We start from the raw sequence: 72,089 nt of genomic DNA, 5'->3' as shown, positions 1-72,089 counted from the left end.
CGCAGGGGCTCAAGTGCCTGAAAAATGGCAAATTCACAAGGCCTGACAAGATGGCAAGGCAGTTACAGGTTGTATTGTACAGAAAACAGTAATCTACTAGTGACTTTATTTTATTTTATTTTTTTTTTTTTTGAGCTGCTATGATGATTAATTTTAAAGTGTCAGCTTGACTGGGAAATGGACTGCCCAGATATGTGGTTAAACATTACTTCTGAATGTGTCTGTGAGGATGTTTCTGGGTGAGATTAACATTTAAATCAGTAGACTGAGGAAAGTAGATTGTCCTTCTCCATGTGGACGGGCCTCATCTAATCTGTTGAAGGCATGGATAGAATAAAAGGCTGAGTAAGAAAGAATTATTTCTCTCTGCCTTACTGTTTCAAACTGGGACATCAGTCTTCTGCCTTCAGACTTGGATTCAGACTGCAACTACACCACGAACTCTCCTGAGTCTCCAGCTTGCCAACTGTAGACAACGAACTTTCCAGTTAATTCACGAGCCGATTCCTTTTAATAACTCTCTATATATGTCTATATCTATATGTCTATCTGTCTATCTATATCTATCATCTATCTGTCTATCATCTATTTATCTACTTATCCAATCGTTTCTGTTTCTCTGAAGAAACCAGACTATAATGACAGTTTAGAGATTTGTACTTCAAACATGGCATCCCATCCAAATTGAATTGTTATTAAATTTCTCCTGGTTATATTTTTTACCCAGGAAGGAGATTACATATTACTTAGAATAGAGATGAAAACAGAAAGAGCACAAAGCAAGTGAAGGCTAACAAATGGAGGAAAAGACACTGACTTGGTCGGTTATCACCAAGTTACATTATCAGCTTCGTGTAGAACTCTTATAGATTTCACTACTTCCCAAGTCAATAAAGAATCCAAAAGTAAAAGAAGGTCATCTTATAGAATAAGACAATACGCCTATCTTAATTGTTCATAATGATTTTGTTTTGCATTTTAACCAATACTTTTTTTACTATCCTCACAAACAATAATACTAAGTCAAGTCATAGAGTCAAATACTAATCTTTAGTCCAAGACAAAACAACCAACTATACACCTCTTCAAATTATTTTAAAAACATGATAAAATTAAGAAATTTGAAACGTTATCTACATGTGGTAGAATCTGTGAGAGAAACCAAATCATTTCCTACTTCAGCCATTGTATATATACTAGCTTTGTTTGAATTGTCATGTTACTAAACGGACATGTGTAATCTTTCTCTAAAACAAATTCCTGTCATAATAACAAAAAACAATATTTTAATAGAAACGGGATTTTGCCATGTTGGCCAGGCTGGTCTCGAACTCCTGACCTCAGGCAATCCACTTGCCTCGGCCTCCCAAAGTGCTGGGATTACAGGCGTGAGCTACTGCGCCAGGCTGATTTTAATAATAATTTATTGCACATTTTTTTTTTTTTTTTTTTTGAGACGGAGTCTCGCTCTGTTGCCCAGGCTGGAGTGCAGTGGCCCGATCTCAGCTCACTGCAAGCTCCGCCTCCCGGGTTCATGCCATTCTCCTGCCTCAGCCTCCCGAGTAGCTGGGACTACAGGTGCCCGCCACCTCGCCCGACTAGTTTTTTGTATTTTTTAGTAGAGACGGGGTTTCACCGTGTTAGCCAGGATGGTCTCGATCTCCTGACCTCGTGATCCACCCGTCTCGGCCTCCCAAAGTGCTGGGATTACAGGCTTGAGCCACCATGCCCGGCTTATTGCACATTTTTAACAGGTTCATTCATTTTCACAAAAGTCCTCAGGCTGATAGCTGTTCCTTCATATCAAAATGTCTCTGACGAAGACCAGAAGAAAAAAGCAGTGAACAATTTCCTATTCTCCTCATTTTATCTATGCAACTCTATACCATTTTCATTTCAGGAGACTATAGAAGTGTGGAGTCTATTTTCAGGTATATCTACAATTACCAATTTTATTCTAATGTATCAGCAAAATTCTTTTACATGACCACATGAGTCAGGAATCTGGGGACTATGTTAATCACATTATAAAATAGAAACACTCTGAAAGGTCAGTGCCTTCCTGCCTAATCTGATATTCAGAGCCTGTTCCTGAGTCATGGTAGGAGAGGAAAAATAATAAAATAAAATAACTGATGTAAAGTTTTTTAAGTGTTTAATCAACATAGTCCAGAGTAAAGCCTGAAAAGACATGTACTGACAATGTTCATTAGCCTAAGAGTTTTCTGAGAGCATAGGCAGAAGAAAAGAGGCTGTTTTCCTTCACCAACCAAGAGGGCACCTTGCTTATTCATTCTGGGTCCTTAAGAAAAGAAAGTGGGTGAATTCTGTATGTTTAAAGCAGGTAAGAAAAACAAAAAGAAAGCAAAAATAGATTTACAATAGGCTTTCTGTATCCACCAACCGCAGCTAGAAAATATTCAGGAAAATATAAATAAACACAACAATAAAAGCCAATACAAATAAAAACTACAATATAACAACTATTTCCATGGCATTTACATTTCATTAGGTATTACAGGTAATCTGGAGATGATTTAAAGTATAAAGGTGGCTGGGCACGGTGGCTGACGCCTGTAATCCCAGCACTTTGGAGGCCAAGGCAGACGGATCATGAGGTCAGGAGATTGAGACCATCCTAGCTAACACGGTGAAACCCCTTCTCTACCGAAAATGCAAAAAATTAGCTGGGCGTGGTGGTGGCGCCTGTAGTCCCAGCTACTCGGGAGGCTGAGGCTGGAGAATCGCTTCAACCCGGGAGGCGGAGCTTGCAGCGAGCGGAGATCTCGCCACTGCACTCCAGCCTGGGCCACAGAGCCAGACTCCACAAGTATAAAGGATGATGTATGTAGCTTATATGTAAACACTGTGCTATTTATTTTATATAAGGGACTTGAGCGCCCACAGATTTTGGAGTCTGCAGGGGCCCTGGAACCAATCTTCTGCAGATATTGAGGGATAACTGTATACTTTACAGACAATTTAAAATCTTTGGTCCAAATAACAGCAGAATAAATAAATCCTATGCTGTTAGCTACTGTTGTTTTGGTTAAATGGTAGACATTTAGAGTTGAAAAAATGGTTAGCTTACTAGAGGGCAGGAAGAGACAAAGGATCCTTGACAATTCTGTAAAAATATTGTCAAACTGAGCAAGTGACTAGTATTCAGAGGTGACTGATAGTGTACTTTTCACTGTGGTTGCGTTCTCATTGATGACAACAGTAAGGAAAACTAAGCATCAAAAATAAGGCTTGGATGGGCTTTGATATCACATAAATTAAAAATTAGGATGACATGATCCAAATCTTTTTTTTTTAAATCTATGTTAGAATAACTTAGTGATACAGAGTGCTTTTTATAAAACTAAACCAAATGTAATATAGTTCATTCATACATAATAAGCTTTTTGTACTAAAACGAATAGGTAGATATATATGTGTCTGTTTGTGTGTGAATACACACATATGGACATTAAAGACAAATGTTCATCATTAAGTTGTTAAAAGAGGACATAAAAGAATATTATGTATGTTGCATGTATGTAACATATACGTAACATAATACAGGCTGAGCCTGTCAGGACGTTTTAGTAAATAAGGCAACACGTATCTGATGGTGGTACCATCAAATTATAATGGAGGTGAAAAATTCCTGTCTCCTAGTGACATTGTAACTATCATGCTGTCCTCATATAATGCATTACTCACATGTTTGTGGTGACGCTGATGTAAAAAAAACCTAGGATACTTCCAGTCGTATCAATGTGTAGCAATGCAATTATGTACAATACATAATAATAATAAATGACTATGTTGCTGATTTATGTATTTAAATATTTACTATATTTTCTATCTTTGTATTATAGTATACTACTTCTCCTTATTAAAAAAAGTTGACCATAAAATAACTACAGGCATGTCCTTGAGGAGGTGCCTCAGAAGAAAGTATTATTGTCAGAGGATGACATTTCCATGCCTGTTATTGCCCCTGAAGATCTCGCAGTGGGACAAGATGTGAAAGTGGAGGCTGGGTGCAGTGACTCACGCCTATAATCCCACCACTATGGGAGGCTGAGGTGGGCAGATTGCCTGAGGTCAGAAGTTCGAGATCAACCTGGCCAACAAGGTGAAACCCCATATCTACTAAAAATACAAAAAAAAAAAAAATTAGCCAGGCATGGTGGCAAGCACCTGTAATCCCAGCTACTCAGGATTCTGAAGCAGGAAAATCGCCTGAACCCGGGAGGCAGAGGTTGCAGTGAGCCAATATCACGCCATTGCCCTCCAGCCTGGGCGACAAGAGTGAGACTTCAGCTCAGAAAAAAGAAGAAAATGGAATACAGTGATATTGATGATCCTCACCCTGTATAGGCCTAGGCTGATGTATGTGTTGGTGTCTTAGTTTTTAACTGAAAATTTTAAAAAGTAAAGAAAAACATAGAAAAAACCATAGAATAAATATATAAAGAAAATATTTTTGTGCAGCTATACAATGTATTTAATTTTTAAGCTAAGTATTATTACAAGAATCAAAAAACTAAATAAATTAAAATTTTTATAAAGTAAAAAGTTCCAGTAAGCTAAGGTTAATGTCTTATTGAAAAATCTTTTATTGAAGAAAGAACATTTTTTATAATTTAGTGTAGCCTAAGTGTACAGTATTTATGAAGTTTAGAGTAGTATATAGTAATGTCTTAGGTCTTCCCATTCACTCACCACTCACTCACTGATTCATCCAAAGCAACTTCCACTCCTGCATGCTTCATTCATGGTAAGTGCCCTATACAGGGTACCATTTTTTCATCTTTTATGTTGTATTGTTACTGCACCTTTTCTTTTCTCTTTTCTTTTTCCTTTTCTTTTCTTTTCCTTTCCTTTCCTTTTCTTTTCTTTTCTTTTCTTTTCTTTTCTTTTCTTTTCTTTTCTTTTCTTTTCTTTTTTCTTTTCTTTTCTTAACACAGTCTTGCTCTGTCACCCAGGCTGGAGTGCAGTGGCACAATCTTGGCTCACTGCAACCTCTGCCTCCTGGGTTCAAGCGATTATCCTGCCTCAGTCTCCTGAGTAGCTGGGATTACAGTCGTGTGCTACCACACCTGGCTAATTTTTGTATTTTTAGTAGAGACAGGGTTTCACTGTGTTGCTCAGGCTAGTCTCTATCTCCTGACCTCATGATCCGCCTGCCTCAGCCTCCCAAAGTGCTGGGATTACAGGTGTGAGCCACCACATCCAGCCTTACCGCATCATATATATATGATATTTACGTAGAGAGAGAGAGAGAGAGAGAAAGAGAGGATTATAGTTACCTACAATATTCAGTAAAGTAACATACTGTATAGGTCTGTAGCTTGGGGGAAATAGGCTATAATATCATATTGCCTAGGTGTGTAGTAGGCTATACCTTCTAATCTTGTGTAAGTATACTCTGTGATATTCACAAAATTGCAAAATCCCCTAAGGATGGATTTCTCAAGACATATCATCATCATTAAGCAATGCCTAACGGTGCTTTACTTTTTTTCCCACTTGTAACATTATTTTTCTTTTTGTAAGATATAAACTATTATGATTCCTTGTAGATGAATGCACATGAATCCATCACCAATATAAAACATAACATCAAGATCAAAGTTAGAAGTGGCACTATATGTAAAACTTGTGTGTCTCTAATTTTATAAAAAGTTTAAAATGATCACCAGGTGATTCCAGGCACATAAGGCCTCATTGGCAGAAACCGTATGAAAATTACAAAGTTAATATTTAAAAACCAGGCGTGGTGGCTCATGCCTGTAATTCCAGCACTTTGGGAGGTCGAAGTGGGAGAATTGCTTGAGCCCAAGAATTCGGGACAGGCAAAAACCCATCTTTAAAAAAAATACAAAATTACAAAATACAAATTACAAAAATTACCCTGGCTTGGTGACATGCACCTATAGTCCCAGATACTTGGGAGGCTAGGATGGGAGGACCCCTTGAACCCAGGAGATTGAGATGGCAGTGAGACATGATTGAATCACTGCCCTCCAGCCTGAGTGAAGGAGTGAGACCCTTTCTCAAAACAACAATAACAACACATACTAGTAATAATTTTACCAATATATTTTATTTTTAAGGCAAATAAATGTAAATTTTAAGAGTCCCACCATTAAGCGGACAGTATTGCAATGAAATCTCAGCATTTGGCTCAGATGGAACTCCTTTATATCTACCAGGAACATCACGGCAGCATTTGCACAATGGGCTATAGAAGGATGGAGAGGCATAATTGCTGCCTCACTGAAGCATGAATGCAGCCTAATTAACAGAATTGAAACCGCTACACTCAAACTCTCATTGCATTTATCTTCTTTTGCTTACTTTCTATAGGTAGGGTAGTCACCGAAGTGTTGCTCCTCATTGACATGCTGCAGTGTTTTTAGTCCACCTGCTTCATCTTGACCTCTGTCTTAGGATACCATGCAAGCAACTCTCTTTTTGCTCAAGTGTATTCTAATTAAATCTTATTGTCTAATTGAGATAGTGGTATACAGAGCAATTGAAAATGTTCCATCCCAAGAGAAAACCAAGCACCACATGTTCTCACTCATAAGTGGGAGTTGAACAATGAGAACACATGGACACAGGGAGGGGAACATCACACACCAGGGCCTGTCAGGGGGTTGGGGGCAAGGGGAGGGACAGCATTAGGAGAAATGCCTAATGTAGATGACGAGTTGATGGGTGCAGCAAACCACCATGGCACGTGTATACCTATGTAACAAACCTGCACATTATGCACGTGTATCCCAGAACTTAAAGTATAATTAAAAAAAGAACAACAAAAAAGAAAAAATGTTACATCCCTTCTGCTCTAAAGAGTAGATATAAGCAATTATGGAAATGCATCTGCCAATTGCCTTTAAGATAGTGTTTCCTGCCAATACACTTTCATTCACTTCAGTAAAGCCCTGGCTGAATTCTTTGACACCATTTTTTTAATAGAAAAAATAAACTTATAACAAGAAAAAGTAAATGGAGATGAAGATAAATTAAAATAAACTTTCCTTCCTTGATGGTGATCATTCTTTTTTTAAAAAAAAATCAATTAATTTGTTTTCTTCGGGTTACCAGTCCAATTTTGCTTATTTCTTTCATTCTCTTCATAAAGGACCAAGCCACTGCTTTGTTGTGTGAAAATATTATTTTAAGACATTATCACAAGATTATTTGTTCGGCTTTGTGAAGGAGCATCTAACAGAACACCAGAAATCCTAAACTGTAATTTAGGATGTCATTAAAACTTGACTAGGGCAGGCTATTTATATTTCTAGGTCTTCCTATTTTTTAAGAATTATGAGAAGGCATGAATACATGACTTTTAGAAAGTCATTAACTTTCATTTTTCTGTGGTTTCATTTGTATTTGTTCCTTGGCCAGCTGCAATTATACAAGTAGGTCCATGTTGAAATCAAAACTTATGTCTTTAGATCTGTAATTAAAATTATGATAAAGATCCTCTGACACATATACATATTTTTTTTTTCTGGGTCACTGATTTGTATTCATATCTGTCCTTGAGACTGAATGAGCTTCCCAGTGCTGGCATTCCAGATGTTGCCTGTGGTAAAATGCGACAATTACAAAAAAGGTCTTCTTGCTCCACAGTATTACCTTTAAATCCCATGACAAGTGAAATTAAACCCTTATTTTTTCCTGCTTGCAAAGGTTTGGGGATAATATGTTTTATATATGAGAAAAATATGAGTACTTATATGTAGGCTAATCTTTGGGTAAGGGTAGATACAATTTATTTCTATCATCCTGTTTTTGTTTTGACTTTTAAAGCCAAACAAGTTAATTTTAACACATCTTCAGCACTTACACCAATGACCCCCTTGTCTCTCAGCTGCCTCACTGCTTCAATACCGTCACTCTGTTGCCGCTTACTTAATGTATAGGAAAAACATACAGATATCTAAGCAATTTAGAACTGTTTGATTAAATTTAAAAAAATGACACTGTGGCAAACCTAAGCTCATTTGAAACTTCATTCTCAGGTGTGAAGACGAACAACTTAAAATTGCTGAACTTTTTATTTGGTCATTTACCAAACTGGTAATAATGCCTACTTCAAAATGTTTGCTGTAATTAAACAACATATTATTTGAGGTACATGCAGTAAAAATAAATAAAATTCACTTAACTTTTGTAAAATATTTTGTTTTATAAATTATAAATACCAGTAATAGTTCAGTGTGTTACACTTTCTGATTTTATCTCTTTATTATTAGTCATCAACACACTGATCTAATAGAATGACGCAGCAACAACCACCGTCTTCAGTCCAAAGTCTCGATTAAGTATTTCTTGATTCTCTAAATTCCCACTGCCATTGACTAGTATCAGGTTGTCCTTATCTCATGCTATGACTATTTTAATAGATAATCATCTCCGTCCATTCTTCTCTATTTGTTCTTCACTCTTCTACTTTTAACTGAAAAATTAAATTACTGGAGATCATGGACTTGCTAATCACTGAGGGGCAAAGGGAATTCCTGAAATGTCTCTGAGAACTCATTCTAATTCCATTTTCTGTGACTGCCATGGTTCATGTTTTATATGATCTATTTGTACTGAATTTCTGATTTTCTCAAACACAAGATTCTGTTACAAGTATCTGGGTTTAACTTTCATGTTCTGTCTTATCATTCTGATAAAATATGACTGACTCTTACAGTCCCTACAGACCCAGATTAAACATGGTTTACCAACTTTCTCAGGATGGATTAGTCACACCAATCTTTTTGCATTCATGGCATTTGTGATAATACAATATAATTACTTGTCATTGTGTGTGTTTTCGCCACCAGGGGCTAATAATACCATACTTTTAGTACAATGAGAGTGGTCAAGAAGAGAGGAAGGAGGGGAAGAAGGCACAGAGGGAGAAAGAAAGTGAGTGAGACACAGAGAGAGAAAGAGAAAACACGAAGGTGCTTATTGACAGAAAATTGCATTATTACATTGTAAACAATAATTTATAAGTTTGAACAATACTGATTAGAATAATATTTCACATTACAGCTAACATTTGTTAACTGAACCCAGTCATACACATAAACTAAACTTTCTACTTTGCATATTATGACAACATATTTCTCATTAATTTGATACTCAGTAATGTTATATTCCTAATTAATTATATAGAATGTATACTTTACCTCGTTACATCCCAACTCATGTTTAAAAAATTGCCTAATGTCTCATTTCATTGGGAAGAGAGATATCTGAAATCATAAGCAGTTGGAATTATTCTATTATTCTATACTATTCCATCTACTCCATTTCCATTCCACTGAATCCATTTTATTCTGTGTGCCTTTAGTTTAGATTTCAAGGGCTTATGAGAAGGTCAGAAAAGTATGTGCCGGAGGGTGGCATATTTGAGTCGAAAGAAATCCTAAAGGAGTGGGAGGTAGATATTGAAGACAAGCTTCTTATATTTGTCCAGGTCTGCTCAAAGAATATCAAATAGAGTTATTCAAGTAATTTCAGGGTGCTAAGACTTTTCTATAGTCTTTGTGTAGAAAAATGCAAATACATGTCTGTTCATCAGAAAAAGAAGATGTGTATAAATCAAAGTCATGTCACTTTTATAGGAAAAATTTTAATATCTTCAGCTCTACATGCAGAAAAAACATTATTAGTAAGGCTCAGAGAGCAAATGGAAGAAAGTAAGGTTGAGAATATATGTGTGGATAATTTCATTTTAATTGCATGTCATATACAGGTCTCTTTTATGTACAGGTTATGTTACTGTTTTCTTCTCTGTGACATTTGTGTTGAATGACATGGGTGAGTGGTAACAACTATGGAGGATGTTTAAGTCTTTGAATAAAGTTGACATTAAATTCCACTGGCTACTAGATATGACTGCAAAGTAAGAAGACAGCATTTCATGTCTGGTTTGCGAAATTCGTATCATTGTATTTCAGTATTAAAGTTTATATAATGACACATCTATGTTTTTATCTTTCACACTTCCACTGTTGTTATATTTTATTTCCTCTTAAAATAGCAACACTGTTACTAAGTACCATTTTTTTTTTAAATTTTTAGATGGAATCTCGCTCTGTCTCCCAGGCTGGGGTGCAGTGGCCTGATAGCTCACTGCAACCTCCACCTCCCAGGTTAAAGAGATTCTCCTCCCTCAGCCTCCCGTGTAGCTGGGATTACAGGCTTGCACCACCATACCCAGCTAATTTTTGTATTTTTAGTAGAGACGGAGTTTCACCATACTGGCCAGGCTGGTCTTGACCTCCTGACCTCGTGATCCACCCACCTCAGCCTCCCAAAAGGCTAGGATTACAGCCATGAGCCACCACACCCGGCCGTCCATAGAACATTTACAAAACCAACATGGATATGCATTTGGTCAAAAAGTCAATGATTTCCATTTTTAAAAAAGCGTGCTTAAAGGATGTAGTGTCTCATTAGAGTAATCAAATTAGGAATAAGCAATATTTATGTGTTCAAAAACTCAAAGATGATTGCAAAAATGCAACACTAAAAAAAACCCTTGAATCAAATATTTGATTACTAAATTGGCTATTACCGTCTAAAAAATGAAAGAAGGAGAACACTTTACACTAACCTTTTTAGGGGACTACAAAAGTTGTATTTCCATGAAAATTTAATATTCATGATATCCATACATTACAGCATTTCTAAGTCATAAAAGGCTATTGAAGGGGTGTCTTTAAAAAGAGTTTTTTAGAAGGGTAGTAATAAAGAAAAAGAGGACATTTATCAACATTAGAAATGAAAAGACAAAAAATGAAAAAAATTATAAAGTAAAAATATATCCAAAACTCACGCCTTAAAAAGACTATGCTAAAATAGTAAAACATAATACATTAAATTATGGCTGAAATATATAAATACCTTGAGGAAAATACTTACAAATAGCTAATTTAAAATGATCAACATTTAACCTTAAAAAAGTAAAACGAACTAATTACCATAGATGGGATTAGAAATATGATTAGAGAGGTATCACTGAAAATGAATGCTACAATGAGTGTTCTAATATTAATAGAACATATAAGCAATGATCTTTAGCTGTATTAAAAATATGTTCATGTTTTTAATACTTCTAGGCATTAAAAGCATGAAAACATTTTAATAGTTTTATCATTATATAACAAGTTTAATATAAAAACTAAAATTGTTCAAAAAGAAGGTATAGATCAACTGTATGTATATAAAAATAAAAAATTTAATAAAGTCTACAGAAACATCAAAATAATAACACTTTATGAGCAAGTTTGGCTGCTCGGTTGTAAAAAAATTCTCAATAAATTTAATTTCATTAATTAATATGCAAATATATCTCATTAAATATCAGTGTTCCCTGTATTAACCTATACAGTTCACATAATTTCAGTTAGAATCTGAGAAACAAAATTTCTAAAAATTGGCAAAAGTTTTATTTTTAATTTTTAGATCTAAAAAAACATGAAAATGCAAAGAAAATGAAGGGAAAATTAATCCCTGGCACCAGGAAGTGGAAAAAGAAGATGTTGATAATATTAGTGTGGTATTATTAAGAGAAATGAAAATATTAAAAAATGTAAGTAATCTAAAAGTAGATTTAAGTTTGTATCAGCTGAGAATATATATGGTTGGTAATTCCATTTATTTTTAAAAGGATGGATTATTTAATTAACTGAATCTTTACCCTGATATAAACAAATAGACCATATAGATAATTTCAAAGTTTGCAGCTAAATACAAACTACAGAGTAAACATATTACAAAATACCTGGGAGATTTTATCTCTATACAAATCGTGGTGGTTGGAGACAAGTTTCTAAACAGAATGCTATCAGGTAAAAGCACAAAAAAGAAAAAAGCCTCCTGACACAAAACAATAAAAAATCAATACAGAGCTTAACAAATGAAACAAATAAATGTTAATTTGGGGAAAAGGTACATTTTTTTCTGTAATACATAAGTATTTTTTATTGAAAAGGAAAAGGTAAGCACTTCAAAACAAAAAAAGCCAAATAAAATGAGTAGAAAATGGCTTAGGAGCCTGTGAAAAACGCTAAAATATTTGGTTCTAGAAAGATGGATAGTAATGTGACTGTGAGATGATTCTTTACACCTAGCAGAAAGGCAAAACATATGAAAACTTATAATTCATTCCTGGCAGGTATTTAGGAAACCTGTGCTTTTTTACATTGCTGGTGTAAAATAATAATTCATGAATTTAATGTGGGCAATCTAACAACATACATTTACATTAATAAATGCGTGTTTGATCCTTTGAATCTTCCTTACTAGACAAGATGTATAAAAATGTTCAAAGATCCTTATTAAAGCATTTTACAGTGGATGAGAACGAGAATTTAAATAAATGCTCATTAGTAGGAGAATGTCATAATAAAAGTGTTATATCACACACTCTCTAGAAAGAAAAATTTAAGTAATACCTGATAATGTGGAGGGATTTTTAAATAAGATAGAGTTGAGTATGAAAAGCAAGATGCAGAAAATATGTACAATAGTATCCTGCTTTTTAAGACAATAATAATCTCTGCAATAAAAAATATTTATGTTTGTATGCAAGCATATATTTACATACATATAAATATGTTAAAGGGCACATATCCCTTGTTTGAGTGATGATCATGGATAATGGTAATGATGGAGGGAGGAAATAGGTGATTACAAGAAATATCAATTTTATTATATTATCCCAATTATTTATATAACAAGATATTTGAAAATAAATGGTCATTAAAATTTTAGCACGCTTACCTCAAAGTGTTGGGATTTGAGTTGATCTTTACACAACACATTTCCTGTGTCATTTAGAATTTGAAAAATGAGAAATAATGGTAAACATTTTAAAATTGTCATTGAGGTATGTATTTATATACACATATGCATGACATATTAGTATTTTTATTTCAATATGAGAAGCCTATTAAACTTTTGTGATATATACCGAACTAACAATCACTACTGATTCCTTTTTAAGTAATTTCAGAAAAAGCGTTTATTTAAAAATTACATTTAAAAATCATCTGTAAACACTTGGGAGAAATGGTGTAGGCAATCATTTGATTTGCTTATGGTGTTTGTCCTGTGCGAAAAAATATTGACTATCCAATGGGAGACACAGAAAGGGTTGTGGGGCCATGTTTTTCATTTCTTCCAGCAGGAAACTTTTCTTGGGGAAAGTAAACACTAAGTTGACAATGACATGATTTGTACAGTATGTAAAAAAGTCTATGATTTTCAAATATGTGTGCCATTCAATGTTTTCAGTAAATATTGGTAGAACATGCTGTAATCTAGGGCACTATGAACCAAATTATTCTTACAGTTTAGAAGTTGATTTTTCAGAAATTCTGCAAATTAGATTTTCATTACTTTAAATAATCTAGTCACCTTATGGAGTAGAAGTGAAGAATTCTTGTGGAATTGTTTCCTGTCAATGTGTATTATCATTGTCATTGGTTCATTACTATTTTGGAAATGAGGTACTCAATTTACCTTCCACTGAACTTCAGGTGCTATCTAAACCTTTTACTAGAAAAGAAGCATAATGCATGTAAACACTTTTGATGTCATCATCTTGAGAACATTCAATGTGACACAGTCATCAGCTCTCAGAGACATAATTAAGAGTCAACCATTGGATTTCTGGTAAAGAAGAAACAACTTATTCACTTCATCTTCCTAAAGTATCTCAGATTATTCTAGAAAACCAAGATTAATAAACTTATCCTTGCAACATAGAAAGTTAAATTTCCTGTGTATATGTAATTTACCTCTAGTAATTGACATTTGAATAGTTGCATATATTTCATCAAAATTGGAGAATAAATAAATATTTCTTCTGAAGACTTTAAATGTTAAATTTGAAATGTAAAAATTTGTCATGCTACTAATGAAAGCAAAGAAGCCAAAATTGTAGTCATATAAGGAAAATTACAATGTGCTCTGTGATATAATTTATATCACTCTAATATAGGTGCTTATAAACTAGTAGGTTTTAAATACATTTTAAGTTAACTCTATTTTACCTTAAATTTGCTTATGTGCAATTCATATAGCAAGTATAAATATCAAATATAGTTTAAATAACTTAATATATTTAGGTCTTCCCACTGTTGAATTTATTATACTACGAAATTTGTAAATTAATTTAGCTATTTATTTTCCAAGCATAGATTTTTCTTCATAAATACATGCATATTATATGTATTCGCTAAATTCACATGTTAATACTCAGCCATCTCAAATTACCATTCTAACAGTAACGATTTTTTAAAACTCTTTATTCAGTTACATTTATTAGTTAAATTTGTAATTAGACTTAGTTTTCTACCTAATATTTGTTCCACTCTAGTTGGGACAAAATTCGATGTAGCAAATAATTATCTGACTAGAAAAAAATAACATTCACTGGTATATCAGTTTTGCCATTTTATGGTGGATCATGGTGATTAAGGATCCAGTTTAGCATTTTTCTTGGTGTCACTATGCTAAAGTTCCTAAAAATATCTTGGTAGCTGTTTTCTTGTTCATTCATGGAATTAGAACATTGGATTTTGCCTAAGAAAGTTTCTCATAATCACAGAATTTGGAGTTATGAATTATTTAGTTTTAATTAATCCATTCAATTTATCTGAAAGTTCAGCTACAGAATTAGAATGTAATATTAACTATAGCTTAAGAAATATTCCTAAGAAGGTTTCCACAATGGAACACATTACTAGTTCTGCAGGAACAACAGGATTATTAACCACTGGCAGGCTAGATGTAAATTGTCATTTATAGAAAGAATTGTGGAGAAAAAAGACATAAATTCATTCAAATCCTCTTGACTACATTTTCTGCTTTGTGCCTGCCTGATGGCTTAGGAACCGCAACTTCAGAGAACTACAAATTATAATAGCATATATATGTTTGTTAAATTCTCTCATTCCTTTGTCTCTCCAGATTGAAAAACATATAATGGTTAAGGGAATAATGACAATACTATTACTACGAATAGAAATAACAATGATAATAATAATTGCTGCCAGTTGATGAGAACCTACTCTGAAACCGTAACTCCAATAGTTGTCATATTTTTACTCTTATAGTTTTGTTATTTTTACTTTAATAGAGGAATGCTATAAAGTGGTTTAATATTAAACATATAGATAAGCAGATGGTGACTCTCCAATGTACTATCCTAGTGGGGCCAGTTTTCGAGTCCAGTCGAAAACTGTATATTTGATACAATATATGGCTTTAAGAAAAGACTATAATCTTTCAAAAATAAATAATGCCTTTATAACACTTGGTAGAATTTCTAGCACCTAATAAAAACTGGAAACGCTCATTACAATTTAGTTTATTAATGGTAGTTTAGTGACTTTGCCACATTTCAGTTGAGTGAGATCAATATCTTTTTTGTAAAGTCATAAAGAATTTAAGTCAGGACACCACTTTGGTCTTCAATTGTAAAGACTATTTAGTGAGGCCTTCATTAATGTTCTTTCACTAATGTACCTACTCGTTTATTTCATCAGCAATTTACAGAGGTTGGCTGGGCACGTGGCTCAAGCCTGTAATCCCAACACTTTGGGAGGCCGGGACAGGCGGATCACGAGGTCAGGAGATTGAGACCATCCTGGCTAACACGGTGAAACCCCGTCTCTACTAAAAATTAAAAAAAAAAAAAAAAAAAAAAAAAAAAAAAAAAAAAAAAAAAAAAAACTAGCCGGGCGTGGTGGCGGCGCCTGTAGTCCCAGCTACTCTGGAGGCTGAGGCGGAGAATGGCGTGAACCCGGGAGGCAGAGCTTGCAGTGAGCTGAGATCCAGGTACTGCACTCTAGCCTGGGCGACAGAGCGAGACTCCGTCTCAAAAAAAAAAAAAAAGAAAGAAAGAAATTTATAGAGGAAAAATGAAGTTTTATATTGTAGCTGTATCAAATCAGGGATTTCAGTTCATATGTGGATACACGGATCATAACTTAGTATTTTAGGACTCTGTTTATATCACAGAAGAAATGAGCACACCTAAAAGTGTTTGAAACCACACATTGCCATGACTAAAAGAAATACATTATTTGAAAAAATAATAAATCAATGTTTACAATGAAGATTTCATATCTGCTAACTTAAAGAAACTCCTAAATATTGATGATGGGCTGATTGGACTTCAACATGCAAACTTCAAAATATTGGGCTTCAACATATAAATTATATTGCCTAAGAACTCAAAGGACCTTGTCATACAATTCAGGGGTTTTTCAAACATTCTATACTTTCGTACAATGATCCATTACTCAAAAGAAGACACTTCACACAAAAACAATGTAAACAAATAAAAATAGCACAATGATTTCAAGGAAGGGGTAGCGCCTCATCTGTCAGCAAATATTTATTCTTGGATCCAGAAAACAATTTGCCAATATCAGAAATAAAGAAGTATCCTCGTCTGATAGTTCAGGAAATTGAAGTGCGGAAAATTTGAATGACTTTTTGCTGCTCCAAAAACCAACCTGAAACAGATCTGTAATCAACCACAGGACACCTGGACCCCGGTTCTGTCTTCTTTTAACATGCATATTTTATCACTCAGACAGGTGTCTTCCGTGTTCTCTTGATAAAATAATATTTCAGGAAGCAAAAGGCTGTTTTATAAAAATAATTTTAGTAAAACCTAAAGGGAAATAAAATGTGAGGGGTGGGACGTAGCAGTGTGGATGTAGCTAGCAAATACAATTGGAAAAGATTATTATTTTGCTAAAGTCAGCTCATCTTAATAAATAAGAAAAGAAAAAGTCCGTAAGATCTTATTCATTATAGTTCCAGTAGGACACTGAGGCATGAAGTTTGAAAACACATTTTAATTAACAAGAATGTACTGAGTTAAGGGAAGCCCCAGGGATGCTGAACAAACACTCAAGCCTTGGCAAATAGAAAAGTATTAACATCTTTGGGCCTGATGAACAAGAAACAGGAATATAATTGTTGGAGCCTAATTGAAAGCTGCAACATTGGAGAGATGGCTCAATGGGACTGGGGCTTCTAGAAGGCATAGCCATTAACAGAACCATGCAGAGCCCACCTATAGTCACTGGCCTCCTTTCCTGCCAAGAAATTCAGGATGACTTTCATAAATATATTGTAACTGATGAAGTGTTGGTAAAAGAACTAGTAGCTATATTCTTTGGCAAAATAAGTCCAGCTACTCCACACTGCACACTAATATGAGTCTATGTTTTAACAATCAAGATAATGAAAGTTTGGAATCTTTATCAGAATAACACAACCAATTCACAATGCTTGTTTGACTATAACCCCTATAAATAAAAGGACTAAAAACATGAGCAGACAATCCATACACTATAAATTACAATTAGTAAGCCAAAAATGTTGAAGAAGTGCTATACCTGATCAATGTTTGTTAAAACAAAAACAGCTGCTTATTATTTTAAAAAGTCAAAGTTAAAGAACCTGTTTGATCACTGTCTTAGCTCATTAAGGCTGCTATAACAAAAATATCACAAACTGGGTGGCTTAAACAACAAATACCTAGTTCTCTACAAAGTGCAGGCAGATTTATGTATGATGAGGGCCAATTTCCTTTCATAGACTGTTCTCACATAGCAGAAGAGGGAGCTAGGCAGCTCTTTGGGAGGTCTTAACCCATTAAGTAAACCCATTAAGTAACTCATTAATTACTTCCCAAGACTCCTACCTTCTAAATCATCACATTGAATGTTAGGAATTCAACATATGAATTGGAGGGGGACCACAACTTTCAGTTCATAACAATCACACAATGAGATAACTATTAACATAGTCTATACTACAGTACTGGAAATTAACATATACAATGTTAACAATAACCATAATCCAGTGATAGAAGTGCATTTATCTATTTCTTCTATTTTTCTGTCTTGTCTAAAGTTTTAGTAATCAACAAAAATGTTATTTATAATGGAAAAAAATATGCATAGATGAAGTTTCAAGGAGTTATGAAAATATATACTAGACAATAGATTAAATCATCAGCACAAAATAATATTAGGTTGATGCAAAAGTAATTGTGGGTTTTGCCAATGAAAGTAACAGCAAACACCACAATTATCTTTGCATCAACCTTTAAATTCAGTGAAAAGATGTGTAATAATCAGAGGGTTTTACATACCGAGTTCTCTCAAATGTATACACTGCAATTGATTAAATTTTGTATATCAATACAAATCTAATATGATCCTGTAATCCACCTAAATCCTTGAAATTCATATTACTATGTTATCCTAAAATATAAATATTGCCCAATTTAAAGATATTCCCCCTTAAAATGTTACGATAATTTATATGGCTAGAATACTACTTTGTTTTCAATATTATTACATGTTGACTTACATACTATCAAAAATCAAAGTGAATAATTATAATTTAATGTACTTTAATAACTTTCATATATTCATACACCAGAACATATACCATACCAATTAGTCAATAGCTGAGGTGGTGAGCATCTTAATTACTATTCACTAACCTAACAAAATTGACCTACCTAAATCACCCCACTACTAAGCAACTACAGTTCATGCATGGCACAGCAATTATTAATTAATAATATCTAGAGAAACATTATTATGTTACTTAGTACTAGCAAAGTTGAATCATAAAGGAGGTAATTGGCAAATATGTTACTCACACCTAATTTTTTTAGACCCAAATACCATACACAGATCATTCAACTACTTCTGAAAATTAGCTAAAAGTCAACATGCATTTTACAGTAAACATAATTACAAGATGCTAAAACTATTGTTTATAAAAATAAACAAAAATATTGTATATGAGATAAAACACTTAGACATTTTATATTACACAACAAGAAATAAAACCAGAATTATTTTCAGTTGTTTAAGGCTCCATGATAATCTAATTAATTTACCAATTACAAGAAAAACCACTGTAGGTAGACTTTTCATGTAAGATTGAAATATAAAGATTAAGATAATAGCAATGGTAAAAAAAAAAAAAAACCTTTATTCTGCATGCTTAATTTTCATTATGTTATTTGATTCTGGAACTACTTTAGCAAGATACACACTATGTTTGTTTTTTTTAATGTGAGAAAACTGAAGGTCAGAGATATTCTGTTAGAACTGTATTGCTTGTAAAAACACTAAGCCACTTCCATGCCAATTACTAAATAGCTGGAGTTGTGAACTTCTTAGTTTCTCCCCATTACCTTAACAAAATTGACCTGCCTGAATCTCCCTATGACCAAGCAACTAGAGATCATGCACTTCACAGCAAGGCCTCTTCAACCTATGCTCAGCACTACCATGAAATGTTCTGAGTAGCGGAGCCTTGTGTCTCACCAACTGGTAGATACTGTACTTTCAGCATCAATTCTGCTGGATTTGGAGGTCTAAAACCAAAATAGTTTTATCATATAGAAGGCACTCAATATATATTGAGATAAATTGAGTTTTCAGGTTTATTTCAGAAATATTTATTATTTAATATGACAAAGTGAATCAATACACAGGCAGCATACTAAGGGTAAAATAAGGAGGCATTGTTCTGTTCTCTGGCAGATTATAATGACAGTGCTAACTAAATGGTAGATATCAAACTGCATTTTTATTAAAGTTACTGTTATTTGATAACATTGGAAACTTCTCCCTGAATATATACATCAAAATAAAGTTACTAGGAATGAGTAAGTAATGTGAATCTTTCTGTTTTGTTTCAGGAATAAGATAGGATAAAAAACACACAGTGAACACTTGTGTGTGAAAAGCATGCAAAAGCATCCTTGAGTGAAAATTATTTTACAATAGATTATTTCACACCAATCTCATCATTTGTTTAAAAGTTTCTGCAACTACTGCACACTTGATAGAGATTTTAATTTTTAATGTAATTAATAAAATAAAAATATTGAATGGTATAGTTAGTAGGAAACTTGGAGATTATCAACCCAACTATTAGGTTGGTGCAAAACTAATTGTGGGTTTTCTGATTAATAGTTATCTCATTAGGAATGAAAGAAAGAAGGAAAGAAGGAGGGAAGGAAGTAAGAAAACATGAAACAGAAAGAAAGAAAGGAAGGAAGGGATGGTTAATGAGTATAAAAAAATGGTTATACAAAATGTATAAGACCTATTATTTGATAGCACAATAGGTTGACTATAGTAATAATAACTGAATTGTAAATTTTTAAATAACTTTTAGACTATAATTGGACTGTTTGTACCTCAAAGGATAAATGCTTGAGGGAATGGATGCCCTCCCCCTGCAAAAAAATAATGTTGGATATAAAATTATATGCCCAAGCAAATATATATCCTTTTAAAATATTGCCCTATAAAAAAGATATTTCAGCAATTAAAAAAGAAAGGAAGGAAGGACGAAGAAAGACAAACAGGAAAGGAAGACGGTAGAGAAATGAAAAAAAGAGAAAAAAGAAAAGAAAAGGAATTTTAAAACTAGGAAATGAGACTCACAGATTTTAAGTGATTCAGTCATACATAAGCCCTGATCAATGAGAGTGCTGAAAAGATGAGTACCTCTTGTATGTCCGGCCCGTGTTCTTTCAATTACTCAAATTTACTTTTTAATATATGATAATTCCTGGTTTCTTATTACTCAAACATGCCTTCAGTCACTTTAAAAATATTTGTTTGGGCCGGGCGCGGTGGCTCAAGCCTGTAATCCCAGCACTTTGGGAGGCCGAGACGGGCGGATCACGAGGTCAGGAGATCGAGACCCTCCTGGCTAACACGGTGAAACCCCGTCTCTACTAAAAATACAAAAAATTAGCCGGGCGAGGTGGTGGGCGCCTGTGGTCCCAGCCACTCGGGAGGCTGAGGCAGGAGAATGGCGTGAACCCAGGAGGCAGAGGTTGCGGTGAGCTGAGATCCGGCCACTGCACTCTAGCCTGGGCGACAGAGCAAGACTCCGTCTCAAAAAAAAAAAAAAAAAAAAAAAAAAAAAAATATTTGTTTGGGCCAGGTGCAGTGGCTCACACCCATAATCCCAGCATAATGGAAGGCCAAGGCAGGTGGATCAGTTGAGGTTGGGAGTTCGAGACCAGCCAGGCCAAGGTGGTGAAACCCCCTTCTCTACGAAAAATACAAAAAATACCTAGTGTGGTGATGCACACCTGTAATCCAAGCTACTTGGGAGGCTGAAGCAAGAGAATTGTTTGAACCTGGGAGGCGGAGGTTGCAGTAAGCCAAGATTGTGCCACTGCACTCCAGCCTGGCTAACAGTGAGACTCCATCTCAACAAAAACAAACAAACAAACAAACAAAAACTGTTTGACACCAAAATGAATACGATAATATGAGAGACTCTAGATATATAGCAAAATAAATAAAATGAATGTCTTCTCTTATTAAAATTTATATTTCATTATAAAGGAGACACATAATTCTTCAATTAGAATTGCATTAATGCAAGAGGAGAAAAAAGAGAGCACTGTGAAAGTTCATAATTCAGAGACTCACCCACCTTGCAAGAAAGTTATCATAATAAATTGTTATTCATACTCAGTTTTAACCAATGAGTGTGATAGGCAAAATAACTCTCCAAAGATTTCCGTGCCCTTATCTCTGGTAACTGTGAACATGTTACCTTACATGTCAAAACAGATTATCCAGATGAGATTAAAAGTACTTATCTTGAGATGGGAAGATTCTCCTGTATTAGAACTAAAATTCTCTGGTGGGCTTAGTATCCTCATACAGATCCTTAAAAGCTGAGCACCTTTCTCAATTGGGTCACAGACTTAAGGTGGAAGAAGAATGAGGAGAGTTCTAAAGCATGAGAGGGAATTAACCTGCTGCTGCTGGCTTTGAAGATGGAGTAAGGGGACCATGAGGCTAGAAATGTGAGGGACTTCTAGAAGCTGGAGAAGGTAAGGAAACAGATTCTTCCTTAGGGCCCCCAGGAATGAATGCAACCTGCCGATGGCTTGGTTTTAGCTCAGTGAGCTCTATGTAAGGTTCTTGACCTACAGAACTATAAGACAATGACTTTGTATTTTTATAGGCTACTTTGTGATAGTTTTTTTACAGCAGCAAAATGTATGCAATGATTAAACAATAACCAGGCAACAATGGGAAATACTCATTAAGGAAAGTTGAATGTGAAAGCAAAAAACATGCTATATTCAAAGAATAGAAAAGTCTAGTGAAGGCAAACAGCAGTAATCAGAAATGAGTTTGGTGCACATCGAAGCTGGCCAGTTAGACAGGGACTGGTCATACAAGGTCCTGTAATCATTAGGTCATTAGCTTTTATTCTAAGAGCAATGGTAAACCGTTGTACAATCAATTATCAGAAGGGATAAGATTTGATTAGTTCGTTCACTAAACAAGATCTGTCTTATGGCTGGGGCAGGATTGGTGTAGTAATGTCCCAAGAGGCAGGTAGAGGTAGAACACAAATTTTCTGCATGTTAATCTTGCATTAGTACTTTACATAAAATAATATTCAAATATTCAGCAATATATTCACAAACACATTTCTTTTCATGCCCTTAATTGATAACATATATTATTTATAACTAGCCTTAAATCAGGAATGGAAACAGGTATTTATTTGTAAGTCATTCCATACCATGCTCTGCAATGAATACTTCTATAAATGAGGGCATTTAATTCAAATTATGCTGATGCTGTTGTTATCCTAATTTCAATATGAGAGGACTGAGGATTTTTTCACATCCCACAGAAAAGGATTTAAAGTCAAAACCAGCTAATACCAGAGCAATTTTCTCTCTGATATGATCCAAACACTGTGCAATAAAGAGTCCCAGTAAAGACACCAAACTGATTTTCTGGATATATGTCCCTTGACATGTGGAGAAACACAGTGGAACTGTTCAAAAATGCCAAACAGTTACTCCACCCAAATGGTGTGTACGCATGTGTGTTCATGTACCTGTACGAGAGTCTGAGTAAGTGAGCAATGGGATATGTCTGTAGAGTATACCTCTTTCTAGTGCATATGAGCCGTACATTAAAACATTTAAAAATGTCGTATGTGCTGGTAGTGCTCCTAATTTTATAATTCAAACATTGTAATATGTAGAAAGAAGAGATGAACATATATATCTATGCAAAATACTCCATGTACTTACTCGCACAGTATTTTCTCCAATGTTTCTCACTTTTTCAAAGAAAATCTTGTATCACTAAAGTGCAATACAAAACATAATTAAGTGTCCTCATGCTAAACACTTCAGTGACTTAAATATTTAAGAGATTAGAATTAATGCCCCTAATGCAATATAGTCAGCACATAAATATTTAATCCCAGTTCTGTAAACTTTCAGAGTTAGCATATATTGTGGTAGTGTTCAATAGCACTGGCACCCATAGAAGTAAAGCCTACGTAGTTCATTGCAGCCAATAGTTTGAGTCCGTTCTCCTCGGAAGCTCTTAGGAGAACTCCTTTCTGGGGGAAATCTAGCTAATTAGCCATTTCCTTTTAAAATTTTACTCCGCAACTGCTAATGGATGCAACAAAGATTAAGAAAAATAAATAAAAAGACAACCAAGAGAGCAATGAAAAGCCAGAAGAGGAAGGAATAATTTATAAAGCGTTTAATCATCTTTTTTTTTTTTTTTTTTTTTTTTTGAGACGGAGTCTGGCTCTGTCCCCCAGGCTGGAGTGCAGTGGCCGGATCTCGGCTCACTGCAAGCTCCGCCTCCCGGGTTTACGCCATTCTCCTGCCTCAGTCTCCCGAGTAGCTGGGACTACAGGCGCCCGCCACCACGCCCGGCTAGTTTTTTGTATTTTTTTTAGTAGAGACAGGGTTTCACCGTATTAGCCAGGATGGTCTCGATCTCCTGAGCTTGATCATCTTTAAACGGCCTAAAAACCGCAGCACTTAGACTTCGTACGCGTGCTACAGAGGTAGATATAAAGCCATGACAAGAAAGAAGGTTGTCCTCCACTGAACACTAATTAACCACATGAGAAGTTCAATCTTGCTGTGCCTTGGCGCCCACTTTAGAGATGCCACTGCCCCTTCACCTCCCACACTTCGGCACTTCATAACTTGAGAGACTCGATTTGTATTGAGGTGGCTGAAATTGTCTACTATTATTCTATAAGAAACGATTTTAAAGTCCTCTAAACTCCCAAAGTGGAATTAAATACTAGAATTGGGATGATGCCCCTATAATATCTTATACTGGAGGGGTGTCAATGACCTAAAACAACATAAATTGCTTATTTGAACATAAGTGACAACAAAGAAGTAGAACTAGCTTTTCTCTTTTTTCTTCTTCCTCACTTTTTCCTCTGGCTCTTTTGAAAGAGAGCATTAAAAACGCATGCTGATGATGTGGGTTTTTGCTGTGACACTTATCAACCATCTATAATTTGCATTTGAAAAAAATGTGAAAGCAAACACTGCTAGTGAAAGCTATTCCTTTAAACCATCTAATGGTAATTTATGCCCCTGAGAATATAGTGTGTCAGCAAAATTGTTAGGTCTGTGATTAAAAGATATGTGCAATTTAGTAAGGTTTGTAGGTCAGGGAATAGGCTTCAACATATCAGAAAGGAAGGAAAACAGATTCTAAACAGCCAAGCTTAAAAATTGCAATAACGAAAAGTGGAAGACCAAGCTATGAGGGAAAAAATTAGAAGACTAAAACCAGATTATTTTCTCTAGACTGAGATATAACATTATATGATGATCACACAGAACACATTTTTAATATAAAATAGCAACCAAAAATTTACCTTATAATATTCACACTATGCTTATTAAGTCGCTATGTTCTTGATACCTAGTTCTTTTTTCTACAATGTCAGAAAACTATACATCTATAATTCTGATTTATTTGACTGCTGTTAATGAAATGTTCTCAAGTTGATGCAACTAAAAAGTCTGCAGGAAGATTATAAGCAATCAAATTCATGCTTTTGTTTGTTCATTTTGTGTTTTATTATGAAGAAATTTTAAAGCTGTTTACAGAAACAATATAAAATAAAAATAATAATTTAATAATGCTACTATTGTTTATTGAGTGATAGACACTTGTTTATTTGTGCTGGTGTAAATGCAGACGTAAGAGAGAGAGCTAATATCAACACACATACAGAGAACTTCCAGTTGAATAAACAGGCACTTAAGTTGTGGATAAAATGAAATAAAATAAGTGTAGTTGAAATGAGCACTAAACTTATTTTTTCTCAGGTACTTTTATCTCATCAACCTAGACTTACCTCTAAGTCTTACCTTCCAGCCTGGAATAATGAGTATGTTTCAGTGGTTTAGCACATCAATGCCCACTGGTGCTCCCTCATGTAAATACTCTGTTTAAATCTCTGCCTCTTAAATGGCCCTCAGGTTTGAAGTTTGATGATTCTGCTAATTTCAATGACACACTTGAGCAGAGGAAGTTTGATAGAGCTGGGTACTCACATATTAAATCTTAATTATCCCCAAGGCATTTTGTGTGTGTTTGTTGTGAAGACTCTTGCCTTCGAGAAAAATGCTTCGGAGTTGGCAAGATTCTTCAGAACTCTCCTCAATGGCTCATGAAAAATATTCCCTCATGTATAACCATGCTCTGCTATTCCTCTCCTTTCAGTGTGTCTTAGAAAAAACTCTCCAAAGAGCTTAAGTGATTATTGAATATATTAGAGGCATCTGACTCCAAAGAACATTTTCAAAGGTAAATGATAATAAAAATAATATAATGCACTACATTGTATCTTAAAGCATCTTGGAAAGTTGGGAGTTACCATCACTTAATTAGAGAAGATAAAACAATAGATCAGAGGTAATATATCAATAATTATTTGCCATATATGAGTGATAAAAACCAGTACATGTACAAAAACCTTTGCAAGAGGGAATTAAGGAACTGAGGGTGGCGAGGAACTGATTTGCTTTCATGGCAGCACTGCAAAACTAGAGATATTCTAGCTCTCAAACATGTCACTGTCGTGAATCAAATGACCAAGTAGTTGCTGAGTTTCAGCACTACCTGACTTGCATACTTATTAGACACGTCCTGATTAGGCAGTTTTGTAATCAGTTGCTTTATCTACCATTCTTCCAAATATATTTCACTTGCAGGCCCTTTCATTTTCTTCAAAATTAGAAGTCAGTTTACATGTTGGTATTTATTTATGTTAGGCTTATTATGTGTGTATTTCCAAAAAAAAAAAACTTCTAAAGTCACTTGCAAAATTAAACTCAATATAAATGGCAGGAATTATACATTAAAACTTTCTGCAAAAAGAATCAACACACATAAACACAATTTGTTATAAAAAAAAGCATAGCAAACCATAATATGTCAAAACCCCATTGAAAACAACTTAGAATGACAAAGATGTCATTCTAAAATCTCATTCTCAGTTGTATGAATGGGGTTTTTGACATATTATATCTTCCGAACAGAAGAGCATGTATGGTTTAAAAAATCGTGGCAGATTAGAGAAATAAAATGCCCTAGAGAATGTTTTCCCACTTAGAAGACAAGGATTTCTAGTTAGCAATGATATTAAATATTTAAACTAATTATTAACTTGCCATACAAATTATGCCTGCAAACCCAAGAGGTTCACATTCATGCTTACAGAATGATTTTTTCCATTAAGATGGCAATGTATTAACATACACGTAACTATGATTTACACATTGATTTATTCTTAGTCTATTAAACAACAAGTAAAAGAGATGTAGCTACAGAGATTAAGTGAATTTTTGTTTAAATCATCCCACCAAACAAGATCCCAGATTATGTCATTAATAAGAATTGTTTTCCCTCACTCATTCCCATGTTTTATAAATTTTAATGGGTGTTTTCATATCAGAAATATTTATATGACAAGAAATTTACTATGAGGCTGCTTTACTTGAAAATTTTATGTTTGCATTTATTTCTTTGAATTATTTTAAATTTGTTTTCATATTCTATTTGCTCTCAAATTGTAGGCTGTATCTCTGTTTCATCCATTCCACCTCAACATAAGTATGCTAAGCAAATAATAAAGTTTTAATATTAAAATTTATTTGTATTGTTCTATTTCTAATCCAAATTTTAAAAATATTTTCCATGTTATAACATATCTTTATAAATATGTTTAATAACATCATAGTATATATTACCTAATGAATTTAGTATAATTTATTTAACCAGTCACCCTCTAGTTATTTATAGTTAAAGTTTTTTCCAGATTTTCCTTTGTTAATATAAATCGTGCTGATGTACATATGATTTTGCTGATGTATCAGCCTTTGCTGTTCCAGATTTCTTACTTTTTAAATGTTTATCTTTGTTTTGGATTCAAGGGGCACATGTGCGGGTTTATTAAATGGGTATATTGTGTGGTACTGACATTTGGGCTTCTATTGATCGAGTCATTCAGACAGTAAACATAGTACCCAATAGGATATTTTTCAACGCTTTCCCTGATCCCTGCATCGCTTGTTTAGAAGAGTCCAGTGTTAATTTTCCTATCTTTATCTTTATTAGTGTGCTCAGAATTTAACTCCCACTTATAAGTAAGAATATGCAATATTTGGTTTTCTGTTCCGGCATTCGTTCACATAGGGCAATGACCTCCAACCCATCCAGCTGCATCGACATTGCTGCAAAGGAGGTGATTTTCTTCTTCTTTATGGCTGTGTAGTATTCCGTGGTGTATATGTACCATATTTTCTTTATCACATCCATCACTCATGAGCACCTAGGTTGGTTCCATGTCTTTGCTATTGTGAATAGTTCTGTGATAAACATACAAGTGCAGTTGTGTTTTTGTAGAATGATTTATTTTCATTTGGCTGTATACACAGTCAAAAGATTGCTCAGTTGAATGGTAGTTCTAGTTTTAGTTCTCTGAGAAATCTCCAAAATTCTTTCGAAAGTAGCTTAATGAATATACATTGCCACCAACTGTGCAGAAGTGTTCTCTGTTATCTTCAGGATTGACAACATCTGTTATTTTTTGATGTTTTAATGTAGCCATTCTGACTGGTATAAGACGGTACCACATTGTCATTCAATTTGCAATTCTCTGATGATTAGTGATGTTGAGCATTTTTTTTTTCTGGTAAAAGTAAATTTATTACACTTAAGAAAAACAATTCCCTAAAAGAAAAGATATTATCATTGAAAACAGATGCAATTGCATTGTGGGTAATATCCTGGGAAAATTAAGGAAGAAAAACAAGTCATAATTAATGAAGAAGATTCAATCTAAATAAACCCTTTGCTGTCAGACACTGCTATGGTTTCTGAAACCCTACCCCTTTTGTTAGTTAATGGCAGACACAAATGTTTCTTATGAATGTAAAGCGTTTTACTTATATCAAGTATTTTTCTGTGGATTGTGAAATCATAGAATCCTTCTAGACCTTTTTTTGCTACTTATGTATCTTCTTTTGAAAAGTGTTCATAACTTTTGCCCACTTTTTAATGGGGTTGTTTCTTTTTCTTATTGATTTGTTTAAATTCCTTATAGACTTTGTATATTAGTCCTTTGTCAAATGCATGATTTACAAATATTTTTCTCCCATTCTATAGATCACCTGTTTATGGTGTTGATAGTTTCTTTTGCTGTACAGAAGCTCTTTATTTTAATTAGATCCCACTTGTCATTTTTTACTTTGAATGCAATTGCTTTTGAGGATTTAGTCATAAATATTTGCCTAGGCTGATGTCCAGATTAGTATTTCCTAGGTTTTGTCCTAGAGCTATTATAGTTTGAGATCTTACATTTAAGTTTTACATCCTTATTGAGTTAGTTTTTGTATATACTGAGATGTAGGGGTCCAGTTTCATTCTTCTGCATCTAACTAGCAAGTTTTCACAGAACTCTCTATTGAATAGGGAGTTTCCCCATGGCTTATTTTGTTGATTTTGTCAAAGATCAGTTGGTTGTTGGGGTGGGGCTTTATTTCTGGGTTTTCTGTTCTTTTCCATTGGAGTATGTGTCTATACTTTTTACCAGTACCATACTGTTTTTGTTATTGTTACTCTGTAGAATAGTTTGAAGTCAGGTAATGTTATGACTCTAGCCTTGTTCTTTTTGTTTTGGCTGTAAATTTGTGTGGTTCAGGGCTTTTTGTAGTAGTATTGCTTTTACAGTTTGGACTCTTTTTTGGTTTCATGTGAATTTTGTAATACTTTTTCTAATTCTGCGAGCAATGACATTTGTCATTCATAAGAATAGCATTGAATCTATAGATTATTTTGGGCAGTATGGCCATTTTAACAATATTGATTCTTTCAATCCATGAGCATAGAATGTTTCTCCATTAGTTGGTGTCATCTCTGATTTCTTTCAGCAATATTATGTAGTTCACCTTACAGAAGTCTTTAATATCCTTGATTAGATGTATTTCTAAGTATTTGTGTGTGTGTGTGTGTGACTATTGTAAACAGGATTGCATTCCTGATTTGCCTCTCAGCTTGAGTGTTATTGGTGTATAGAAAACTACTAATTTTTGTATGTTGATTCTGTATCTTCACACTTTACTAAATTTGTTATCATGTCTCAGAGCCTTTAAGGTTTGCTAGGGAAAGAATCATATCATCACCAAAGAGAGATAATTTGACTTCCTAGTTTCCTATTTAGATACTATTTATTTCTTTCTCTTGCCTGATTGCTCTGTCTGGGACTTCCAGTACTATGTTGAATAGGAGTGGTGAGAGTGGACATCCTTGGCTTATTCCAGTTCTTAGGGGGAATATTTCTAGCTTTTGCCTATTCAGTGTGTTGGTTGTGGGTTTGTCACAGATGGTTCTTATTATTTTTAATAATAAGATGACTAGTGCGTTGACTTTTTTTTAATTGTGAATAGATGTTGGGTTTTGTCAATGCTTTTCTGCATCTAATGAGATGATCGTATGGTTTTTCTTTTTAATTCCATTTCTGTGGTGAATCACATTTATTGAATTGCTCATATTGTACCAACCTTGCATCCCAGGAACAAACCCTAGTTAATTATAGTGAATTAGCTTTTTGGTATGTTGCTGGATTCAGTTTATTAGTATTTTACTGGAGATTTTTGTGTCTAGGTTCATCAGAAATATCAGACTGTAGTTTCTTTTTGTGTCTTTGCTAGATTTTAGTATCAGGATAATACTAGTTTTGTAGAATAAGTTGGGAAGCAATCTTTTCTCCTCTATATTTTGAAATAGTTTGCTAGGATTGGTACAGCTCTTATTTGTACATCGTTGTACAGTTTGGCTGTAAGTCTATATGGTCCAAAGCTTTTTGTATGTGGTAAGGTTTTATATTACTGATTCAGTTTCAGAATTTGTTACTGGTCTGTTTTGGGTTTCAAATGCTTCTAAGTTCAAACTTGCAAGGTTGTGTGTTTTCAGGAATTGTCTATTTCCTCCAGATTTTCTAGTTTGTGCACATAAGAGGTGTTCATAATAGCCTCTAAGGATCTTTTATATTTCTGTGGGCTTGATAGCAATGCCTTCATTGTCATTTCTGAATGTATTTATTTGGATACTTTTTCTTTTGTGAATAAAGCTAGTGGTCTATCGATCTTGTTTATATTTTCAAACAGCAATTTTTTATTCTGTTGTCCTTTATATTTTTGGAGGAAAGTCTCAATTTCATTTCATTCTACTTTTATTTTTGTCTTTTCTTTTATTATGCTAGATTTAGGATTAGCTCATTCTTGTTTTACTTGTGTCTTTAGATTTGATGTTAGAATGTTAATTTGAGATCTTTTTATCTTCTTGATGTAGATATGTACCACTATAAACTTTCACTGTTTTGGCCACATTGCAGAAGTTTTGATATGTTTGGTCTCTATTTTCATTTGTTACAATTTTTTTTTTTTTTTTTTACATTTCTGCCTTAATTTTGTGGTTTACCCAAAAGTCATTCAAGAGTAACCTGATTAGTTCCTATGTAATTTTGTCCTTTTGAGAGATCTTCTTGGTATTGGTTTCTGCTTTTATTCTACTGTTGCCTGTGAGTGTGCCTGGTATGATTTCAATTTTTTTTTAATTTATTGAGACTTGCTTTATGATGGAGCATGTGTTCGCTCTTAGAGTATATTTCATTTGCAGATAAGAAGAATGTATATACTGTGGTTGCTGGATAGAGTAGATGTCTGTTAGGTCCAATTGGTCAAGGTCTAATTTAAGTCCAGAATTTATTAGACTGTTTTCTGACTTGTTGATTTTTCTAATGCTCTCACAGGGGCATTGAAATCCTCTACTATTATTACATGGGTGTCTAAGTCCTTCTGGAATTAATCGTTATATGAATTTGAGTACTCCAATGTTGGATGTGTATATGTTTAGGATAGTTCAGTCTTCTTGTTGAATTGAACCTTTTATCATTATGTAATTCCTCTATATGTCCCTTTTTACTATTGTTGGTTTAAAGTCTGTTTTATCTGACAGAAGAATAGCAACACGTGCTCTTTTTAGTTTTCTACTTTCATGATACTTTTTCCCCCCTCTCTTTACTTTGAGCCAATGGGTGTCATTACATTTGTGATGGACCTCTTGAAGGCAGCTTAAGTTTGGGTCTTTTATATATATATAAAAAATATATATTAGATATGTTATATCTAATATATATTAAAAATATATGTTAGATATGTTATATCTAATATATATTAAATATGAAATATATTAGATATATAACATAATTATATATATTATACATATATACACACACACAATGTGCTATTGTGTGTCTTTTAAGTGGAGCATTTAGACCTGTTACATTCAAGGTTAAGATTGATATGTATATTTTCTTTTTTCCTTTCATATTGTTGTTACCTGGTTGCTTTGTAGTCTCAATTGTGTAGTTCCTTTATAGAGTCTTAGGGCTATGTCCTTATGTATTGTGTGTGTGTGTGTTAGCAAATACTGTCCTTTCATTTTCATATTTAGAACCCCCTTAAGCATCTCTTTGGAAAGTTGGTCTAGTGGTAAAACATCTTCTTAGTGATTGTTTGGGAAAGATTTAATTTCTTCTTAGCTTATGGGGCTCTAATAAGTGTTTTCAATAATATAAGGAGGATAAATGAAAGAGCACATACCTAGGTTTGAATCCTAGGTCTAACACTTATGACCCTGGTAAATCATATAATAAGGCTAATAATTCTTTTAAAATACATTATCTGTAAAAAGGATAATAAAATTCATCATAATAGATTGTTGTGAGGGTTCAATGAGTTAATATGTTTAAAATTTTAGAATACTGGCTAATAGAGAGAAAATTACACGTGTTTCTTTTATTATATCATTAGGTAAGAGAGATATTCTACTAGAGTCTACATTAGAAGTGGGCAGATTTTGTCTATAGTGGACAAGACAGTAAATATTTAAGTTTTGCAAGAAATAAATATTTCTACCATATTTTTGTTTTATTTTATTTTTATGATCCTTTGAAATCTAAAAAATCATTCTTAGCTCACAGGCATGAAAATACAGGCCAGATTTGACCCATGAACTGCAGCTTGCCAATTCTTGGTCTAGATGATCATGTTTCCTGTAGACTGTATAGTAACCGACAGAAGGAAAATTAACATAGCCTCAGGGAAAAGAATAAAGTGTCCTGTTGTTCTTTCGTTGTTTTTGATCTTTCTACTGAAGAGAACTGAAAATAATACACTTGTCAGACCAATTGCTGCATACTGAGTACCAGATGCTGTGTTGATCAGTGCTAGGAAAAAAATCCCTTAACTGGCAAGTATGCTGAGATTTAAAGTTAACTAATTGGTTAAGTTTAGTGTATTCCGTGTCATTCAGCTTGATCTACCTGATTTTTGAAAGAGAATATGATGGAGATCATCATGCCTTCAAGCTTTCAGTCATTGTTGAAATTGACCTCAGAATATGAAATTTATTGTAATTTCTTTTCATGACAATACTCTCTCACATCAGGGAACTACATGTGGTTTATGTTAGTTGCTTAATATATCTATGTTAGTTAAGCATATGAGAACTGGGAAAATGGTCACCAATTGAAAATTCAAAAATTTGTGGTCAAATTGAAAGAGTCCTAACGTCCCAGAACACTATATGTATTATTGATAGAATATTAAATCTCGAGACTAGGGAAGTGCTCTCATGACTTCATGTCAATTAACTTGTTCTTATATAGCCATATAATCTGTCGATTCTGGTTCAGCATACTTAGAATATATCCTCACATGTTTTCCATCCTTCTTAGTTATCTTGATCTAGCAACTCTTTCAGGGAATATGCAATTTTCTTTGGGAGCAGGGGTATAGACTTCTCTCTGCAGTTTATACTGAGGCCTGGCCACAGTGATCAGTCTGGATGCAGTGAAGATAAGCTGATAAGACATTAAAAAAAAACAAACATCACCAAGGGATATTGGCCTTCGTGAGGTGTTTGTACTGTCTCCAGGCCAGGAAAGGCTACTTCTGCTTGCAAGAAGAGGGTTATTTCTGCTCAAACAGAAATTTCAGAATTGAGGGCCGTTAAGATTTTCCAATGTACTCATGCGGATGTCCTGTACTGAATAGTAGGATTCATCTCTTCCCTATCAGTGCCCTGACTCTAAAATAGAAGACATCTCAAAAATATTTAGTCTCTGCTCACTTTTGCTATCATAACATGATTAGTCCTGGGCCTAATTTCTAACACTATTTGTCCTATTGTCTTAGAAGATAAAGACTTTTTAAATTGCCAGCATGAAGATTTTCAGTGAACTCTCAGGTGATAATTGCCTGAGGTGAACTGGTCATTTTTTTTGCAAGGCCAGCAATGTCACAATTTCAACGTTGATACAGAATTCTGGAGATCACAGAATTAAGAGTTACTGCTTAACCCAAAGGTTTCTCCTCTACTTGAAGTTAATCCTAATCCGCTGAAGTTGATATCCTTAGTAGTTGTGATCCTGCAACATATGAAGTGTTATCAGTAACCCACATATCAACAGCAATGGAGTTGCAGTTGACATAATCTGAGGAGTGAACAAGAATTTGTTATTTGAGTTTATTTCTACTGCTAAGTACCTTAGGCTGAATTTAGCCAAAAGCAGAAACATTGATAAGGTCTTGAATCAAGTTTATGTGTTTGGAAGGCTATCACAGGAAATAAAAATCAAGGAAAGGAGTGAGACAGAGAAGTATAAAAACCCAGAAAATGGTGGGTTATTTAGGTGATTCTGTGGCATTGGCTCTTAGTTATGCTGGGGTCCCTTTAAGAAACTGAAATGCCTCTTAAGAAAATAGGGGAAGGAAAAGAGACTGGGACATTTATTTCCCAGCACTGTCACATATTGGTTGAGGATTGTTCATAGGACATTATCCAGCCCACAATCCTAGGTTGCATGTGTGTTGTTGCTGTGACTTTGAAGAAAGGCCTGAAGTAGAAAAGCAGAAATATGTAAGGCAGCAGATTTCTGCTATGGGGTGCAAGTTAGCATGCTCAGTGTCGTCCACAAACCTGCAGCTGAAATCAAAGGTGAGCCAAGGCAGAATGTGCCACCAGCCACAAGAAACATCTGCTACATGTGAAATAATTTATTTTAGATAATAATGCTGTCATATATTAGAATAATTAGGTAGCATATTTAATGATATTTTATCTCCAATTTTAGTGCACAATCGCTAAGAAGATAAAGAACTATATATATTTGCTAACTTTGCCATTAAAAATACATTTTGTATAACTTGTAATTACTGTGTATATTTTGATTACAAATAGTTGCATGTTTTAAAGATTGAAAAGATAATATATCTTTATTGGAAAAAACACAATAAGGAAAGAATAAGGTTAAATATAATTTTTCTGACTCTAAGAAATTTACTTTTTTAATATAACCGTGGAAAAAAATTCCCTGATATTTTTGCATTGATGTATTAAAAAGATAACCAAAGGTCCTAGGTTTCAAGTATATGATTTGGAAGATATTTTTCAAACAGGTGTGACCTAAAAAAATTATGACTTATCTTAATATAAGCATATAAAATTATCCTTTTAATTTTTAACAGATAATGCAATAATTATTATTGCTAGTTTTAAGTCTGTAGTTCAATTTAAAACAACAATTTTTAATTAAAATGTATGTCAGCTTAATGTTTAATATGAAAGGAATGCTATAAATGATATATATTAATATACTCTTATCATTACCATTGCAGTGGCAGATACTGTCAAATGTTATTAGATAATCTGCCATTTGAAAAAATAAAATATTCCATTTATTTAATTGAAGGTTAGTTCCTTATAAATACATTTTCTTGATAAGATAATCAGCCTTTTGGGTTTCTTTTGGCTATATACACTGTGAGTACTTTTTCGATTGTCTGTTTTACAACATATTTATAAAAGTTACATGTTTAATACAGATTTTTGACTTGTTTGCATGTGTGTTTGTATATATGCGTGTGTATTATTTATGTGTACATAGACTACATTTATATACATATACACATTTGGATGTTACTCATGATGTGTATGTATGTTTAATCTGTAGTAGTATTCATTTATATGCATGAAATACATAAATAACAAATGTTGGTTCTTTTGTGTCATATACAGAGGATTTTTCCACCTAAAATTTATAAAAATTAACATACATATTTTCTCCTTAACATGCAATTTAATTTAGTCTTTACTATTAAAACTGTGCCCATTCATACTTTATTTTTCCATCTAGAATTGGAATTCACTTACCTCAGTTGTGTGGGTCAATAAATTGCTTTTATTTTGTAAGCAATTTCAAGCCCGGTGTTCTGTTATTTGCAACTGAAAAAAAAAATCCTAACCTGTTCTTCTTTAAAATCTCAGCAAATGACTTTAGAAAAATGAGAATGTATGACTCCTTTGCCATCCTGCACTCAACAACAACAACAAAAAAAGATCAGATGTAAATCTAGCAGAGAGGAACGGAACTGGGTGCCTTTCTTGGTTCTTCTGTCTCAGTGTTGACTCCATCCACAAACTTGGTGCTTTTGCAGATAAGTTCAATTTAAAACAGAAAATGAAAATTTCTATCTTCTAAAACCTACATCACAATTTATAAGGTTAATGTTTTCTTTTCAATTTGATTAAGAGCTCTTGGTGAATTCAATATTTAGACTCCCATAAATCTGTATAGATAGGTTAATATTGGTCACTCTATATTAGTTGTAAAATAATTCTAAAAGAAATAATCTTCTACTTGTGTGGAGTTTGTACTATAAAATCTTGTATGACCTTTAATGCCCTCCTTTGGAAAAGTAGGTACCGCAGGACCTCAGGACCTTGAGGGTAAGTTAATTAGTAGCATACTCCCGTGTCTCTGAAGACAATCATTGAATTTCTCCCAGTTGTTCTTTCTATGATATTTAAGGAAGAGAAGCAGGTATCAGGGAAAGGAAAATATGATATTAAGTTTATACATTCCTCCTAATTTTCTTTCCTGAAGAACATTAGAATATACCTGTGTTTGTCGGCTTTGATGTTAAAACTAATTAAGTAAAAAAAATTGAAAATTAGCTGTGAATCTATCCTTCTTTTTTTCAAGTCCCTACATTGATTTATAAAGAAAACATTCCCAATGCCGGCACTTCCATTAAATTTGATTAGGAAAAATTTGATTTATGAGTGTTGTAATTTTATCTCACTACTAAGGAATTTTCTGTACCTGCCTGCTTAACTGCCTGGTTCATGTATCTCTCAGAAAGACCTTTCATGTTTAAGGAGCAGAAAAGCAGGTTGCCCATTCAAAGATTTCTTCATATAATTAGGAGAGAAAGGCTGAACCTGACAGCCAAGATGTCTTTAATTTAAAAGTCTTCGAGATATTGTTCCAAAGAGTAGGGGAATATTGGTAGGGTAATTTAATATGTCACAACTTTTTTTTTTTCAATAAACACTGAACCATACCCTGACCCAGAACAGACTGTGTGCAAAGCATTTTGTCTTACATCAATTCATAGAGTTTGTGTTTTGAGTTTGAAAAAATTCCCAAATTTTGAGAACTCTTGTATTTTTACTAACTATCATTTTTAGTCTCTTATGACAAAGCAACAGGTAGTGAATGAGACTCTGTGTCTAATGAAGTTTTAGTAATGTATTGTTTACATAGTTTACATACTAGAAGTCTAGTGAAAGAATAAATGAAAGAATAAGGTAAAGCAAAGATAGCTAATATCAACAAAGTCTTGTATACCATCTTTTCTGCAGAGAAATATTTTTTTATAAAATGCATACTTTTGGAAAGAATGAAGAATAAAGAGAGAATCTTACTTTCTACATTTTCTATTTAACCTAATCTAATTTTAAGTTATTTCTTTCTGGGCATGCAAGTTTATACATTTAGTTCAAACATTTCAAAAGGATACCTAATAGCAGGACTACAGAATTGAAGATTTGAAAATAAGTCATCATAACTAAATTTTTAATCAAGAGCCAATGGAGTAATGTGAAATTCAGTGATTCTTTTCAATGTTTACATTTCAATACAATTGCACTGAACACAAAAAGTTATACAAATGCTTCTTTAATTTAATAACAATTTAATGTAATAGAATTTTCATATAGATGTTTTTTGAAAAGTGTTGTTTTATGCTCACTACACAATGGAAATGACATTTAAATCATGCTTAAATATCTTTAATCAACAATTTATTGATTAAAATTTGTTATTTCCTTTGTGAGCATTTTCTGTACTTTGAAATTGTTTTTCTTTTTTTTACTATTATTTTAAGTTCAGGGGTACGTGTACAGATTTGTTATATAAGTAAACTCATGTGACAGGGGTTTGTTGTACAGATTATTTCATCACTTACATACTAAACCTAGAAGCCAATTGTTATTTTTTCTGATCCTCTTCCTCCTCCCACCTTTCACCCTCTGGCAGGTCCCAGTAGCTTGTTCCCTCTATGTGTTCATGTGTTCTCATCTTTTAGCTTCCAATTACAAGAGAGAACATGACATGCTTGCTCTTCTGTTCCTGTATTAGTTTGCAGGAAAATGGCCTCCAGCTCCATTCATGCTCCTGCAAAAGAAATGTTCTCATTCTTTTTTATGACTGCATAGTATTCCACAGTGTATATGTTCCACGTTTTGTTCATACAGTCTACTGTTGATGAGCATTTAGGATGAGTCCTTGTCTTTGCTGTTGTGACTAGTGCTGCTGTGAACATACTGTACATGTGTTTTTATGATAGAATAATATGTATTCCCTCAGGCATATACCAGTAATGTGATTTCTGGGTTGAATGGTAGTTCTGTTTTTAGGTCTCTGAGGAATTGCCACACTGTTTTCCACAGTGGTTGAACTAACTTAGATTCCCATGACAGTTGATATTAGCTATCTTTGCTTTACCTTATTACCAAAAAAAAAAAAAAAAATGCCTTTTGTAAAACCAAAAGCATTTCTTTTTCTCTCAGTCTTGCCAGTGCCTGCTATTTTTTGACATTTTATTAATAGTCATTCTGACCAGTGTGAGATGGTATCTCATTGTGGTTTTGATTTGCATTTCTCTGTTGATCAGTAATGTTGAGCTTTTCTTATATGATTATTGATTGCATGTACATCTTCTTTTAAAAAGTGTCTGTTCATGCCCTTTGCCTACTTTTTAAGGGGTTGTTTGCTTTTTCCTTGTAAATTTGTCTCAGCTCCTTATAGATGCTGAATATTAGGTCTTTGTCAAATGCATAGTTTGCAATTTTTTTCTCCATCGTGTAGGTTGTCTGTTTACTCTGTTGATAGTTTCTTTTGCTGTGCAGAAGCTCTTTAGTTTAATTAGATCCCATCTGTCAGTTTTTGCTTTAGTTGAGATGGCGTTTGGTGTCTGCATCATGAAATCTTTGTCCATTCCTATGCCAATAATGGTATTGACTGGATTGTCTTCCAGGGTTTGTATAGTTTTGGCTTTTAAATTTCAGTCTTTAATACAAATCTTGAGTTGAGTTTTGTATATGGTGTAAGGAAAGGATCCAGTTTCAATCTTCTGCATATGACTAGCCAGTTATCTCACATCATTTATTAAATAGGGAGTCCTATTCCCATTGCTTCTTTTTGTCAATTTTTTTCAGGTTGTTATTGGTGTGCAGCCTTATTTGTATGTTCTCTATTCTGCTCCATTTCATTGAAAATTGTTTGGGTTTTATACAGTGAGGTTTCCAACAACCCTATGGGTTGTTCCATTTCATTGAAATGGAACAGAATAGAGAGCTGGATTAAAGACTTAAATGTAAAACCAAAAACTATATAAACCCTGGAAGACAACCTAGGAATTACCATTCTTGGCATAGTAATGCCAAAGATTTCATGATGAAGACACCAAAAGTCATTGCAACAAAAGCAAAAACTGATGAATGGGATCTTAAACTAAAGAGCCTCTGCACAGCAAAATAAACTGTCAACAGAGTAAACAGATAACTTACACGATGGGAGAAAAAATTTGCAAACTATGCATCTGACAAAGGTCTAATATTCAGCATCTGTAAGGCACTTAAAGAAATTTCCAAAAAAAAAAAAAGCAAACAACCACTTAAAAAGCAGGCAAAGGGCATGAACAGACACTTTTCAAAGGAAGACATACATGCAGCCAATAACCATATGAAAAAAAGCTCAATATCACTGATCAATAGAGAAATGCAAATCAAAACCACAATGAGATACCATCTCATACCAGTCAGAATGATTTGTTTTGAGACAGAATAAATATATGGTCTATCCTTGAGAATTATCATGTGCTGAGGAAAAGAATATGTTTTCTGTAGTTGTTGGATTAAGTGATCTGTACATATCTGTTAGATCCATTTGGTCTATTGTGTAGATTAAGTCTGATGTTTCCTGATTTTTTGTCTGGAAGATCTGTTCAGTGCTAAAAGTTGAGGATGGAAGTCTCCAGCTATTATTGTACTGAGGCTTATCTCCCTCTTTAGCTTAATAACATTTGCTTTATATATCTAGGTGCCCCAATGTTGGCTGCGTATTTTGAGTTGGGTTTCATTGCTTGTAGCCCAAAAGAGAGAAATTTAATACAGGTATTGATATATCACAGAGGGTTTTGCAAGTGACAAACCTTATAATATAGAATTAGCTGAGTGAATCAAGAGGATGGACTGGACACTGCCTCCATTCCCAAAGTGTTGTTGGAAACCTCACTGTATAAAACCCAAACAATTTTATGAAATGTTCTCTGCCATGCCTTGGGATTCAGAATCAATGGACTGAGAATTTTAAGGAATTTTGTAGGAACTTTTCCAGATGTTTGTTTATTTTGGCTAGTTGTTGTGCCTGTCAACAGAATTAAAAAGGCAGTGTCAGATAGTATTTGGTCATGCAAACAATTATACCAGAAGGTAATTAATTCTCATTGTACATGCATACACCTGGTGGAAAAGGTACTTCTCACCAAGACATACCTGATACATACCTTACACTCTTCTTCTAACCTGATGTGAAGACTGTAATGTAATTATTATTTCAGAGCCTAGAAGATTCAAGAGGCTCCACTTCTTTATATGCATGCACATTTATATGTATGATATGATATAAAACATGCATTATTAATTCTTCAACTCACAGAGATAAAGCCGTTCAATGGCTAGATAGCAATCATGATAATGTTTACTTTTTTCATTAAAAAGTAAAGTGGTATTGGATCAAGTTCATCCAGAATCCAGGCAGTGCCTTTGCTATAGACATATTTATAACTTAAAATTTTTGCAAGAATTTTTCAGGGACACTCTCTCATTGACTGGTGGCAGAATGTAACAGTATTAATGGACATAAGAGCTTAGGTCCTTTAGTGAGAAGGTGATAAATGGTCTTATTTCTTTTAGTTTCATTGTTCAGTATATCTCTTTGAGTAAATGCTGAAGACTGTAATAAATTCTCATCATATTTCCAGAACCTCTTCTTTATAGTGAAGGTTGTTTGGATATGAGCTTGCCAGCACTTTCCAATAAAACTTCACTGTCAAAACATCAATTAAAGTAAAATTTGTCAAACAGTTCGTCTAAAAGTTGGATTAATGTTAATTACATCCTGAAATAGATGCGTACTTTGATGGGTGGTTTAAAAAAATTAAGAATTATTGCAGTTCTAGAAATATATTCATTTTTTTCACATCTTATTTTTCCAAGAACTTCCAGTATAGCATAATATTACTTTTTTCTTTAAATTTTATATATTCTACAAATATCACTGCACTAAGTGGTAAAGGCTATTTTATTACATTCGAAAAATGAAGCTTCATCATCTGTCACTACCTATACATATACATAGTGATAGATAATCAATATAGATAGACATGGAAATATAGTTGATACAGGTATAGATGTAGACATAGATATAGATATAAAGAGTGTGAATAAAATTGCAGGCTTTTCACATTTTTAATTATGTAATTGCTTTTACTATTACAACTTTGTCGGACAAACACAAATTAAACCTAACTTATTAAAATTGCAAATTCTGAGATAACAAGAAGATTGGAATCTTGACTTTGACACCCAATAGCTCTGTGACCTTGGAGAAGTTGTTGAACTTCTATAAACTTCATTTTCTTAATCTAAATAATAGATATATAATGGTTTAATATGAGAAATAATTGGCATAAATTATTCAAAGCTGTTGGAAGAGACCTGGTTACCTAATAAATAGCCATAAATATTGGTTGGTTGTGTTACTACCACTGTTGTAAATCTTTTTAATGTTACTATTAAATAGATCTTAGCCACTCAGCCACAAATTATATATATATGTATGTATACCAAGATGCAATACACAGACACACATGCACACATAGATGTACATATATTTCAAGGATGTGGTTAGTGATATTCTGTTATAGCAAAATTACATCTTCATAAACTGATAGTTTTTTAAAGTTGTATATTATTTATGGATTCCTCATTCATGTTACTTTGTGAAATTAAGATGTTGTGTCCACCTGAAATTTTAATACATAAATGTATACGTTTCCTTTTACATAGACAGTTCAGAATAATAAAACCAGATTTAAAATGTTAAACCAGAGATTTTGGTAGAATCTGGTGGGAGTTCTATCCCTCCTGCTGCCTGGCCATGAGATCTTAGGGATGCATGTATTTTATCTGAATCAGAAACCTCCTTAGTATCATCATGAGTATTGCAAATGTGTCATTATGTATCATTGTAAGAATCCCAAGAGAGTCTGAATTTTCAAATATATTTATATGTTTAAAATAAACTTAAAAACTCTACCGGTAAAATAAGTTGAAAACTTGAAAATTATAAATCTTAAAAAGCAAGAACAAAGGCCACGAATTCCTCCACTAGAGAAAACCCTTGCTAAAATCATAGGTCATATCTTTCCAGTCCTTCCGGGGATCCAAAAACATGTTTACTTCAATCAGACACTGGGCAAGTGAGAAACACAATATTTGCATCTTTTGAAAATTATAAAGTACTTGCAACCAAAAAACTTGCATTGACTTAAGATTTATACATTTCAATAATTTAAACCACAGTTCCAAATAGCCTCACATGCTTCCATCCTCAAAGGCCTTCTCTTTTGTTCCCACACTACACTTTGTGTTGTAATATCCTCCTTTCTCTACTCTGCCCTTTCCAGAAATTTTGGTTTTAAGGCACTCAGGAAATTTTTTCTTTCATGTCTCTGTGGCTAAAAAGACAGATAATTAACCTTTAAATTATACTTTTCTTGTAAAATCTGCTTGAATTACTTTTTTTTTTTTTTTGAGACGGAGTCGCCCGGGGTGGAGTGCAGTGGCCGGATCTCAGCTCACTGCAAGCTCCGCCTCCTGGGTTTACGCCATTCTCCTGCCTCAGCCTCCCGAGTAGCTGGGACTACAGGCACAGGCCTCCAAGCCTGGCTAATATTTGTATTTTTAGTAGAGACAGGGTTTCACCATATTGGTCAGGCTGATCTGGAACTCCTGAGCTCAGGTGACGCGCCTGCCTCAGCCTCCCAAAGTGTTGGGATTATAGGCATGAACCATCGTGCCAGGCCTGTCCAAACTTTTGGCTAAATCAGTCCCTGTGTTCAACATGTAATTCTTCCTTAAAATACAGTATATTTTACCAGTGTTCATACATTTACTTTATGTTTTCTCATAATTTTGATTTTATCTTCTTTCAATGTAATTTTTTTAATGATAAACTTAAATATATATCAAGTAGTATATCTTCAGTTCCTGGAGCCTAGAGCTTTCACCTTCTTGTTGGATTAAGCAGAATATTTAAAAAGCTTTAGCAGTTGGAGGAGTTTATTCAATAAATGCATACGTTTATTAATGTGTGGTTTCTGAAGCTTTTCCTTTGACGATCTCTACCCACATCTTTACTTAACATCATATGCTCCAGTGTAAGACATTTTTATTTAGAAATATTGTGTATCATAATGGTTATAACCAATTGTGAGTAAAATTAATTTTTTACAAAATGAAATACTATAAAGGATGCCACATTATTATTATACAGTTCACAGAATCTGTCTTCTACTTGCCAATACATGCCATAATCTTTTAGGCACTAGAATTTGATCATATTAATTTCATATTGGAATACCATGGTTGTAAGAAAAATTTTTCCAGGTCAAACAAAAAAATGTATTAGTGTAAGAACAAGAGCCTGTTCTTTAATGTTTACTAGCTCAATATTGTCTTACTTTCTCAATCACTGGCACTTTCTACTTTAGGAAGTAGTGGTATGGTCAAGAACATTACTCTTTATGTTTAGGGGTTTTTAAAATTCTCCTTACAGTATCTCTGCTCAAATATTTCTCATTGGAAGATTTTTTAAATTATTGTCACTTTTATGTTTTTAACTAGATTGGAACTTACAGTCTGTTATCAGTATCTGCTCATACAATTTTCTAAACTTCACTTGAGGTGCAGATTTTCATTCACTTAATTGTGAAATTATGATCAGCCTCAAAGTAGCATCTAATAAAGAATCAAAATAACCAACACATTGGCTTATCATAAATCAAATGGACTGCCATAAATTTCTCTTCTCTGTGTGTGTATGAACCACCCTACTTCACTCATCTAGAGATTAAGTTCAAACCTCTACCACACTGAATCAGTGCTGCATTGAGCAATAACACATAACAGCAGTGACACAAAACCTGTCCTTCAAGAGGGTTGTCTGTTACTATGCCTTATCATGGAGCCTTAAACTTTCACATTAGAGGTTTGTACTGGAAATAAATGACATAAGAAGGAGCGTGGAAGCATAAGAAATTAAGAAGAAAAAAAAAAGGTCCAATCTTATTAAGGTTTCAGGTTGCTATCTATCTGCCCTATACCTCCTGCCCTTCATTGCTGCCAATACTTTATTCCAAGTGCCTACAAAAGGACCTGGTCCAAGATGGGATGAATAAATAATTGCTGGCACCAAAAGAAATATCTATTCTAAAATAAACTCATTTCATTTTCTGAAGTCTGCATATAAATATACAAGGTTCTGTGTCCTGCAATGGAAATTATCTTCTATTCTTCAGCAGGCATTACAAAGTAAAACTTCTCACCAACACAAAACATCAGTCCTCACCAAAACTCCCCTGCCTTTTTTTCCCCTTTGGCCTAATTCATGAAATTAATAATCAGAAATATATTTTTTTTCTTGTTAATGATGATCCTCTTTTCTATAAATATATTGATTGCATATATTTACTTTAAAATGTAGTTTAGGCAGGGCATGGTGGCTCACACCTATAATCCCAGCACTTTAAGAAGCTGAGGTGGGAGGATTTGTATGAGGCCAGGAGTTCGAGACTGGCCTGGCCAGCGTGGCAAAATCCTATCTCTACTAAAAATACAAAAATTAGCAGAGTGTGACGGTGCATGTTTGTAATCCCAGCCGCTTGGGAGGCTGAGGCATGAGAGTCACTTGAACCCAAGAGGCAGAGGTTGTAGTGAGCTGAGATCATTCCACTGCACTCCAGTCTGGGTTACAGAGTGAGACTCTGTCTCATAAAGTTTAGTTTCTAGAATAACTGTTCAAAGAACTATTTTGTTTCCCTATTGTAATGCATCATACACCCTTCTCTTATTTAAGTATTTCTACTCTTAAAAATAAATTTTTCTTAAATCTAGCTTACTCCCAGAATTTTACCTCTATTTTTTTCTTCATTTGTTTTGTAGCCAATTGTCTTTATTTTACTTTATTTCTGGCACTTATTATAGCTGGTTAGGTTATCTCTTTATTTCAAGAGCTTTTAGGATGTTGGAAATTAAATGCAACCTGTTTTTTTTTTTTTTTTTTTTTTTTTGGTGCTGCTATAACAGAATACCACATTACAGGTAATTTGTAATGAACAGAAACAGAAACTTATTGGCTCATGATCCTGAAGGCTGGGAAGTCCAAGATCCTGGGACTGACATCTGGTGAGGGCCTTCTTATTGTGTCATCCCATGGCAGAAGGTGGGAGGATGAAAGAGCAATAGAGAAAGAGGGATAAAAGTCCAAATTCAGGGCCAGGTGCAGTGGCTCATGCCTGTAATCCCAGCACTTGGGAGGCCAAGGCAGGCAAATGACTTGAGGTCAGGATTTCAAGACCAGCCTGGTGGAAATGCCATCTCTACTACAACTACAAAAATTAGCTTGGTGTAGTGGTATACATCTCTAATCCCAGCTACTTGGGTGAGGCTGAGGCACAAGAATCACTTGGATCCGGGAGGTAGAGGTTGCAGTAAGTCAAGATCACTCCACTGCACTCCAGCCTGGGTGACAGAGTGAGACTCTTGTCTCCAAAAAAAAAAAAAAAAAAGTCCAAGTTGAAATTCAGCCTTTTATAAGCAATCCACACCAAATGATAATAACAATCTCTATATATTATTTGACTTAATCTCAATATAAAGGCAAAGCCTTCATGTCCTAGTTATCTTTCACTAGGCCCAACCACCCAGCACTCTTGCTTTAAGGATTAAGTTTTCAACACATAGTTTTTGGGAGACACATTCAAACTATAGGAGAGCCTCTGTTAGTTAAAATGCTGGGTTCTTTAAAAGTATCTTTATGAAAATATTAAATGCACATAATATAAAATAAAATGGTACTGAAAAACTCAAAATTAAAAAATGACAAAAATGTTATCTACTGCTCATAATTTCTTAAGCTATTTACTACTCTCCTGAATCCATTTTCAACATGTTTAGTTATTTCTTTTAATGTTTATCATTATTTTCTGAATAGGAGGCTCCATATATTTTTGACTTTTTATTTACACTTATTATCTACTGATTTTCTATGAGTGATGATGACAATTTAACTCTCTTCTATTCCCACTCTCTCTCAATTATTCCTCCCCAGATAATTTTAATATATTTATTTTATGTGTGGTAAAACTACATTACAGTTTGAAACCTCTTATGACCATGGAAATATTATTGAGTGATAAATAAGTATTATTAGTCACAAAAAAATAAATAATATTGTTAGTCACTTTTGTTTCCCTGCAACCTTTTCAATTTTTCCAAACATTAGTTCCACTCTTTTCACTTTTCAGATTTGTTTGACTTTTTTCAAGACCATTTAATTGTTCTATAAAACCTCCAACATAACCTCCAACAAATTAGTAAAACCTCTCTCAAACTGATTTTTTCAATAATCAAACCTACCAAAGAGCCCATTATATAATTTTTCTGTCCTTTTGAGACTTTTTCCTTTTCTTTTCTTTGCTTTTCTTTTTTCTAGAGGTTTCTATCTTCTTATTTCAACCTGGACTTGTGACTCTAGGAATAATTGCACAGTTGTTGTTATTTGACTTTTCGTCATAGTAGGAATTTTCCCTCTCCTACATCCTAAATAGGATTTACTTTTTTCTAGAACCCTGTGTTTTTGTAGTTGTTTACTGACTTAATTAGTAAAGAACGTAGTTCATTTATTTCTTGAGAAAGGATAGTAAAAAGGACAATTTTGAGACTCTACATTTTTCCAAGTAGTTTTTACTCTACTTGAACACCTATATGATAGTTTGCTGGGTACAAAAGAGAAGATGGAATTAATTGTCCTTAATTGTTAAAGATATTGCAATATTGGTCATTTGGCTTTGGTTTTGATGCTGAGAAGTCTAATACTTTCCTGTAATTTGTTCTTTTTACTCTGCTATTTTTTATTCAGATATCTTTAAGAATTAGCTCCTTATCCTGATAATCTCAAATTTTAGAATGATTTATCTTTGTCTGGGGTTTCCATGGAATTGAGTGCACAGTGAACTCTCTCAATGTGGAAACTCATCTCTTCCATTTTAAATAAATTTCATTTGAAAAAAATTATGGATTCACTAAAAGTTTCAAAAACCATATAAAGAATTTTATGTAACTTCATAAAGTAAGCCCCAAAGTGGTGAGACCTTATATAGCTGTAGCACAATATTGTCTTGTTTTTCTAAGACCACCAGAGCGAGCAAAAGAACCAGCAAGTAGGCAAAGGTCAGGCGCAAAACTGCAAGTTTATTTTAGTAACCCAAGGTGTGGAGAAGAAGTCTGTCGGCCTCCGGCAAAGAAGGCCGGCAGAGTTCTCCTCCCCCAAGCTCTCGGAGGGAGTTCCGACAGTTCCGACAGCAATGAGAAACTGGGAAGTCCGCGTGGCTTAATGGCGGAGAGCGGCTTTTCTAGGAGTGGGAGGGCAATAGGTGGGGCATGGGCGTGTCAGGGGCGTTCCACAGGTGCAACCAGGTAAATCTTGGTCTCTTCAGATTGACGTCACCTGGCGCATGCCCAGTTGGTCTGCACCCTCCCTGGGCGCCGGCTGTATTTTCGCCTGCGCAGGAAAAGTTGGGAGGGGGGGATGAAGAACCCGGATGTGCACCATCTTGCCTGCGCGGGAAAAGTTGGGAGGGGGGATGAAGAACCCGGATGTGCACCATCTTGCCTCCGTTCGTCCAAACAAATATCAAACCAGAAAACTGACATTGGTATATTACATTTAACAAGATTACAAATCTTATACAGGTTTTACCTTTTTAAACTTAATCTATGTGTGTGTGTGTGTTTGCAATTGTATTCCATGTATTGATTTATGCAGTTGTGATTCATACGTTAATTTATGTGAGCACCAGCACAATTAAGATACAGGACTTTCTTAATCATCTTAAATTCTTACATTCTTCCCTCACTATTCTCTCTCTCTCTCTGTCCTTTCCCCTCCTTCATCCTCTCCTGTCTCATTCTTTAACTGATACGGAAGATTGACTTTGTTTCTGGTGTTTAAAAGTTGGGAAGTCTTGAGGTCTTCTCTATGACTGACCAAATACAGTGGCCTCAACATTATTTGAGTTGCATGAACTCAGGCATAAACTGGCTTTTCTGCAGTTCACCAGAGCATCAACGTTTATCTATAACCTTTTCAAGTTCCAGATTAGTGACAGAAATTCTTCAGAAAAGCCTAATTCATTCCTAGCCTTGTCTAACTCCATGTTATTATACCTCTTAGTTACATCACTTTGGCTACACAATTTCTTTAAAAATCATCATCTATTATTACAAGATTTATTTAAAATATTGATATTAATGACTCTTGTTTCATCTCCAACATTTATTGTAAACAGCTAAATTCGTATCCCAAATTATCTGCCAAAAATCAATGTAAATATCCTGCTACACTGTGATTCAACATGTTGAAAACTAAACACATCACATTCTCCTTTAAGTGAATTTGTCCCTCCTTTTTCCAATATTCTACATTCTCCAATAAGATGACTTGGCTCATGATGCCACCATGTTCCAGAGTATACAAGCCACAAATCTTTTATCATTGTCTAGTCATTTCTTTCTTTCCACATTCTCATTTTCTTAGTCAAAATAATATCTTATTCTGTGTCTGATATGTTGCACCTAAGTCCAAGCTCTTTAGTGTATCTATTGCAAATTCTTCATCCTCACTCTTCCTAGCTGGATAACTGTAATACAATAATGTTCTGTTTTCTCTATAGTCCTAAAAAATCAGCATTACTCATTCATTCTTACTACTGCTGGCAAAAATCCAATTAACCCACTTTCATATTGGAAGTCTCTGTTGCCTATGAAATACAGCATGTATTTCTGATATAAATCATTCCATTATGGGGCTAAATTGCTACTGCCTATATGCAATATATATGTTTTAATAGCTGACAAATATGCATTCTCTTTAGTTTTTATATTTGTGCAACCTAAACCATGTGCAACTACCTATTTATCTAAAATAAATATAGTTGTTCTTATGTCACATTATCGTATATTTAAACTAATCTCCACATTTTTACATGGCATATTATAAAGGGTATATTTGAATTTTGAAATCAGTTTTATTTCACAATTCAATGTTTTAACAGGTTTTATTCAGTTAAAAGCATCATATCTAATTTTTTTTTAAATTTAAAAGATACTCTTTTCATTTAAGATTTAAAGTAGACCTGGGTCACACTGATTCTAGGCATGTGAACTCAAATATAAATTACACAGATCCAGGTTATAGCTTTACAAGAATGCTACCATGAAATTGCTGTAACTGGTCAGGAACTCTGGGAGTTTTAATCCTGGTTCTGTCACAAGCTTGCCATATGACCTTGATAAGTTAATCTATGTTCCTGTATTTTTATGGAAAAAGTCACTGTTGTACCTGGGCACTTTGATAAACCTGTCATTGTAGTACAGTGTAATACAGAAGGAAAATCATAGATTCACACAATATATGATCTGCAGGAGAACATGAGGGAATATCCTGTTTATACTTTGAACTAGAAACAGTACTGCATGTAAACCACTAGTCAAACAACCTCAGATTAAATGCTAAGAGTGGATGGAATCCCAAGCAAGAGCCATCTATGTTAAAATTTTTTTGAAAATTTAATAAAAATATTTCTCACACATTTTAATCATTAATTATACAATTTAATAACAATAAGTTATATGAAATAACTTGCCAGATTTTTGTTGTATTTTTAAAAAAATTTTTTACATGTACCCAATGATTTGCTTGTTACATTTTTGAAGATAGATTATTAAATTCCCAGTTTAATTTTTTTTCAAAAGTCTGATTTCACATCTTATCGATCTTGTTACAATTTTCTAAGATCTTGACTCCATTATGTTGGGAAATCAATCACAAACATGTTGATTTAAAATGGACTACAGGGAACACACCAAGTTTAATAAAATTTATAATTTTGCTTTTAAGCATGTAGGTTTTGAGGAAATCAAGTCTTAGGGCAATTTTATTTGTCTCAATCTCATAAAGCCATATTTAGCATACAGTATTTCTAAAAGGGTGTTCTAATTAAGCAATACGTTCTTTTATTAAGGTCCACTTTTACTTTATTACTCCATATTTTGTAGGCATGTGGTAAATAATTAATTTCAATTTGATTATAAATATTAAGGTATCACAGAATTAGTTAACTTCGAGAAAAGTGTAAACCAACAAAGAAAAAATTATGTTTGGGGCAATAAACTCACTTAATACCTGCTAACTTGTTTAGCATGTGAAAACTGAACAACTGACAATTTGAATTTCTAAGACAATGACCATATATGTGGTAATTTTATGGAGTATGTATACATTTAAAATATGAGAGACAGAGAAACATCTTAAATAACCTAAATAATAAAATCGTAGTTATGAAGAAGGCATATTCATGAAATTCTTGGTATTGTTTTATACCACTAGTTCACACACACACACACACACACAAAGGTGTGTGTACATCTTTTGAATTAACTTTATTGGGGTATAATAGATATATAACAACATATTTATTTTAAGCTATCAATTCAATGTTTTGACAAATATATTCACTTGTATAAATATTACCCATATAAAGTTTTAGAATGTTTATAGAAACTCAAAAATTTCCTCCTTCTCAGTCTGTGATCATCTCTCACCCACCCCACCTTCTAGGCAACCACTGACATATTTTCTGTCAGTATAATTTAGTGTTTTTCTGTCTTAGCATTTGTTTAGCTTATCGGATCTGTGAGTTTAGGTTTTCATCTAATATGGAACTTTAGCTGTCAACTGTGTCAGTAATCATTAGTTTCATCATCAGTTTCATTTTATTCATTTTACAGATGATGAAGTTAAGATACCAGGTTTTTAAGTAGGTTGGCTGAAACTGTGACTGGTTAGAATAAAAGTCAATTTCAATAGCTAAGTTTTCTAACTTCTTGGCCAGAACTTTGTCATCTTTAATACTCTGAATGCATCAAAAGTAACAAAAAACACAATTTAATGAAAACATCACAGTAATGATTTCTTCCGATGCTGTACTAAGTGCTTAAGAAATACAACAAAGATTTTTATTCTCTATTTTATATTTTTAAGATAATGTCTTTATCTCCTGAACTTACCTTTCAAATAGAAGTTGAGATTTCAAATATTAATCATAAATATTTTTGTTCTACCAACTTGGACTACAGAGTTACTCATGATTCAGGTAAAAATTGACTTTAGTGCATGAGAACAGTCATTTATTTTTATGAAAAACTCATCTATTTTAAATCAGGCAGAGGTTAGCTGTCTTTTGTTTACATGTTTTATAGATGAATCAAATAATTCTCACTTCTTGCCAAATTCTGCAATTTTAGAGTGAGTAATTATATGTCTCTTCCACTTAGCTCTTTCAGTTATCAGAATAACAGTCAATTTTGTGAGAAGGCAATTTTGCGTAAGTTGAAATTGATGCTTAAAATGTACTTCTGTCTTAAAATCAGAATATGAGTGGCAATGAAACATTGTAAAATATGTTAACACTGAAGATAATACATATAAAAGAAAAGTCTGAATGCGACAATGTACAAAATGCGAACATACAAAATTACTTTTTACTACTAAGGTATCAAGTAAACAGTTCTGAAATAGTAGTGATAAAATTTTGAGTTTTTACGTAGCAATAATTAGATAAGAAGCACGATGCATTTTGCTTCACTGGTATACTTTTCCTTACATGGAAAAATATTTTTCTCCTATTTTTTCTCATCTGGTCATCAGAACTGAGTTTGGAGTAAAAATATATAAACTTGATCAAAAGAGTGTATACTGTGTCTCAGAGAGAGAGAGAGAGAGAGAGAGAGAGAGAGAAAATCTCTACTCTGTACCATGGCATGTGCTGGGCTTGGGTACATTGAAAGGCAAAAATGTCTTAGGACATCTAAAGTAATATATCCTGTGGGGGAAATACAAAGAATATTGGAATAGAAGCAAATAATCAAATTATGTTTTTTGAATGGAGGAATAGAAAGCTAGGACCTTAAAATGCGTAAGGTTTAGCAAGGTGAAGAATGAAGACAAATACATTCCAGGTAATGGCTGATCCCAAACCTTCTTCACCAGAACTTGGAGAAGGGCATAGATCTCCCAGAAACATAGGCATCCACATGAAAATGACAATCACAAATAAATATACTTATCTGGAACTTGGAGGACATCATGGAAATATATATATATAAATCAGGTAATTAGGATCCATGGAAATGTTCTAAGATTTCTTCAGCGAAAAAGAATACCCAGTCCCGATTTCTGAGGAATTTCAACAATTCACAAGATAACTAGAGTAAAAGGGGCCAGCACAGGTGTCTGAAAAGGAGGGGCAGAGGTAGGGGAGAAAGCCTATAGTTTTAGTGCGAAAGGAAAATAAAGAAGAAGGGAAGGAGGATGTGAAGAGGAAGTACTTTTTTTTTTTTTTTTTTTTTGAGACGGAGTCTCACTCTGTCGCCCAAGCTGGAGTGCAGTGGCCAGATCTCAGCTCACTGCAAGCTCCACCTCCCGGGTTCACGCCATTCTCCTGCCTCAGCCTCCTGAGTAGCTGGGACTACAGGCGCCCGCCACCTCGCCCGGCTAGTTTTTTGTATTTTTTAGTAGAGACGGGGTTTCACCGTGTTAGCCAGGATGGTCTCGATCTCCTGACCTTGTGATCCGCCCACCTCAGCCTCCCAAAGTGCTGGGATTACAGGCTTGAGCCACCGCGCCCAGCCGGAAGTACTTTTTTAAAGTAGTAGTTTAGCCGGGCGTGGTGGCGCATGCCTGTAATTCCAGCTACTCAGGAGGCTGAGGCAGGAGAATCACTTGAACCTGGGCGGGTGGAGGTTGCAGTGAGCCAAGATCACACCACTGCACTCCAGCTTGGGCAACAGAGTGAGACTTGGTCTCAAAAGTAAGTAAGTAAGTAAGTAAGTAAGTAAGTAAATAAATAAATAAATAAATAAATAAATAAATAAATAAATAAGTCAGAAGGCCAGAACATGTTAATAAGTATAGTTTTATTTAAGATAAGTTAAATGGTAATTCCGTTTAAGTGCCATAGTAAGATTGGAATTGATTCAGAGGAATAAGGTGACAAAGTGGAGACATTATGGAACACAAGACTTTTAGGAAGATTATATGTTGATGGCAGAAACTGGATATAGTGTTACGACAGCTTGCATTCCTTTATGAAGAGAAATATTATTACATGCCAACAAGCTGGGAGACTGAGGAAACAGGACTGAATTGGCGAGAGCAGGGGGAAGTGATTCGCGAGCAGCAGCTCCTGAAAAGGTGGGATGAACACAAGTGGAGGGTTTTATCTTGTGCAAGAGGAGAAACAAATTAGAGGATTAGGCACATTTTTGTATTTAGTAGGGGCACACTAATTTTTATTTGATGAAAGATAATTTATTACATGAAATGTAAGACAAGGTCATAAGCTGCAGCAAAGGTAAATCGGATCATTTTTGCAGAGAACATATAAAATAGCTACAGAAGGTAATGTTTGTTCCTTCGGCTTTGCTAAAACCTGGTACTTAACACATTTCAGATACTAATAGCAGCCATTTATTATTTGCTTCAGATGTGGTGTAGGAGGACGATGGAATTGAATAGAATGTTGGGGAGAGTTTTAGATAAGTACTCTTCTTCGGAAAGCAAATGAATGCTGAAATCACAGAAGTGTAATAGAGTAGCCTTACTCTTTTTTTCACTTTTGGAATTCTGCTGCAAAGAAATGCATGTAGATGTGAATTCACACAAAATATCTAAGAGCATTGCATATAAGCAAGGAAATTTACATAATTCTTGTGATATTTATGTAGATGAGCAGCCAGCTATTTCCCACCAACATGGATAATAACAAAGATACTAAAATATTAAATAGTAAGTTATTGTTATGCTGAATGCCGTATAGTCTTAGAATCATTTTCCTTAAAAGGATTTCTAGGTGCTACACTATTTCACACTCACATATTTGTGCTTTTTCAATAATAGGATCACTTTTAGAAAACAGAACAGCAGGTTGTCCTTTGGAATATCCCATTGGTGCCTAGTGTTTTTTCATCAACCACACACTATTGGCTTTTTCATGGATATTTTTGGCCTAAAAAATAATGAACAGGTGGTGTTGTGGTAAGAAGTCATGTGGGTGTTAACGTGGCATCGCTTCCTTTTTGCACAAGAGAAAGCCTTTTCAGAATTCAGACTGCCAATCTACTCAGTTGGCACCTGCAGCCTAAACTGGAATATCATTTGAGCGCAGGCATGTTGCCATCATAACAGATGGTTATGAGTGTTGACAGCCAAGTGATCATGTATGTACATCGGTTGTGGGTGTTTTAAGCAAGCTGCTCATTTAAGAAGGTCAAATAGCAGTCTGTCCAGAGCTACCACAAGCAATATTAAGCAGGATGACAATCTCTCGCATTCTATCAATGTTCTTACTTCATGCAGGCTGAAATGTTCATATTGAAATCAACAGAACCCAGTGGCATAGCCGATGCCCCAAATCTGAAATAAATAAAATGATTAACTGTCATAACGATAAAGAAGACTTCCAAGTCACATAAAGTGAGTTGGAGTTGTGGTAAATGACATGTAATATATTCTTTTTAAGTAGGATGCTTGGTCTGCTAAATTTATCCCCAAATAGCCCTAAAGTTTCCACTAAACTGACCTGGCTAATTATTTATTAATGTTATAAAATCAGCATATTATTACAACACTGTAGACCATCTACAATGTATTCTACCAGGTTTTTTCCCCCTAAGTAAGCTAAATCTAAATACAGCCGATCTAAAATAGCACATACTAGTCATCAAGCTTTAAATGAATTATTTTTTAAGTCATGAGGCACACAAAAATGTATGACCTCCAATTACTTACATTCAAGTTTGTTCACCCACAATATTTTTATGAAAGAATAAATAAATGAACACCAGTATGTGTGGTTGACTTCCCTAAAATGCTCCCTCCACCTATCGGCCTTTATCCCCAAGTCGTGACATTTGTATTATCATATAATCTCTTCCCTTTGAGTACAGATAGGAGCTGTGATGTAATCTAATCCGTAGAATATGGCAAAGGTGATGTCATTGTTACTTCCATTAGCACATTATATGTCATTGCAACTTCCTTCTTGCTCATACCTCAGTTTTTTGCCTTTTTGTTTCTAATGTTTGCAGGGAGCAAATGACCCTGAAAGAGAGGCCTGTGTGGTAAGGAATTGAGCACTTCTGTCCAACAGCCAGCTGGGAAATGAGGGGACCACTGGTTGACAGACAACAAAAAATGAGTCTCTCACACCAGCATATTATAAGGGACTGAGTCTCACCAACAACCATGTGAGGCTGGAAGCCGATTCTTCCCAAGATCTTAGACGAACCCCCAGCCCTGACTGACACCTTGATTGCAGGTATATCAGAGATCCTGAAGCAGAATAGCAAACTAATTCATGCCTACATTCCTGACCCTCAGAAATTAAAATAACTAATGTGTCTTGATTTAAGCCACTGAGTTTGTGGAAATTTTGTTATGTAGCAGTTCGTAACTGATTTTTTAGTTAATTAAAAATTCAAGTAATAAAGGAATCTGTGTTGATTAGAAAAAGCAAAGACATTTGCATAGAGGAGACAGTCTCTTAAATGATATTATAGGTGTCGTCTACATCCCTAGAAGACAGGAGTTAAGTATGGTCCAAAAGGTAAATATCATAAATGCTAAGGAGAGTGCTAAATTATACAGAGATCAAAATGATAACCCTTTGCCCAAATTATTCCACATTCATAGATTTTCTTTTCATGTTTGAATTCCTATCAGTTTGCTGAGTGATTGGTATTTAGTAGATTTTACAAATCAACAAATCCACACATTACAAAATAATGGAAAACTGGTAATATAAATAGTATATGATAGAAAGTAATAAAGCTGCTGGATAAGAGTATTTGGTGAATAATTGGTTAAACACAGTGGAATATTTAATGGTAATAATTGCAGAAATAGTTGCCATTTTTTGGTACTACCATTGGAAATGCAATAGGCAACTTGTTGTATACATTCTTACATTTGATATTCACAACTAGTGCATGTGTTAGACAATATATTACAAGCATGATAAGACTTGACAATGTAGGCCGGGTGCGGTGGTTCATGTCTGTAATCCCAGCACTTTGGGAGTCTGAGGCGGGCGGATCATGAGGTCAGGAGTTCAAGACCACCTGACCAACATGGTGAAACCTCGTCTCTACTAAAAATACAAAAATTAGCCGGGTATGGTGGCACATGCCTGTAATCCTAGCTACTCAGGGGGGTGAGGCAGGATAATCACTTGAACCCAGGAGGCAGAGGTTGCAGTGGGCTGAGATCTCACCATGGCACTCCAGCCCGGGCAACAAAGCAAGAGTCTGAAAAAAAAAAAAAAAAAAAGGACTTGGCAATGTAAAGCAAATTGTGCAAAATCTCATTCTTGTAAGATGACCTGCAGTTTAATCTCAGGGAAGTCTGATTTCAAATACGATGTCCTTAAACACTTTGTAGCCTGCTCAAATGATAACTGACTTCAAAGCTGGCTAATGTAGTTTTAACTTAATAACAGAGTGAAAATAAAGAGAACAAAATAATTGCATAGTTTGTTTGTAATCATAAATCTTCCACTATACAGTTATGTAATTAAAAACAATTTTCCATCTCTAAAATAAGGGTTGTTTACTAAATGATCTACCTTTCCATTATAAAATTCCACAGTTCTAGAAAAGCAAGTAAGGCCTATTTTGACAGCCTTGTGCTAGGAATTAATATATACAGGTTTTCTACTTGGTCTTTAGAGATTGAATGAGATGTTATTCTGGAGGTTAAAACTCTTTAAATTCTACTTTATTATTACATTTGAAACTTAGAAGTGTTGTTAATAATTTCCTTTGACTCTGATAGTAAAAATATATTATGTTCTGGTAAAGTAGAAGAAAATGCCAGCGAACGTTTTCTAAATGAGGGTTGACAGGAAAAATTGTGTGCAGATGCAAGTATTGGATTTTAATAAGAGACAATTTTCTCATTGTTACTGAAGGGAAGTGGGGAAAGCAAGAATGATCAATTTTAGTACCAACATGCCGGGGAATTACCATTTCATGACTTTTATTTGCTCTTTTCTACATGAAAAATGCTCATTAGTTTATTAGAGAAGAAAGTTTAAAACATGGTATGGCCTGTAATGGCTTGAAGTAATCGTGAACAGTGAACACAGAACAAAGTTCCTTGAGGATCATAAAAAAAAAAAGTGCAAGATTAAGAACTAGCTGTCACTAGTGACTGTGAGTGTATGCTATAGTGGTATCTATTTGATTTTATTCATCAGCACTTATTGTACCGGGACAGATTTACAGAATTTGATTGAGATATTTTACACATGAATAGGTATTACTTGTGAAGTTAACAAATTATGGAAGAGCAAGGGAGTTAAAAGAACTGAAAAGAACAACTAAATAATGATCCGTGAATAATGGTCTCAGTTGAATATGAAGACAAATACAGCCCATGATAATAGAAGGATATGGTTAGAGATTAGGATATTTAAGATAGTAACTTCAAAATATTAGTTCCCAATGATCCAGCATTGACCATATATTGGAAGACAAACATGAAATAGAAAAAAGTTATTTATAGAGGAGTGTTTTTTTCTCAAGAATATGAAAGCATCCTGGTGGGTTGAGTGTGATTCTGTAGATTAGATCTTAAGATCTTAGATGAATGAAGATAATATCCATAAAATAAGATGATTATATAGTAGAAAGCAGTATATCAAATGGCACAATCATCAAAGAACAGTGAGTTTTACAAGAGAATGAAGGATAAATAGTTTGGAAATAAGGAACAGTGATTCTACTTCCCAACACAAGGCATATGAAATGTGAAAAAATTTAAAAAAGCCTCTATTTGAATGGATTGAAGAGGAAACTGCGTGTTTAGTTAAAAGATAGATGTAGAAGTAACTTTTGGACAAAAGAATTTTGAGAGAGCATTATACACTATTGAAATTAGAACAGAGCATGCAGTGTCCATAGCAGCAGAGTGTTAGAAGAGATGGGGAAATGAAGAGGAAACTCCATCTGGGAAAAGGAATAAAAAGTTACTAGAAAAAAGAATAGCTTGTAAGACTGACGCTCTGAGAAACGTACCTGTTAAACACTGACCAAAAAACAAATAGTGGCCAGTGGTGAAGCTGATTTAGTCTCGATGTTTTCTCGCAGAACAGAGGGAACCTTTATGTTTAATGACATTCAGCAGTAGTCTGTGAGGGACAGTGTAGAAATTATGGTATGGAGCTGGGCATTACTTTTCCTGAGTTAGTACAGCTGACACTGTCAGCAAGACTCAACAATCTTGCCGGAGTGAGGAGATAGTGGCATCATCTGGCCATTACTCAGTTCATCCTTGTTGGGGCAGTATCCTGCCCAGTTAGAAGTTGTTTATATAGGTTCACCAGGTTTGTCATTTGTCAAGGTTCTGCCTTATCTCCAAGAGATTTTGCAGTAATTAGAAAATTTGCCTTCTGTAAAATAATAATAAAAATAAACCCAGAGAGTCAGGGATTATTACAAAGAATGATACAAAAATTATAATGCCAAGGGAAGATTCGTATACCTTATGCCTCTACTGCTGGAGATGTAGAGATTTAGCAGCTAAACCAAAAATGTACACATCACCAGTTAACAATTCATGGCATGAAGAAGGAAGACAGAAAGCACAAAGAAACAAAACAAGATTTTTAAGAAAAGCATATTTCCTGATACTGAGAACTAGGGGAAAAAAAAAAATTCTGCCACATGCTCTCTTTAAAACAAGCTTATGGAAATACTGAAAAAGTATCCTTTAAGTTGTCTTTGTAAGTGGCAAGAAAAAATGTTTCAAAGTTAAAAAAAAAAAAACATATAGTATTCTGTCTCAGTCATTTGGGCTGCTACAAGAAAGCACTATAGATAGGTGGCTTATAAACAACAGAAAATTATTTCTCATGGTTCTGGAGGCTGGAAGTCAGTTCAGGTAGCCTGCATGGCTGGGTTCTGGTGCACACTGCCAACTTTTTCTTGTATTCTCACATGACTGAAAGAGAGCAAGATAGTTACCTAAAAATTAGGAGTGTTTTATAATAATCTGTTTTGAACGTGATATGAAAAATATTTTATGTTCTCGTAAAGCAGAAAAAAATCAGTTGGGCATGAGCGCACCTGTAATCCCAGCTACTGGGGTGGCTGAGGCAGGAGAAGTGCTTGAACCCAGGAGTTGGTTTCAGTGAGCCAAGGTCGCGCCACTGCACTCCAGCCTGGCGACAGAGTGAGACTTCAACTCAAAAAAGATAAAAGCCAGTGAATGTTTTCTAAAAGAGGATAGAAGGAAAAAAAAAAAAAAAATACATCAGAGTGCAGATAGTACCTTTCACGGAGGAACTAATCCCATTTGTGAGGGTTCCATTGTCAGCCTGATTACCTCTCACAGGCCCATCTCTTCATACCATCACATTGGAGCTTAAGATTGCAGCATATGAAGTTTGGGTGAACACAAACATTCAGTCCATGCATATGCTTTCTGCTGATAATTGTCAAAATATTAAAACACTATCAATAAAGTAAGTCAAGCTCTTGATGTAGTTGATATGCCTACTTTTATGCTTCTCATATGTAATCCAAAATAAAATTTTGAATATTCAGATAAATGAATGGGTCATATGTTCTTTGATAAATCCTTCATAAAAGTTCTATTATTATATCAGGGATTTGATAAACTGATATTTGGATTATTAAGGAGTGTTTGGTTGTTTTACATGACAAAATAAGGTTCTATTAAGTGACCAACAAAATTTATACTCTGCAAGAAATTTGAGTGCAAATATTTCATAATACTTGTTAACGGTAGATATGCATGCTTTAATATTCAGTGAGGCAGATGGAAGGGTTAAGTCCTCTCAGAAAAATTTAAAATTTGGTCTTGCCTTTCTCAGAAAAATGCTCTATGTCCATCTGTTCCAAGAATACTTATAGACAGTCATGACCCCAAAGTTCTATGTCATGGAGATTAGATGTAATGATTTTTAGTTTAGAAAATATTCAAACCAATATCCTAGTGTGGTTTTTGCTTTAAAATATCAATTAAATCCTCACAGGCGTTTCATTTAAGCAATGTGGTTATATTGAAACGTTCAAAATGAGAGCTGTAAATTTAACTCTCACATAACTATTGCATTGGATTTCTGAACATGTGCCATGAAACGCTGAAAAACAATTTACAAAGAGGGTGGTTTTGTTTTTAGAATAATCAGTGTTACTCCTCATATAGATAATAGTTAGAGTACAAGAACAATGGCCTGTTATGCCACTTTATCATAGTGTGGGAAATAACACCATATATTTGGAATACAGATAACTATCAGTTGTTTTAATTTTAATAGTAGAGCATCTGAATTTGGTGTTTGCAGAGACAGAATTACTCTAAAATAAGTTTTGCAATTTAAAAAGATGTATAATATAAAAGTTTAAACCATATTATTTTGTATTACTAGTAAACAATTTGTCAAATTTTTAAAGAGGCAACATTTTATATGATTTGGAGAACAGAAATTCTGATCAAAGAGACAGGCTCTAAGATTACTATAGACATTCCACACTGAGATGAGATGCCCTGAACAAGTGCGATGGAATTGACTCAGAGAACAATGAGTAAGACTGCGATATCAAAAAAACATGGAACAGACATTTGTATCCTAGTGATATCAGAAATTTTGGTTTAGGATAACTATGTAATGTAATGCCACAATATAATCCTAAAATCTAACCCATGTGTACTATGTAACACCTTTACTCTTATTTGTAATGACATTCATTGCATGTATTAAGTGTGTCTGTAAGAGATAAGCTTTAAGCCACTGTTTAACTGAATTTGAAACATTTTGATTAAGGTATCTTTCATATGCATAGCTGTACATATCAATATTCTTCATTTTCAGAAGAAAACATTTCCTTGAACAGAAAATGGACATATCTGTGATGACTTAGCTTTTTTTGAATGCTCACACATCCTTACACATGGCTCCTTTCCATTTGGACTTGACTTTTCCCATGCACACAGGATGCTTTTGCAGGTTTATGTGTGATTTCTGCTCATGCTTAGCAGAGACTGGATTTGCCTAATTACTCCTCTTGGAGCTGTTTATTACTTAAGAAATACCGGGTAAGCAACCTGAGCAATATTTACTAGGTAAATGGGTAATATTTTTATGGGTTTATAAGCTTAACTTCTCAAACAGTATAATAATTAAGGGAAGATAGAAGCATGGCGTACCACTCAGTCAATAATACTGGTTTTGTAGATGGAAATTTAACTATAGAAGGCGATTAATCATTGAGTACCAATATTATCAGAAACATTTGCTTAACACTAATTATGTACAGCAAAGTTTGAGGAAATGCAGAATAATGTAACTATTTGGTAACTGCCTAATGCATTTTAAACATTAAATGACTTTTGCCCAATCTAGACCTACTCACTTTGTTTTTCATTTTCAGTTTTCATCTTTTTGAATATGTGAGACTTCAAGAATGTAATGTTAATATTTAACTCATGATGTGTACTGGTATGAGTTTGTGCTCAGCCTGGTTCAACTGAGAGTTGCGTGCTGGTATGGGTTTCCTGAAGTGAGAGAAAGTGTTTAGTATTTGCTGAACAGCTTTATGTCCATTGTAAAACTGCCTGCATTTTTCTGTTTATCTTGACCATTTTTTTCTGTTTATGATTCTCTACTTCATAAACCTTCCATGATGATAAGAACATTTATCTTTCATAAATATCTCTATTTCTGATTATTTTTAGAATATATCTTTCTCCATCACTAAATATTTTGTGGGATTAGGAGTCCCACTCCAGATCAGAATACAGTATGACAATATAAAGGTGAGCCAGCCAATGACCTTTATAATAGTAAACAAAATAGTCATTTACCTGGATTAGATAGTGGAAATTTGCCTTTGTAGTGGATTACCAAGTCCACGTGGTGTGAAGAAATAATACTGTCTCACATTTTTTAAATGCTAATACGATCAGCATATGTGAATAACAAAGCTAAACTTCAAATTATATTAATATTTCAAATTGTAAATCTCAGAAAGGTAGATTCATGGAGTGCTTATGATTACAAGCATTTTGTCTACATAATTATGTCCATCTTTAATATTAGAAACATTAGGCACAAAATATTAAGTGACTTGTTCTACCTCACATATTAAATGCATTGTCAATGTTAAGTAAATGTGTTTTTAAAACCTTGATTTCCCAAAGAAATAATAAAGTGTAGTATAAAATAGTATAACCCTTTGTATAGCCTCTGATTTAACCTCTAATGAAAAAACAGAACTGTCATATATATTCATTCATAACAAATTGCAGTCAAATTTGGCCTCAGATGCTCTTAGAATTGTAAAATTTTGCAGTGGAAAGACTAGACCTTTAGTAGAGACTCCTTATTTTAGAGATGAAAGAATAATGCTAAGAAAGTTTTTTTATAAGTACTTAGTGGCATATCTATGATGAAATTGCTTGTCATAATACATACACATTTTTCATATGTAGTTCTGTTTCATATGCAGCACTGTTTATAATAACTAAGATTTTAAATCAGCCTATGTGTCTGATATGGTTTGGCTGTTTCTCCTCCCAGATCTCATCTTGAACTGTAACTCTCATAATTCCCACCTGTTTTGGGAGAGACCCGGTGGGAGATAATTGAATCATGGGGGCGCTTTCCCCCGTATACTGTTCTTATGGTAGTGAATAAGTCTCATGAGATCTGATGATTTTTTAACGGGTTTCTCCTTTTGCTTGACTCTCATTTCTCTCATGTCTGTTGCCATGTAAGACGTGCCTTTCACCTTCCACCATAATTGTGAGGCCTTCCCAGCTACATGGAACTCTGAGTCCACTAAACCTCTTTTTCTTTATAAATTACCCAGTCTCTGGTATGTCTTTATCAGCAGCATGAAAAGAGTGTCTATCAACAGATAAATGTATATGGAAAATGTGGTACATATACACAATGGAGTACTATTCAATCATAAAAAAGAATGTGATCCATTCATTTGCAACAACATCAATAGAACTGGAGATCACCATGTCAAGTGAAATAAACCAGGCACAGAAAGAAAAACATCATGTGTTCTCACTTATTTGTGGGATCTAAAAATCCAAACGATTGAATTTATGAACATAGAGAGTAGAAAGATGGTTACCGGAGGCTCAAAATGGAAGGAGAGTGCAGAGAGGGGGTGGCAATGGTTAATGGGCACACAAATTAGTTAGAGAGAATGAATAAGACCTACTATTTGATAACACAACAGGGTGACTATATTCAATAATAACTTAATTGTACATATTAAGATAACAAAGAGTGCAAATGGATTGTTTATAACTAAAAGTATAAATGTTTAAAGAGATAGATACCCCATTCTTCATTATATGCTTATTTCATGTTCTGTTATCAGAACATCTCATGTACCCCATAATTATATATATACCTACTGTGTACGCCCAAAACTTAAGAACAAAAAATAAAATAAAATGTTTTATTAATATTTCATTATAAAATAATTTGAATGTTATGTATAAAAAGATAATGAAAGTTTATAAAAAATAATTCTTAAATAAAAAAGCATTATTATATAACAGTATCAAAAAATGTTATTATGACAAAAGCATTATTACAATAACAATAAAATTGCATAATATTAAACTGGAAGTGAACAAGTGGCTTAAGTATTCTGCATTGGTAATCAACAGACACCTCATGTGATGCTCATTATTAGAGGACTGACTTCTTATATGCCTCCAATATTCAGTTACCAAACCTACAATAATCATAAAGAAGAGATATATTTGGAAAGTTATGTTATAAGGAAGAAAAATATCAAAAAAGAAAGTTTTGCCTTTTAATATTTTGCTAGTTAGAAAAACAAGAATCTCAGATGCAAGACTTATTTAGTGAAGCTAATACATCTTTGCTATATATGGTATTATAAAGAATGACAATAAAGTAAAATCTTCGTTAAATGATTATATGTATTTCTGTTTTGATTAAATCAATAATCCTTTAAAATATTTTAAATTACTTTCACTCAGTGTTATTATTTCCTATAGAATGTAATGCAAGCAATATTTTGTAAACTGTACTCATTAAAATCCTATCTCTAATGCTTATTTCATGAACTCACCATGTAGGTAAAGATAAACTCTAGTGAGGTCCTCTGATAATTTCTGTAGCTAACCCTCTCTGGTACCACAGGATAAATTGACCTTATGCAGAAATATTCTCTATATTATACTGTGAGTTTCACCACACACAGAAATCACATCAAATCAGAATAAAACATAAATGATTTACACCTCTAATAGTCTTTTACCGAATACAGGTCAACCTACGTATTTTTTTTTTCAGATGTATCCTGGTCACTCTGAGCCGAAACATAAATAAAAACTCATAGTGAATTAACACCTTGTCAAGTATGTACATATTTCACTTGTTTACTAAATACATTTTGAGGTCCTATTATGAACCATGCAATAGTTGGGGTGCTGTGAACACACCAAAAACCAAACCAAAAACGTACTTCCCCTTTTTCATAAAGTTTGTTGGCTTGAGAGGGAAGTAGGCAATTAAAAGACATTAACAGTAAATATGCAATTATCAGATGTACAAATACTCAAGGAAAAAATCCAGATGGTTAAAATGTGGGCGGGGTAGAGGTAATATTTGTGAAAATGTTTCTGATTAAAACAAGGAAGCAGGCATACAGATATCTGATTTACCAGAAAAAAAAAAAATGTATTTTCCATCCTCAAGTATCAGGTCTCCTGGAGTTCAGCTTATCTAGCATGGACTTGACTGGGCTCTTCTACTTCTGGATGAGGGCCAGACACATTTGTTATTTGTCTGAAAAAGAGTCAAGAGCTGCTCCATTTGTCCCTCTTTGGACCCGCAGCTGAGGTGTGCTCTTTTTAGGGAAAATAGTAGATGGGAAACCAGACCAAAAAAGCATATTTTGCGCCTCTATTTATGTCAAATAGATTCATATTTCATTACCAAAGCAAATTATGTAGACAAGTCTAATATTAATATGGGAGAGAAATATTTTTAATCTACAATGGCAGAGCACACAGAGTTATGTGGCAAAGAGTATGAGCTTACTCTCCAATTACACAGAAAGAAGTATTAGAATCAGCCATTCAGTATCCTGGTATAGAAGATAGCTGGTCTTCTGCTCATAGTAAAGACTATTTATTTTTCCGAGTGAGATGTGAAGCTATTGCAGAATTTTGGGCAAAGAGGGACATTATTTGATTTGAATGTTGAAAAAAATTACTTCAGTTATATTTTGTGAATATGTTGTCATGCAGTAGGGGAAAAACTGAGATCCTTATATTAACCCAAGTGATAAGCAGACATATATAGGACCAGGGAAGTAGTAATATATATGTTTAAAGGTGAAAAGAAAATGCCTTTCTCTACCACACAGTCGTCATGCTATAGTGGGATAGACATATGTAACCACAATAGACCTTCCCAGTTTAAAATGAGAAAATCAGGAGGCACACCCCAGTCATTGATCTCTAGTTATTCAAAAATTCATTGGGTTATTTATTTTTTAGATGAAGACTCAGTTATTCTCTGGGGCTTTTGAATCTGCCTACTACACTACTTGTTTCACCATCTAAACCATCCTTTTCATCGGGGGTAGTATATATGTGTAATCTCTGAGAAGATTTTTAGCAATCCTTTTTTGCTTGTGGAAGTTTGAAGGACAATAATCTTTTTTGTTTGTTTGTTTGTTTATTTTAACTATCCCTTTAAGTTTACGAACACCATTAAACAAAACTTTTAAAGCTTTGGAGTATGTGTCACTTTATAAATTATTCCAGAGACAAGAATCACACCCACAATCTCATCAAGATAATCTCATCTCTATTTGGTCTCCCTATGGTACTGCTATAGGGCAGTCCTTAAGATTCTTAGAAAACCATTTGTTTAATAGAGAAGACCTTTGAGGAATAATCTCATGCTCTTTGGAAGAATTTTTTTCTGTCTGAAAGTTTACATAAGACCTCATCTTAGATCTTTTCTAAGGTCTTAACATAAGATCTTGCAGTTCTACCTTGGATTGAATCTTTTCCTGGAAGCTATTTCTTTTTTCTTTTTTTTTTTTTTTTTTTTTTGAGACGGAGTCTTGCTCTGTCTCCCGGGCTGGAGTGCAGTGGCCGAATCTCAGCTCACTGCAAGCTCCGCCTCCAGGGTTTACGCCATTCTCCTGCCTCAGCCTCCCAAGTAGCTGGGACTACAGGCGCCCGCCACCTCGCCCGGCTAGTTTTTTGTATTTTTTAGTAGAGACGGAGTTTCACCGTGTTAGCCAGGATGGTCTCGATCTCCTGACCTCGTGATCCACCCGCCTCGGCCTCCCAAAGTGCTGGGATTACAGGCTTGAGCCACCGCGCCCGGCCTGGAAGCTATTTCTTAAATTAAGAATGGTTTGCCATCTGGAGAGGCTGGCAAAAGATGCAGTTTTAATTTAAAACTCTGCAATCCTTGACTACTTAAATATTTAATCATCAATTATTTAGCTCCTATCTCTTCTCTTTCATTTGATTTAAATGCAGAGAGAAAAGGCCAGGTGGCATCTTCAAAAATTTTGCCTGGAGATTGCCTTCACTAGATCATTGAGTTCACTAAGGATGTTTTCTCTCTTGTAAATTAATTTAGGCAAGAGTATTGTCAAATTTAGTGGCACTGTATGATGTGTCACCTTTCTTCTAGTTCCCACTGTCATTTCCCTTAATCTCCTTTAAACTTTCTCTGACAGATTTCTCCAGGCCATTCAGGCTTCATTAAGATGATTCCTAACTCCCTTTAGGCTGTCATTAACAGAAACCTTAAGGCTCAAAGAAATGTTGTATAGTTTAGGTTTGGGTTATGGCAGACCCTACAAGCGGTTCCATTATCAGCTCCAATTATTTACAAATGCATATTAAACTACCCCAAATGTTCAGTTTAAAACAATCATTTTATTATGCTTACAGGTACTGTGGGGCAGGAATTCAGAAGACAAGCAAAAAGAATTTGTATCTGCTCATGACAGCAGAAGCTTCACTTGAGAGGCTTCAATTTCTGCGCAAAAGAATCAAGTGGTGGCATGTTCACTCACACATCTGTTGGTAGATGCTGGCAGCAAGCAAGATTTCTACTGGCTTTGTCCTCCAGACCAGTACTTCACATATCCTGTCCTTCCTCGGGGCATAGAAACCTTGGACTTCTTACATTAACATTCATGGCTTCAAAGATCTCAACTCTTCCTTAAATAAACCAGCCTCAGATGTCAAATCATGTGATATCTACCAAAATTAAAAGTCTACCACCAAGCTCCCAGAAGAAATGCAGACACTTATCTTTTAGTTAGAATAACTTCAAAGTTACATTGTAAGAGCAGCATGTGGGTTGGAGATATTTTTTGTAGTCCTCTGTGGAGCATACAATCCGCTACTTCTATGCAGCTCAAACCTATGATTTCCTATAAAGCCTACATCATCCAAGCGAAGGGGCAGCAGAAATTATTGCCCACTGAATATCTGTATTAGTGAGAATGTTTTCCTTTTTTTTAAGTGTTCATTTTCTTGTTAACTATAATTGATTTGATGTTACAAACGTATAAACCGTATTCCACATAGAATAACAAACACTAGGGGGAAAATGGCAAATAGGAGGCAGAACTAACTTGCAGCTCACAGTTGGAAGGACTGAGCAGCATGTGGAGAGCCACCTCATGAACTTTTGCTCCACGAACTATCACAGGAACATACCAGGAAAGCTGAGAGAATGCACAGATCCTTGAAGGAGGTGGATTACAGCTGCAGGTTCCAAGGAACAGCTGAGAAACTGTGAGTCGGCTTGCTTTCTCAGCTGGGAGGCTTGAAGCCTGAGGCAATTTCTCGGTCTTCGTCACCAGCTGCTTGGAAATAAACCTGGTGCTGTTAGGGGGCCATAGTGTGGGAGTGAGTCTGGCCTTTTGGGCTGCAAGCTCTTTAGGAGCTGGTGAGGCCTGTGACAGCTGGCTTTCCCCTACTTCCCTGGCAACCTGGGGGATGCATCAGAGGCAGTCACAATCCCCCAGGGAACATAACTCCATTGGCCTGAAAAACCACACCCCTCATCCCACAAGGCAACCACAACAAGCCCCACCCATGGGGAGTCTGAGCTCAGACATGCCTAACCGTGCCCCCACCTGATGGTCTTTCTCTACCCACCATGGTAGTTGAAGACAAGGGACATAATCCCTCTATGGCCCTCCCCACTTCATGAGAAACCGGAATAGTTATCCAAAGGTGACCCTAGGACAAGCTTGTACCCTCCCCACTTAAGTACAGCTGATACACTCTTGAAAGCGCCACCTCCTGGCTGGAGGCCAACCAACATAAAACCAGTGCACTCAACAAAAATACAACCAAGGACCCTCACAGAGTCCACTTCACTCCCCTGCTACCTCCACCAGAGCAGGTGCTGGTATCCACAGCTGAAAGACCTGAAGATGGATCACATCACAGGACTCTTTGCAGACACTTTCCAGTATCATTGGAGCCTGATAGCTCTGCTGGATGACTAGATCCAAAATAGGAATAATGATTACTGAACTTTGGCGCTCAGGAAGCCCCATCCATAGGGGAAATGGGAGAGCACCACATCAAGGGAGCACCCCATGGGACAAAATAATCTGAACAATAGCTCTCGAGTCCCAGATCTTCCCTCTGGCATAGTCTACCCAAATGAGAAGGAACAGAAAAATAATTCTGGCAATAAGACAACACAAGGTTCTTTAACATCCCCCAAAGATCCCACTAGCTCACCATCAATAGATCCAAACCAAAATGAAACCTCTGAATTGCCAGAAAAAGAATTCAGAAGGTGGACTATTATACCAATGACGGAGACACCATGTTATATACAAAATCCTTGGCTGATAATTATTTTGTTTAAGGAGGCTAAAGTTAGGACCCCAATCCCTTCTAGCTTGTAAGGTTTCTGCTGTTAATCTGATAGGTTTTCCTTTATAGGTTACCTAGAATTTACAATAGCAAAGACATGGAACCAACCCAAAAGCCCATCAGTGATAGACTGGATAAAGAAAATGTGGTACATTTACACCATGGAATACTATGCAGCCATATCTGAATGAAATCATGTCCTTTGCAGGGACATGGATGAACCTGGAGGCCATCATCCTCAGCAAACTAATGCAGGAACAGAAAACAAAACACTGCATGTTCTCACTCATGAGTGGGAGTTGAACAATAAGAACGCATGGACACAGGGAGGGGAACAACACACACCGAGGCCAGTAAGGCAGTGGCGGTCGAGGGGAGGGAGAGCATTAGGACAAATAGCCAATGCATGCAGGGCTTAAAACCGAGATGATAGGTTGACAAGTGCAGCAAACTACCATGGCACACGTATACCTATGTAACAAACCTACATGTTTTGCACTTGTATTCTGGAAGTTAAAGTGAAATAAAAAGTTAATTATAATAACTACTTTGTTTTTAGTATTCAACATACAATATTTTATGTCCAAGTCTGGACATCAAGCATTAATATCCAAAACACTATATAGGTATTAAAATGAAATTAAGACAGCCAAATGTTAAATTTATATTGTTTTGTATGATTCCTTGCTTTAACTTTCCTAATTACTTTAGCTATGAAGTCTTCTTCTCTTTGTTATTAATTTCATAATACCAGAAGCTTTCTGAGTTAACATGAGTATAAGTAAGATTCAGGCAAATTTTATAAACTCAAGGAATATGAGAATTTAAAAAATCTGTTTATGCATACAATTTTATGAGGACTGACCCTGAAGAGAAAGTTCTAAATATATACACTTTTCTTGAGGTGAAAAGGAATGTGCTAACACTAATGATTGTTTCCTTGTCTACCTTCTTCTCTCTCCCTGTTTGAGAGAATACCTGTTTGCCTCATGAGAAAAGGTATTCAGTATGATTTTTTTTTAAAGCTAGACAAAGCCATATAAATTTAATGATACATGTATTCTATTGTCACTAGTGGTTAGAATGGATAATTTGCATATTGTCATACAGTACAAAAATTTAAAAACAAAGCAAATGTTCAAAGCATAACTAAGAATGTAAAATCACCTTATGACTCCCTAGTCCAGCATAGCTATTTGTTGACATTTATACTAAAGTCTTGAGCTATTTTAATGTATTCTCAAGTTTAGGAAATTTTATGTGAATTTGTATCAACTTGGCAATTTTACTAATCTCTGTGTATTTACTTGTTGTAAATTAAATGAATTTTACAGCACCCTCGATTCATCAGCTGCACAGATTTAGCAGGTTTATGGTGAATCATTGCATATTTTTTTTAACACTGAGTTTCTATCACAAAGAAAACAATAGAATTTGCAAACAAATGCATGAACAATTTGTTAGTCTATATAACTCTCCCACGTTTGGAATATTCCTTCCTGCATAAGTGGAAGTAAAAAGCTAGCTTTCCACTCACAATTACGATTAGAATTAGGTATGCTTTAATTGTACTGATGCTCTCTTATACCAGTTAATAAATCTATCTCTCATATCAAACTGATTTAATAAAAATATCCTGTGCTATGTTTCTTTCTCCTGAATGGATTAATTACTTGTACTTAAAAAAATCTTTCTAGTTTGCAAGACACTTGTATTTGTCACAATTCTGTGGAGAGATGGAAGTGGTAGGATATATACAGATAGATAGATATAGATCAGAGAGAATTTATTAGGGGAACTGGCTCACATAATAATGGAGGCTGAGAAGTTCCCACAAAGGTCTTCTGTAAGCTCGAGACCCTAAAATATTACAGTAGTGTGGCTCGTTCCAAGTCCCAAAGCCTCAGAACCATGGAAGGCAAAGGTGTCATTCTCAGCTGGAGCCTGAAGGCCTGAAAACCCTGAGGGTCTCAGGTGTAAGTTTCAGAGTCCAAAAACCAAAAGTCCTAGAATTTTGATATCCAAAGACAGAAAAATAAGGGTGTCCCAGCTCTAGAAGAGAGATGTCAGGGTGATAGAAGGGGTAGGGGGAGGGGAGAGAGAAGAAGGTAGACAAGGAAACAGAGACAGGGAGACACGGAGGAAAATCTCCTTTCCTCTGACTTTTCATTCTGTCTGTGTTCTTTAACATTATTTTTGACAATATTTTGGAAAACTCTCAATAAATTTTGGTGGGATAGACCACAGCTTCACCTCTATATAGACTTAGTAACTGGCTTAATCCAATCAGCTTAATTATATTCATTTGTTTCAGGAAAGAGTCTTACAGATTTTAAGCCACTGAAAACCAGGCTCAGGAATTGTGCTGGCTTGGCTGCTCTGAGAGTGAAGCTCTGTCTCCATCTGAAGAGGAATTCTGTGAGCAGGAAGGTTGGCCTTCCCATGTGACTCCAAGAAGAGCACTTGATGCTGCCTGAGAGAAACTCATGGCCTCCCAGAAGGCTGGGCCTGAGAGAAATAACAGAAAATGTACTAGGCAGAGGCTGGATCTTTGGTGATGCTGGTGAGGAGACATAGGTCAAACGTTGCCTTCTGCTTTAACTTTTGAGTTAGCAAAATGTACCAAATATTTTTTTTTTCAATGTTCCATAGAGTTTGAATTGAATTTTTTTAGTCACTGGGAGCTCATATTTTTATCAAAGATAGATAAACACAAAAATACATTGTCTCCTGTTTTCTCATGTTGAAAGAGAGCTACCTCCTCAGGTTGAATTGGAAATGACATTGAGTTATAAGTACTTCTTAAAGTTTTTTGTCATATAAAGACTTAT

This window comes from Piliocolobus tephrosceles, chromosome 19, assembly GCF_002776525.5.
Source record: "Piliocolobus tephrosceles isolate RC106 chromosome 19, ASM277652v3, whole genome shotgun sequence".
In the NCBI taxonomy this organism is placed as follows: Eukaryota; Metazoa; Chordata; class Mammalia; order Primates; family Cercopithecidae; genus Piliocolobus; species Piliocolobus tephrosceles.
This window is presented reverse-complemented; position numbering follows the sequence as displayed.